At 37.9% G+C, this 72,089-nt stretch overlaps 4 protein-coding genes and 2 long non-coding RNA genes across 6 annotated transcripts; 3 read left to right on the top strand and 3 right to left on the bottom strand.

The window, feature by feature from the left end:
- The first annotated feature begins 6,908 nt into the window (after nucleotides 1-6,908).
- LOC126620124 (protein cornichon homolog 4) lies at nucleotides 6,909-9,786 on the top strand. The gene is made up of 4 exons (XM_050288605.1): nucleotides 6,909-7,271; nucleotides 8,382-8,563; nucleotides 9,162-9,284; nucleotides 9,384-9,786. The coding sequence occupies exons 1-4, from the start codon at nucleotides 7,200-7,202 to the stop codon at nucleotides 9,415-9,417; spliced, it is 411 nt and encodes a 136-aa protein (XP_050144562.1). The 5' UTR covers nucleotides 6,909-7,199; the 3' UTR covers nucleotides 9,418-9,786.
- Nucleotides 9,787-21,110: 11,324 nt separating this feature from the next.
- Nucleotides 21,111-30,202, top strand: LOC126620119 (ATP-dependent Clp protease proteolytic subunit-related protein 2, chloroplastic). Its single transcript, XM_050288601.1, has 9 exons — nucleotides 21,111-21,284; nucleotides 21,396-21,439; nucleotides 21,535-21,607; nucleotides 22,036-22,156; nucleotides 22,587-22,724; nucleotides 22,797-22,913; nucleotides 29,462-29,530; nucleotides 29,637-29,732; nucleotides 29,856-30,202. Exons 1-9 carry the CDS (start codon nucleotides 21,208-21,210, stop codon nucleotides 29,991-29,993), a joined length of 873 nt encoding a protein of 290 aa, XP_050144558.1. The 5' UTR covers nucleotides 21,111-21,207; the 3' UTR covers nucleotides 29,994-30,202.
- A 111-nt stretch (nucleotides 30,203-30,313) lies between these two features.
- On the bottom strand, nucleotides 30,314-30,917 carry LOC126620122 (uncharacterized). The gene has a single exon (XM_050288603.1). It carries the CDS (start codon nucleotides 30,911-30,913, stop codon nucleotides 30,359-30,361), a length of 555 nt encoding a protein of 184 aa, XP_050144560.1. The 5' UTR covers nucleotides 30,914-30,917; the 3' UTR covers nucleotides 30,314-30,358.
- Nucleotides 30,918-37,531: 6,614 nt separating this feature from the next.
- LOC126620115 (AT-hook motif nuclear-localized protein 1-like) lies at nucleotides 37,532-42,539 on the bottom strand. Its single transcript, XM_050288595.1, has 5 exons — nucleotides 41,713-42,539; nucleotides 39,717-39,784; nucleotides 39,304-39,435; nucleotides 38,209-38,370; nucleotides 37,532-38,070 (listed from the first exon to the last, which is right to left on the bottom strand). The coding sequence occupies exons 1-5, from the start codon at nucleotides 42,074-42,076 to the stop codon at nucleotides 37,837-37,839; spliced, it is 960 nt and encodes a 319-aa protein (XP_050144552.1). The 5' UTR covers nucleotides 42,077-42,539; the 3' UTR covers nucleotides 37,532-37,836.
- A 4,606-nt stretch (nucleotides 42,540-47,145) lies between these two features.
- LOC126617989 (uncharacterized) lies at nucleotides 47,146-48,784 on the bottom strand. The gene is made up of 3 exons (XR_007621616.1): nucleotides 48,588-48,784; nucleotides 48,138-48,204; nucleotides 47,146-47,336 (listed from the first exon to the last, which is right to left on the bottom strand). It is a non-coding gene; the product is annotated as an uncharacterized LOC126617989 (long non-coding RNA).
- A 16,548-nt stretch (nucleotides 48,785-65,332) lies between these two features.
- LOC126617990 (uncharacterized) lies at nucleotides 65,333-66,902 on the top strand. Its single transcript, XR_007621617.1, has 3 exons — nucleotides 65,333-65,738; nucleotides 65,837-65,903; nucleotides 66,756-66,902. It is a non-coding gene; the product is annotated as an uncharacterized LOC126617990 (long non-coding RNA).
- Nucleotides 66,903-72,089: the final 5,187 nt, after the last annotated feature.

Below are 72,089 nucleotides of genomic sequence, written 5' to 3'. Positions count from 1 at the left end.
ATGTCTAAAACAAATGTCAAATAGGTAGAAAGTAATGAACTCAACGGGGTATGAAGTAATGAACTCAATGGGGTATGATCATCCCAAGATGGTGCCTTATCAAAACCTTATTAGGTAGCAAAAACCCAGTGGGAAAAATGCTCATAATCGTAGGAAAAAGAGTACATTAAGATCAAGTGAGTATGCTTCTAGATACTCCCCCTGAGTTAGACATAACTTCCAAATAAGAGAACTATAAGCAATTCAATTCAGATAATTAAGTATACAGATTCCTTGGACAAGTTTCTGAAAAGTAGACTTGGGCAATGACTTAGTAAAGAGATGGGCCAGGTTATGCTGGGAACGAATTTGCTTGACTTCAATGTTCTGATACTATTGTTGTTGGTGAAAAGAAAAGAACTTCGGCGTTATGTGCTTGGTGTTGTTTCCCTTGATGTATCCCTTCTTTAACTGCTCGATACATGCTGCATTGTCTTCAAAGATCGTTGTAGGAAGGTCAACGACATAAGTAAAACCACTAGTGCTTCGAATATGTTCCATGACTGCTCTTAACCAAAATCACTTACGCGATGCTTCATACAAGACAAAAATTTCAGCATGGTTCGAAGAAGTCGTAACTAGCGTTTGCTTGGTAGACCTTCAAGATATAGCGGTGTCTCCAACGGTAAAGACATAGCCCGTTTAAGAACGTGCCCCATCTAGGTCAGACAAATATCCAACATTTGCGTAACCAACAAAGCAAGAATCAACCCGAGAATAGAGAGGACGGCGACTCCTCTCGAGGATTCGTGGGTGTAGAACAAGCCTAAATCCGTTGTACCCTTGAGGTAGCGAAAATTGTATTTAACACCATCCAGTGTCTACGTGTGGGAGCATTGTTGTATCTAGCCAAAAGATTAACAGCGAATGAGATGTCGAGTCTCATGCATTAAGCCAAGTACAATAAAGCCCTAATTGCACTTAGGTATGGAACTTCGGGCTCTAAAATCTCTTCCTCATCCTCCTTGGGATAGAAGGGATCTTGTTTAGCATCTAGAGTCCAAACGACCATAAGAGTACTTGAAGGCTTTGCTTTATCCTCATTAAAACATCGCAACACCTTTTAGGTGTAGTTCAATTGATGTACTAAGATTCCATTCGAGCAATGCTCGATCTCCAAGTCGAGACAATATCGAGCTTTCCCAAGATCTTTCATCTCAAATTCCGATTTCAAGTGAACGGTAATTTCCTCAAGCTCTGCGGGAGTTCTGATGAGGTTCATGTCATCGACATAAACTGCAACGATTGTAAATCCAGAATGTGACTTCTTTATGAACACGCATGAGCATAATTCACTGTTCACATAACCCTAACTTGTCAAATATTCACTCAGACGGTTATACCATATCTGCCCAAATTGTTTCAATCCATATAGTGATCTCCTCAATCTAATAAAAAGAGCGTTCAGTGGTCTAGAACTATTTGAACCAGTCAATGGAAGTCTTTCTAGAACTTTTATGTAGATTTTCATATCTAGATCCCCACAAAGATACACGGTTACCACGTCCATAAGATGCATATTCAGTTTTTCGGAAACTACCAAACTAATTAGGTATCATAACATTATAACGTCCATTACGAGGGAATACGTCTCCTCGTAATCAATCCCAATGCGCTGAGAGAAGCCTTTGTATCACACTATTTCATTCTTCTCATTACACTTCCTCACGAAAACCCACTTGTAGCCCACATGCTTCACATGTGGTGGAGTATGAGCTATAGGTCTAAACACCTTACGTTTCGCAAACGAATCGAGTTCAACCTAAATTGCTTCTTTCCAATTTAACCAATCCATTATACGTCAGTATTCATTAACAGAACGTGGTTCAATGTCATCACTAAGCATGATGTCAGTAGCTACTATGTACGCATATGCATCATTGACATTCATCTCATTCCGATTCCAAACCTCATCCACTACTGCATAGTGGATCGAAATCTCGCGATTCTTGGAAAGGCGGGTTGTCTTGTCTAAGACATCACCGTAATCTAAAATAACCTCATGCGTTGGAATAGATGAGTGAGCGATGGTCAGATTCAAACTAGGGTCACTAGTTGGTGTCGTACTGCATAGTGGATCGAAATCTCGCGATTCTTGGAAAGGCGGGTTGTCTTGTCTAAGACATCACCGTAATCTAAAATAACCTCATGCGTTGGAATAGATGAGTGAGCGATGGTCAGATTCAAACTAGGGTCACTAGTTGGTGTCGTTTTCCTCTTTTGGAGTTGTGAATCTTTTAAACCAAGGGGTCTGCCACACTTCAGGGTCGGAGCAGATGATTAGTTAGCCGCCAATGTACCGGGTTGTGTGGATGGTGCGGCCTCCCCACCTTCGGGGATAGTTCAGCCTTCCCAAGTGGAATTACAATGTACGCGTGGTACCTTACAGGTGCGTTTGCATCGGGTATATGTGATTTTGTCACCTTAGCTAGATCAGTAAAAGCATCATACATTCTTTGAGCAATGCTCTGAAGATCTATAATTCATCGCACTTTAGTTTCAAATTGGACAATGCGGGGATCTAAATGAGTCATAGTGGGAACATACCACGATAATTTGCAAAGTTCTCTAGAAACGTTAGCATGCTTATCTCCCCTTAACGACAGGAATACTACCTTATCAAAGTAACAACCGCAAAACGTGCGGGAAAGAGATCTCTTGTCAAGGGCTCTAAATAGAAAAATATTGATGGCGTATCATAACCGACATAGATTCCTATTTTTCTTTGAGGACCCATTTTGGTACGTAGTCACGAAGCTATTGGCACATAGACTGCGCACCCAAACACTCGTAAATGTGAGACGCCAGGCTCGTATCCAGTAACCAATTGTAACAGTGAATGGAGTTGGGTAGCGGTGGGCCTCGTGCGAACCAACATAGTTGTGTGCAATATTGCATAGCCTCAGGCAGATACCGGCAGTTTGGTTCACATAACCAAAAGTCCGAGCTATCAATTGAAAGCACTTTATGAAAGCTTATGACAAGCCATTTTGGGTGTGAACATGGGGTACAAGATGTTCCATATCAATCCCAACTGACCTGCAATAATCGTCAAAAGTCTGTGACGTAAATTCTCCAGCATTATCCAGTCGAATCGACTTGATCGGATAATCAGGGTGGTAAAGCCTTAGCTTAATAATTTGTGCTAGGAGTTTCACAAATGCAGCATTGCGTGTGGACAATAGAAACGTGTGACCATCGTGTCGATGCATCAACCAGCACCATAAAGTAGCGAAATGGCTAGTTGGATAAGTCCACAAATATCCCCTTGAATCCTTTGAAAAAACTTAGGAGGGTTGTGAATAATCTTTGTAATTGAAGGTTGAGTATTCAACTTCCCCAAAGAACACGCTTTGCATGGCAGGAATCCAATGTAAGGAGGTAAATGATGCCCATGTGATGATTTGAGGATACGGCGCATCATATCACGTTCGGGATGTCCCATACGGTCATGCTAAAGTAGCAAAATGCTCTAGAACTCAGGCACAGGGCCGGCCATATGGTGGGCTTCTATGTCGGAAATGGTTGTTATGTACAACCTACTCATAAGACATTCTAACTTCTCATGAATACGATTCTGACCATACTCGTAAGAAGTGATACAAAGAAATTCATATCCATTATCTTCAGTGGTTTCAATATGATATTGATTATCTCGAATATCTCTAAAACTCAGCAACGTTCTTACGGAACGTGGAGAATAAAAGGCATCTTTAATGGTTAAGACAATACCATTAGACAACATTATACGGGCATTTTCGTATCTTTCAATCAGGTTAGATGAGTCTGAGAGAGTTGTCAGATGTGTGTTCTTAGGTACAAAGTTAGTAAAATAGTGTAGCTCACGCAATATGGTGTGCTTGGTAGCACTATCAGCCGGACAACTAACTTCCTCACTAGACATACCTAGAAATAAATTGATTGAATTGCTCACATGCATACATATAATTCCATTCATTCAATTAATCAATTCGAGAAATAATATTCATAATTCAAAACAAATCAAAACCAAACAAATTATTCCAAATACTTAAGAAAAATTGTCCAAAAATTAAACCATAAACCTAAAAATTAGGGGGGGTCCGGCCACTCCTAGTGGGTTCGGCCCCTAGGAGTAAAACACCCTAAAAACATGTCTAGAAGAATACAAACTTAGTCGTCCTTAAGAGTTGATGCCTCCTGAAAATCTAATATCGCCATGGATGTAGTAGCATCTTTGGGATGTTTCACATGCGCAAAGTTAAACTCACGACGGAAATGATACTTGGCCTTAGGGGCAAGGGTTGACACTTCTGGGTCAAATTTCCTCCCTTGGGTAGGCCTTAACTCTAAAATTAGTCGCATATGCTTCAGGCGACGTTCGAGCCAGTGAGTCGAGCTTGATGATTTTCATCAAAAGCTACTGTTTAGCGAGAAGTAAAATAGACATCAAATCCGAAAATTTGGTGAACTTCTACGCCCTATATTGTTACTGCAAGACAATATTGATGGCATGGAAGGTCGAACAGGCCTTTTCCATGAGATCTGATTCGGTTAAGTCCACTTTACAAAACTTAAGCAGTGATTGGATTCTACAAACTTCAAAGTTGTGTTCATTGACGGATTTAAAGTCTTAGAAGTGTAGATGCTGCCAGTCATGTCTTGCTTCAAGCAAGTAAATGTCTTTCTGGTGATCGAAACAGTTGGCCAGAGTAAGCCAAATGGTGTGTGGGCCCTCCTCAGTGAGGTACTTGGTCTGTAGAGCATCATGGATGTGTCTTCGAATGAAAATCATTGCAATAGCTTTCTGAGCTTCATCGACGGGTTTGTCGTCCGTAGGTGCCTTAATGGTGGCTTTAATACCCTTTACAGTAAGATTGAGCTTCACGTCTTGAACCCACTTCAGGTAGTTTCTTCCAGATACTTCCAGAGCAGTGAAATCAATCATTTTCAAGTTCGACATGTCCCTAAAACCGAGTGTACAACAAAACGTGGTTAGTCATATGGTAATCCATAGACATACATCGTAGAACATACGGGTTCTATAGACATTTATTGGTTTAATTTAAACATGAAAGCTACAAGTTTCATGTGGTAAATTTTGAATGAAAACTTCGGGTTTCAAAGGTACTAAATATGAAACTATAGGTTCAATTTAGTTTTAGGAATGATTAGTTCATAAAAGAGAGGTTCCTATAAGAACACATAATGCAATATGTTGATTTAAGTGTAATGGATTTGAGTTGCTTCAGGAACTCAAGTGTGAGAGCTTCGGGATTACGAAAGAATGTCAATGGTTTAAAGTATAAAAATAAATTATTGAATCGTTAATGTCTAAAAGTGATCTTCAGGTCAATAATTTTGGATTAATTATCAGATTAATGGACTTCAGGTCACTTTTGATTAATTTAATATATCGGGACCAAACAGGATCAATCGTAGAAGCAAAATAATGACAAACGGGTCGTATTAGCTTCGGTTGGTGATAAACCAAGTGATCAATTAAATTAGAATTAATTAGCGTAAACCAAAGTACCCCCCAAAAAAAATATTTTGGGCATGATTTATAACGCGGGGATGCCAAAAATTGACATTACGTCAAAAAAATAACATGGGAGTGGGCTCTGCAATTCGGCTGCATGCTGATTGGGTCACTAGAGGGTTGCAGGCCTCTAGGCCGTGTGGTCTGGGGAGCCCAACAACAGAAGGCTGCTGGTTTTGGGCCTAAAAACCATGCACGGGTCAAGCCAGCCCAAGGCTGACTTGCGGGTTGGTGCAGGGAAAACCAGCCGAAGCTGGGTTTAGGATTTTTGGGTCGGGGCTGGTCAAGCCCAACAGCAAAGGCTATGGGCAAGTGGGCCGAGGGCTGGGATGAAGCCTAGCTAGCTATGGACTATTCCGGGCAGGCCGAATCATGGGACAAGAAAAAGCCCAGCAGCAAAGGCTGCTAGAGTTAGGCTAGGGACGCGCGGGACAAAGGCCAAGAAGGCTGCAGGCTTCTTGGTTTGGGCTGGGTCGGCGCAGCAAAGCCCAAAGGACTGCTGCCGTGTGGAAGGTGTCAAAACAACACCGTTCCATGATATGGTCCACGCGGTTGGGCTTCAGGCCAGAGGCGGTGGTTCGACAGAAATGCCAAGGTGGTTCAGCGGCTGTGCCGCACAATTCCTAAAATTATATATATTGTTTTTTTCAACTTTTCTAGGGTCTAAAATACTCTAAATTGCTTCTAATTTATTTATATGCTTTGACTCACAAATTCCATATAGCAATATAATTGCATAATGCATGAAACATATATATATTGACAAATATATGAAACATATACAATATATATATATATATATATATATATATATCGGAAGGAAAATATAAACATAGGGGGTTCATGCATCATGGGGAAAGTTTTCATGGTTCGTGGACGTTCCAAATATCTTCCTTTATTTTAAGCATACCTGATTGACAGAAAATAAATAAAAGCCTTTAAATTTTGTACAAGAGAGCCTCCTCCTACGATCTTTCAGTCCCTTAGTTTCTGACAAGAGCGGGTTGATAACGTTTTGTAGGCCTGTTTGATTGAACTATTTTAAGGGAATAGAGATAGGAGGCCGATGACAATAAGAGAGAGATTTAATTGTAAGGTGTGTTATCATCCCATTGTTCCTTTATTTATAATGACATGATAAGTTAAATCCTTACACTTTTAGAATTACAACTCTAATAAGATTTTAACTACTAAAAAAAATATTCAAATATATCGTAGATACATTAGGATTTACATATGACTGCAACATCATGTTCATTTATTTAATTCTTTTTTATTTGTAAAAAAACGTGTGACAAATGGAGACTATCGCTCTTATTTTTGTTTTTATTGAAAAGGAAGAATTAATAAAATTCTAATTCGTCCTCGGCGCACCGCGTTGGCTGTACCGAATCCTCTGTCTCCTCCTCCGACTGTCCAAAACACCGAAAAAAAAAATAGGATTCCGCTCCGATCCTTTCCGTGTACCCGCAGCAAAAGCCACAGAACCACCCAGCCGCGCGAACTGCGCACCATTTGCCTCTGTTAGTTCATCTCAGACTGTGGGGCTGCTATCGTGCGCACATAGTTTCGAACACCCACACACACACACACAGAAGTTGCAGAGTCAGTTTTGAGAGAGGAAGAGGAGACTGAGAGCATGGGAGATCTCTACGTTTGGCTCATCTCCTTCTTCTTCCTCATTGCCCTGCTCGCCCTTGTTGTTTTCCAGGTCAATCCCTCCCCAAACCTCCCTTCAATTTCAATTTCAATTTATTTATTTTAATTTCACATTTATCCCTGAGAAGGAAGAAATTTTATTCCTTGATCACCCAAATGTCACTTTTAGTTTAAAGGGTCTCCGTATTTATGTGAATGTGTGTGTGTTTCTGTCAATTTTTTATATTTTGGCTATACGAGAATGAAGAGATTAGGTACTTGCTAGATATGATTGAAATACATTTTCCCTTTTGGCTAAATTATGTGTTGTGTGTGTTTTTGAGATGTAGCACGTCGGTTTCTGCTTAATTCGAGCTTAATCGTCGATTGTTATGGCTTAATTCGTAGCGTTCTTAACTAGTTATCATTCAAATGCATTTTTTTTTTGCTTATGTAGGATGCTTAGGGTCCTTTTTCTTTTTAGTTCGTTTACGTTATTATTCTTTTGGAATGGGGTTCGTCTGCCCCTTAGTTTCGTTATGTTTCTTGCGGTGTTGGGATTAAGTTTTCCAAGATTCATGGATGTTTACTTAGGACAAAGGTTGGAATGGTTTAACCACGGTTTAAGCACAGTATCAACAAGGAGGAGTTTCGTTGGAAGAATTTCCTGCTGTCTGCCAGACAATAGAAAATTTATCAAACTGAAAAACTTTCAGCGAAGTTTCTAATTTTGGTCGAAGACATCTTTGGCTGAATTCCATACTCCTTATGTAATGCATGGAACATAAAGTTTCGTGGTTTTTACATTTTACGTTGGTAGTTACTAGTTAGGGATTTTCTATTGCTGCCGTTTTTTGCCTTTGGTTTTACAAGTTACTGGATTTGGATCGGTAACCCCCATTGCGTTATTTTTAGGGTAGCTTGTTGTGAAGCTTCATCGCCAATTAATCTGGTGATGGTAATGCTAATGGCTGTAAGGGCAGCTGTTTGAATCGAAATGGCTGGTGCTAAGATTATGTTGGGACATAGATATAACCATATTTTATCTGGTGTGAAGTGGTATCCTGGATATATGGTTAATTTTTATACACACTATAGCATCTATGTGGTATAATAATATTGCTACTCTTGTATTGCTTAGCAATATGAAACATGAAATTTAACACTTACAAAATTGGTGCAGCTGATGTGTCTGGCGGATCTTGAGTTCGATTATATCAACCCTTATGACTCTTCAACTCGGATAAACAGAGTGATTTTGCCAGAGTATATCACAGAAGGAGTTTTGTGCGCTCTTTTTCTTATAACAGGGCATTGGTGCATGTCACTGTTTTGTGGTCCGTACCTCTATTATAATGTGAAACTGTAAGTTCTCGTGCATTCTATATATTTCTGATGCTATGCATTGTGATTATTGCAAAATTAGAATCTAAGCAACAGTAAGGAAAAACGTTCAAGCTAGGATTACCAAAACCGATAAATATACAAAAATACGAGTCGATGGAAAATCAAACAAAAAGGGAAATAATCCTTGAGATGATCGACAAGAGAAACTGTCAGAAGCTAGAGTTGACTGGGGGTGTTGAGGAGCGAGAGCTATATGTTTAAATTCTTTATATTTAGTTTTGTTCAGAATTGTAGACATAAGCACACCCTTATATATAAATATGTGACAGTGGGGTGGAAAGCGCAAAATTTCATATAAATGGTGTGTAATATTCTATCCAGAAAAATAGTAGAACGCTTCTCCAGGGCTTCAGACACCATTGCTGATTTTTTATTACATGGAAATGGTATGTTGCTCGATGATGAGACTCAACCCAGCTTCATGGATCATATAATGCTATACCCGTGATTTATGGACACGTTTATGCTTTTAGTGCAGTGATCGTGACTTGGTTTTGAGCTACTGAATGTGCTGTCTGTTTTGTTTTATGTTCTAATCATCCTCTCTTTTGATTAGGTATATGAGAAAGAATCATCTGGTAGATGTTACCGAGATATTCAATATGCTTCACAAAGAAAAGAAGATACGGCTTTTCAAACTCTTCTATCTTGTTTTCCTCCTGTTTCTCTCAATATTCTGGTACGGCTGCTCAGACAGTTGCACTTCTTCCTTAAATTATTCTTTTCTTTATGTTCGTTACTGCTTAGTTACATTCTATTGCTCGTATATTTGTTGTAGGATGATTCTAACTGCATTGGAAGACCATGAGTAAGTGGGGGACAATGGCGGCCTTAACTGAGTGCTTACGGGAAAGATTTAGTGTCGAAACTACTACCCTGTCTTCGCAGTTCCTACTATTTACTGCTCCTTTTTCGTGATTTATTGCCACTAAATTACAAATGGTGTAGTTTGGGGGACAATGATCGAGGTTGTATGATTGTGGGATGGTAAATTAATTTGGTGTAGTTGTGTCACTTCTCACAACGCTTCTGTTACAACTGTAGTTTGAGGTATTTAGGTTGTGTTTTCGTAGATTGGCAGGTTCAAGCAATCTGTATTCATGGGTTGCTATCTCGAATAGTCCCTTGTGTGTTTTCAACTCATCAGTTTGGTCTTTTATGTTATGTTCCAAATTCATCAATTTCGTCATTCATCTCTTGATCAAGTTATCGATGTTGTCCTTGCCGTCCAACTCCGTTACTAAATCCGCTAGTGTGCTAATGTGGCAACCATGTGAGGCTCACAAGGCCAATTAGTTGATGCCATGTGGAATAATAAAAGGAATTAGGTTTTTCAACGATGATTTACCGTGATGCTGAAATCCCTCTCTTTATTTCTTCTCCGGCGTTCCAATTTGGAGCCCCCCTTTTTAAATCATGTTGTTTGTCATCAGAGGTGTATCAAAAACTTTCCTCCAGCTCTTTGTCAGACGAAGCTCATATCTGATACGTGCTGCAGCGCAGCTTCCCGTAAGAGAAATTATATTACCTTGGAGTCAGAACACATGGAATGGAAATTATGTCGTCCCAGTGAAAATTAGGTCTTAAATTATTATTTTTCTCAGAAAAAATAGTCGTTGAATTATAAAAATATGTCAATTACATCCCTAATATTATATTCAATTTTCTGTGAATTTAAGTCACATTACTTGCATGTGATACACATTGAATGGTAGATTGGTAATGCACATAAAGAAATAGTGTATGAAATTAACTTTGGAGGGTAAATTAGACATTAGATTTGCAACCTATATAAATGTTAAGGGTTTATAGGCGAAAAAAGAACGGTATTACACTCTAAAATATGTCAAGTGACTTAAGTTGACGAAAGATTGGATAAAATAGTTTTGAATATAATAGTAAGGATGAAATTAGCAATTTTTAATGAATTAAGGACTTAATTCTACCGAAAAAATAATTCAGAAACTTAATTTTCACTGAGGTAATAGTTTAGGGACTAAATCGGAACTTTATCCTATATTAAATATAGTGAAGTGTGTTTCGATGGCCATTTTTTTGGTGGTTTGCAGTGAATGCCAAGCTTATACAAGATTCTTTATCTCCTCTAATCATCTGATGGAAATCTTTTCAAGAAAGAAAACAAGCGTTTCCTTATGGTTGCTACACAAATTAAGCAGTTTTTGAAGAAAATTAAATCAAGCATTTGACATTGGTGAAGGAGAAAGAGAACCGATGAAAATTTCAAGAAAGTTGCTCATGTCATGCCTAGACTTGTCTAGAAAATTTGCTCCAATCTTTACCACATATTTCTTCCTAGCTAACCCAAAGAGTACCATATGAGGTTCAAGAAGATGAAACAGTGATTGAAGGAGAGAGAGAGAGAGAGAGAGAGGAGATGGTCTGGACTCTGGAGGGAGGAAAGATGTGGGGGTTGAATTGTTTTTCATTTTTTATGGTTATTTTTCATTGTATTTTGATTTTTAAGGAAGAAATTTACCATAATGTTCAGGACACTTCAACAATTTAATGGTTTTGTTGAAGGAATTGACTTGACAGAATAATGTAAACCAGGACACAAAATTAAAGTCCAGTAGGTATGAGACTTAATAAAGAATATAAGTGTCATTGCTAAAAATAAACAACTTTTTTTTTTTTTTGCGATTTTAATGAGTTCTTTTTGTTCCTTTTTCAATTTTCATATTATCGGTGAAAGGAGAGGACACTAGTGGAATACTGAACCTTGATTTTAAATAGTGGGAAACTGTTGAATTTGGAGAGTAATTGATTTCTTTATTCAAATGATGTTTAATTTTAGTTTAATTTAATTACAAGCAGAATTTGTAAAAGGAAGAGAGAGGGAAAGTCAATTGCCCAAGTAATTGATTTTAGACGTTCAATATTATATTTTTATGTGCACTTCGGTTCAAGAACTTTTTCTGCTAGGAAAAGAACATGTATGGGATGTATGGGATGGGCTCATAAATGTCGTTCTAATCTTATAATAATTTATAATGGGTCATTCTTACATGACAATGTGATATTATTTTACTATACAAATTTTATAATTCAAAGCGTTTATTATGTATCATCATCAATGTTATAAAAGGGATAGGCACTAATTAGGCGGTGGGCATGAGCTTAACACCTAGATGTCTAGGTGGGGGTCTAGCGGTTTTTTTTTTTTAATTTTAATTAAATTTATTATATAATATATAAATAAGTGTCCACTTAAACTTAAAAATATATATATAATTGTATTAGGATATATAAATTATAAAATAGAATGACATATAAATTATAAAGTATTAGAATATATTGAAAATATCATTGAAAATATAGGGAACAAGCATATAAGTGTTAATCTAAGTATTCAACAAGTCTCTTACAATTTATTGAAAAAATAAAATGCAAAATAAAATGTATCTATTTTCTGTCTAAATGAGAGTCGTGACCAAGGCAGGTCTCCTAAACAGGTCTAAGTGCCCTTTCTTAATTTTCAAATACCTAGGGTTTAATTATGGCGATGGCCAGCCGCCTAGCGCCTACGCTACCTTTGAGGGTTGCAGCCATTTGAACCATGGTACATCTTTGAAGTTGTAGAAGATTTGGTAGATTGGGACTGAGAACTTGGTCAATGTGTTGGGGGTTAAAACTTCTTTCTTCAGGGAATGGTTCCTACTAGGGGTAGGCAAACGGGTATAAGAACCGCGGGTCGGGGCGGGTAATTAAGGTTCGGGGCGGGTACGGGCCGGTTCCTAATTTATAAAAAGAGAAACGGGGCGGGGCGGGGCGGGGCTTTGAAATTTTAAGTTCGGGCCGTTCCAAAAGTATAGAAAAACGGGTACCCGGACCGGCCCGTTTGTAATTGCAATGGACGGACGAGATTTAAGAGATCATCTCTCCATCCAATCTTAACTGTTAGTTTTAGGTCTCCTCGTCCTCGACCTCGATTCTGTCACTCGAGTCCTCGAACTCGATTCTCTCTTGTTGTCTCATCGTCATCCTCACCATCTGAAACCTCGATTTCCTCGAGATGTTGAGGCCTTTCTTCCAGCACTACCACCTTATCATCGTCCAGGACGGCGACCCGTCGAAGGTGATCAAGGTCCCAGAGGTCTTTGACTACGAGCTCTACAACCGCAACGACATCAACCGGATTATGGGTCCCAAGGCGTCCTGCATCTCCTTAAAGAACTCTGCTTGCAGATGTTTCGGCTACATGGTCTCCAAGAAAAAGTACATCTACACCATTGACGACGATTGCTTTGTAAGAATCACTTTCGGGTTTCGAAAATTTGGGATCTTAATTGGGGTTGTTTTGGATGTGGGATTTGATTTTTGAGTTGAAAAGGTTGGATCTTGGTGGGTTTTGTTGGATTTTTTGAAGTTTTGTTGTTCAATTGAATTTCAATTCGACTCAAATTGAGTAGTTTGTGATGAAATTTTGTTGCTTTTGTTGTTTAGATCTGTTTATGTTGCTCATGTTTGACTTAACCTCATTGTTTACTTTTGTTAATGGAATTTACTTGCTTTGATCTGTTTATGCTGCCAAGTGATGAAGTCAGGTCACTTGAAGGGTCTTTTTAGATTGGAAAACCAGACTTAAAACACCATTGGAATAGAAATTTTAGATCTTGTTCAAATTGGCAAACCAGAATATGAATTAAGATTTCAAATGTTTGGTATAGTATGATTTAAAGCATATCCCATTTTGGCCCACAACTTGCATGTGACCGAGATCCCATTTGTTTGCAGGTTCGTCGTGGTGGTGGTGTGCCTCAATGCAGCAAAGCAGAGAGAGGGAGGTCGAGAAAGTTCTGAATTTTGCCTTCTTTCTGTTAGTCAAAACCGAAAAAAAAAAGTAAGATAACCTATGAACCCGTCCCGAACCGGCCCGTTTGAAACGGGCCGGGTTAAGTCCGATTCCTGTTATTAGATTTGCAATACCCGACCCGGCCCATCCCGTTTTCTTTTTAAGCGGGTCCGGCCCGGTCCCTCCAAATTTGGGCCTGACCCGGCCCGTGCCCACCCCTAGTTCCTGCATTTATTTCTTGGCTTGTTTTTGTTGTTGGATTGCTTCTCGTCCATCTTCTTCTAAATGACCTTTGAGTCATTTCGAGGTTAACTTAGGTGCATTATTGGCTCACCTGACATCATACAAAGTGCATGTTTATGGGCCAAAGCATACGAGTTTGCCAGGGTTAAATCCTCACACATGATCAGTTCTCCAAATAAAAGACATTCGGCCAGAAATCCTTCCAAGAATGTTGCTTTAGCTATTGTGGAGCATCTTTTTCGAGCCAATCTTGATGTTAGACATGTAGTAATACTTCTTCTTGATTCAATAGGACAAATATTCCTCAGTGAAAACTATGGAAGTTCGTTGAACGGGATTGACCGTGGCTATAGGGTGTACCAATCTTACGCCTCGCCTTGTAGAATTGTTGTCACGCCCCGATCCCGACATACGTCCAACATCAACACGTGATGTAGCACATCCCTGTTTATTTATCATGTCTCGTCTCCGAGACAAGACCAAAAATAATCAATGATTTAACCATGCAGTCATTTCCTCTATTTCATGGCTGCATCTAACCTTTGCGTTAGATTGCCTATGTACCTTAAGAAGGGATCAAGCCATTCGTAGTTTATCATTCACTATACTCCAACGTTTATCACAGTACGTTCAAGTAGAAAGGCATATCACTCCTCAATTATTAGAACTTGATAAGCATGAAATTACTAGGTTTAGAGCTACATAACAAACTCACATGACATTCAAGATTTTCATTCCATCCATCATATAAATCATTATGTTTTCAACATGATACCTCAGTCCACATCATATAGCATGTCAAAGAACCAACGAAGCACAATATTATTCTCAAGCCATATTGATCGACTAATCTAATCATAATAATAACAATCATATCCAATGTCATTCCATAATCACATCAATTAATCAATTCCATGAATAAAAAAATGCACGATCTTAACATCTAACTACGTTAATCAATCAATGAAATAACATATCATTTCATGAATTTAATTAAAGAACTCTACATAATTCCCTACTTGGATTATAAGTAATAACATGGTAAATCTAATTTATATTCACAATGTCTACTGTGGTTAATCCCCATTTACTCAAATCTAGGGTTCCATACTAACTTTGTGGAAATGAGCAAGAGCAAGGATTATGGACCACTCAATGGAATCCGAATAAAATATGGCACCTACCGAAACGTTCCAAGTATAACTAATCCTCATCACCCATAGTATACGTATGGTCCCCCATTGTGGATATACCAAGCAGAACCATAGGCAGAATCTATGTGTGCAGGCAGTGATTACCCATCACAGATATACCAAGCATGATCACCCCTGAAATACGTATGGTCCCCTATTGTGAATATACCAAGCAGGACCACATCCTAACTCTAGGTAGTGATTATCCATCGTGGATATACCAAGCATGATCACTCCTAGAATGCGTATGGTCCCCCATTGCAGATAAAGCAAGCAGAACCATAGGCATAGTCTAATAACGTAAGCAGTGATCACTCATCGCGGATATACCAAGCATGATCACTCATAAAATGTGTATGGTCCCCATTGTGGATAAACCAAGCAAAACCATAAGCATAATCTAATCATATATGTGGTGATCACCCATCGTGGACAAGGTTCTAAAAAACGCTAGGCGCTAGTCGGGCGGCGGGCTAGCGCCTAGCGCCTAGGCGGCTAGGCGGCGGCTAGGCGGGAGCCTAGGCGGCCTAGGCGGATTTAGGTAAATTTTATTATATCCTGTGAATAAGTGCATAGTGACTCTTACAAAATAGGTAGAAAATGTACAAAAGAAATATTTCTTTCAATAAATGAAGTAATTCATAAAGTCGTCTATTTTCTTTAGGTGATAATCTGGGAGGCCAGTGGCGCAACAAAACTGTTGGCATCATATATTACCAGAACAAGTCTGGTTGAGCAGTTCCAGCAATACAGGAATAAGTCCCATGGTGAAAGTCTTCGCTAATGGTAAATTTTGATCACCCTAATACTAAACAGCAGCTCAGAAGCCATATGACAGATGAGAAATCAGGTTATAAGTTAACTAACATATCAATTCTTGCTGCGAATTTTAACATGCAACCAATCCAAATGATCTTTCCTTCCAATAACAAAGTTGTAATAAAAGCATCACTACACTTTTTCCTTCCTGCCCGAGAACATTTTCTTCTAGAACAAAGCAGTTCTCAAAAACAAGTTCACATCTGCGAATCATAATAATATGGTATACTTCAGAACAAGTTTTCATAGGATAAAATTAACGAGTCAAATGTTCGAATGCTAAACGAGTCAAATGTTAGAATTAGGCTTAATCTAAGTTTTTTTTTTTTTTAATTTCAAAAAAAAAAAAAAAAAAAACCGCCCAGCCGCCTAGCCCGCCTAGCCCGCCTAGGCGCCGCCTAGAGCCAACCCGATTTTTCCAGCCGTTTTGCACAAAGTCGCCAAGGTTCCAACCCGCCTAGCGCCTAGGCGGCCGCCTAGGCCGTTTTTTCGAACACTGATCGTGGATATACCAAGCATGATCACCCCTGAAATACGTATGGTCCCCCATCACGGATATACCAAGCAGAACCATCCATGTACCACTGCTACATGGTGTAGTAAGTTTAACACACAACCTACCTCTACTCAACCCCTATAAGTTACCACGTAGACATCTACACTATCAACTTCTCATGGCCATTAACTAACATGTCACACAAGCATATAAGTTCTACAGAATACTTCTAAAGGGATTCTAGACTCACATTGTCATAATAGTTTTCTTACATATCATTCATATTATCAAGAAGATAAATACACATATATATTGCAACAAAGCGTCCCATACACATAAACCGAGGTATATATTACTTAGGATAGCTCACTGACCAATATAGGCCCACCAAGCCCTACTTAGTCTCAAGTAATACTAGTATTAAAGAACGATTAAGAACACCTAGAGCAAAACCAACCCTAGTAAATCAATTAGGAAGATCCACCCATCAGATTTCCAATTCGTAAGTTTTTAAGGTCCTAAAATAATACATACAAATCTATACTAAAATATGGTGACGATCTAACGATCGGTTCATTGTTTACTATAAAGGTCAAGGGGTGGAAATCTACGAAACTAGGCTCAAACAACGAAATCACATCAAACAAATGTCAAAATTGAATTAAGAATATGGAATTTAGCCTAGAAATATAAAGTTGGCCCACTGGCCACGAGCTGCCGTGTGCAGCGATTTTTGTTAAACGGAAACCTAATTTTCGGACTAATTCTAAAAATTACCAAATTTTAAAAAATTTAGAAAACAACAAGGGGAAGAACTTTCATACCTAAGCTGAAGTCCAATTCGGTCGGGAAATACCTGAAATCTGACACGGTTCACTGGAAAACCCTAGAATAGGTGATCGTCAAATTGACGTTACCTGGACTCCGATGCCTTGAACCGTGGGTGGGTCTTGCTCCTAAATTCGAGGATAGATGAGTGGAGGTGGTAGCAAGCATTGGGAAAAGCTAGAATGACAAAATCGCCGTCGTGAGTGCCAGAGAAGACATCGTGAAATCGCGACCAAAAGCCGTCAAGTTTATGTGGGAATAAAAGTTGGGACGATGCCAAGTTATTTGGTATTGATGGTTCCTCGTGATTCGTTAGAGAAACGCTGTGAAAGGCATCATAATTTCTGGCAAGACCGAGTCGGGTCACTTTGGTCGAAAGGGGTCCGAGTTAGCTGGTTCCTCCCTCCCCTCATTTCCCTCATTTCTCTCCTTTTTGATTTGCTAGTTTCTCCCCTCATTTCCCTCCTTTCTCTTCTCTTCTTCCCATCTCATCCATACACATGGCACTCAGATTGCTGCTCCATATTAGTGGTTAATTACTATTTTACCCCTGTATTTAACCGCTAATTTCTCCTTCATTAAAACTCCGTTTCACGAACGGTTTTTGCCTACGCACTCATGAGGTCAAGCTCTATCCAAATATGTAAATAAAAGTGACAAAACATATAGGAATTAAATACGTCCTTGAAAAGTTCTTTTAGTTCATTAAAGGTGTTTTCGTCCTTTTACTTATCGACAAAAAATCTATACGCCGTAATTATAAACTCATCAAAACTAAGAATACGAAATACGTAATTTTAAATAGTGAAATATGGGGATGGGATTTCACAACAGTAGCAAAAATCTTGCACATGAGCACGTCATTGTAGAGGATCAAGGCACTGCAGTAGTGTTTAAGGTGTTTTTTTGGATCATTGTCTCCCTTGAAGAAGGTGAAATGAGGCATGTTGGACTTGCTAGATGGGTTCGTCCACTTGATCTTGTCTGTGAAAGAGTGACATGCTCATGCTGGTTATATCCCTTTAAAATGCTTCGTATGTGGTCTCAATGTGTTGGCCCAATCATGAATGTACATTTGCCAGCATGCCAAATCTGAAGTGAACGCTTCTCTGAGCTCTAAGGCAAAAATAAATGTTCGATGTGGGAGTGTACACTGCCAAAACACTAGGTTTGTGGCTGGTTGAATGGCTACTTGTCGGGATGCCATTGGAAGAAACGTCATCATCTGCCCTCGTCCTGCTTTGAGACACCTTGTCAGGAGTGCGTTGCGTCTCGATGTGCTCAAGGTATTGACTCACCAAGGTTGTTGTTGGATAAATATCAACAATCAATGATAAATTTATATATGCTAATAATTAATAATAAATACAAATAGATAATTAAGCAGAGTATAAGTAAAACAAAATTAAGTAAAATGAAATTATTATTAAACAGAAAAGTTGAAGATCGAGGCTTGTGTACCGCAATATCCTTGAAACAAAATTTCATCCTTACTCTGATGGACGTCTCTTCACCAGGATTCAACGATCTAAGTCGAGATTCCAGCATTAGAAAACTAGACTTCTGGCGAATATCTTTGTGGTACTCTCATGATGTTTTGTCTGTATGGATTGATGATTTTCAGTGGGTTGAATGATATGCAGATATATGTATTTATTGTGGTCATATGCCTGTTCACAACAGATATGTTTTTCATACTCTCAGACTTCATCTGAAAAGATGAATCTGTTGAAAAATAAAAAGATTAATTAAATTTGAAATTAATTTAATAAATTAAAATAATTATTGAATTTAATTATTAGAGCCCAAGCCCAAGAGCCCCAAGGCCCAAGGCTCATCTTTTGATAATTAATTATATATTAAATATATATTAATTACTAATTAATTATCACACTTCAAAGCCCAAACCCAAGGTTGAGCCCAAATTTGCTCTCAATGGTCCATCACTGCAATCACTTTCTAATAAGGACAAAGTCTTATAAAGTGAGAGAACCTTTTGGTGGTGACCAATGTCGGACAATGAAATGTTTACTTAAAGTTTCCAACAGTTGTCTGCTGTGTGACAACATTTATCAAGTCTATGACCTGCTGACACACCCCGACCCGGAATGTCTACTTGGACTTCGAATCGAGTTGTGTTGGCCGACACCTGGAGGGTGACGAAGCCATAAAGTGTAGTGTAGTGGAAGAAGAATGTGAATAAATTTAAACCTAAAAGTGCCTAATCAAAAGAGTGTGTGGGTCTTGCCAAGATAGGTATGGATCACCATTCAGGGTGGACAAGCTTGGTTGATAGGTATCTATATGATTGATGAAACTGTAAGCATAACGGGTTCGAAATTTAAGCCTGGATAAATCAAATAGGCTGAAAAATAGGGTGAGAAAACCTCTGATTCAATCGTCAATTTAACAGTTAGGCCGGTCGGTCTAGTCTGAGCCAAATTCAAGATGAAAAACCTCGGCCGGTTGGACTGAATCGGTTAAGAACTGCAACCGAGTCGCTGGAATATGTCGAAGGCTAAGAAGCGAATCTGGGTCGAGTAGGTAATGCTGGGTTTGCCACGCGAAGGCCTGAGCTTGTTGAATTGAATCTGATGGTTGAGCCAACTATGGTTGGGGGTGTTTGGCTTCAAAGGCAGTTGTTGGGGTAGCTCTATAGGCCTGCACACCTTGGGCTTGAGCCACTAGGTTCTAACTTTAGCATGCGACGATGGCCTCTTGGCTTGGGTTGCTTGCAGTGGTCTACTAGGCTGTAGTAGTGCTTCGTGGCGGCGGCAAGGGTCATTTAGCCATCATGCTCAGCCGCAAGAAGCGGTGGCGTATGGCTACGTCATGTTCTCCTTTCTCCGGTCTATGTCAAGGTACGTAAAGCGTACCATTCATCATAGTTTCAAAATTTTCAACCATGTCTCCTTTCCCTAGGGCACGCAAACAAGGAATTAAAATTCGAAGATTGGGAGCATCTAGAAAAATTCAAAGAGGGGGAAAATTCTGAAAGGAATTGCGAGGGCTTCTTCGAGATTTGAGTTTAACTCTCAATGAAAGCACCAATTTGTGTTAGCAAAAATTCGTTGTCTTAACAAATCACAAAGCAATTAAACACCTTTGATCAAAGACCAAAAGGCAGGTGCCCAAGGAGTGTTGGGGAGGGTTGGCCAATGAATTTTTTATGCCTATATTAGTTTTCTGAAGAAAAAAAAAAGAAAGAGTTTAGGTCTTAATTGCGTGCAAAAACTTACCAGAATTTGTTGTAGAATAGAGTATTTATAGGAGCATAGGGCCACAACATATGTAGGTTTTCCATGTCATGTGTCATCATCCAGTTGAGCACAGTGTTCATCCATAAGATGGAGGAAAAAATTATTATTAATTAAATAATATCTTAGGATTTATCTCGTAGTATTTTTATTAGAGATGATTGTGATCCCTTACTTGATTGAGTTGGTCTTCAATTAGAAAAACTTAAAGATAAAGATTAGTTATTAATCCTATCTTTAATACCCTTGACTTTTCTCAGTAGTGGAGTTTGGGGAAGTTGTAGTCAGCATCTCAAGTCTTCAAGAGAGTTAAAATGTGTGTGGAATAAATATGGAATTCGCCAGATTAATAAGGACATTCCATCAATCTCCAATAAAAGTTCATGTGTCAACTCAAAGATTTTTTAGATTACTTTTGGCCGCATACCTTAACTTTAAAAATCTTAATTCAATACCCAAAAAAATTATAAAAAAACTTTAAATTTTCAAATGAATACAATCGAATTTCTACAAAATTTTATTATTTTATTTTGAATCTTGATTAAATACATTTGTAAACTCTTTTAAAGTCATTTAAACTTCTAATTGAGAAGATAGGATCCTTCAATCACATCTGTTTATTGTACATCGTGTGATCATTTGTTGTCAGGTACTGATTAAATTCAAATTTAAATAAAAAATTTATAATAATTTCTGACCGTACGATATACGATAAATGAATGTGATTTGAGGATTCGACGAGGATTCTCCAGGCTAATTGAGTACACCCGGTAGTCAAGCTTTTTGTTGTGACATTTCAAACTTGAATCAGGGTCGGATCTTATATGATGATGACAAAACCAATCACCCGACCCGTCAAAAACACGACAGTTTAGAAAAAAAAACTAGTCTATTCCCTTCTTCGTCTTCCTCCCATCCCAACCTCCCAAAACTTTCTCTCTCAGTTGGTGAAAATGGCAGTCTCTTTTCACCCAACCACTTCTTCTCCAGGCCTCCATCGCCAAGCTAGGCTCTCTCTTCCTCCTCCCAGGTAATCATTCTCATGGATTTTTTGTTCTTTTCTCTTTTAATCCGTTTTCTAATCCAAAAAATTAAAAAGATTAGTGTTTCTAATTGTAGTTATCCATTTATCCTTCCGCAGTTGCTCAACAAAGCATTATTCAGGATTAAAGCTGCAGTCTTTGGGTATTCGTTGCCTCCATCCTTCTCGGGAGCTAATTTCGGTCTTCTTTTTCTGCTATGTAATCATTTTAATTTTTTTTTTTTTTGACAAAATTAAGGTACTTTTGGAGCTAAAAACCCTAACTTGACGGTTGAGTTCTACGGCAAAGTTAATAAGAGCCTTCAGTCCAGGTAACTAAAATATGGGCTGTGTTCATTTGCTTAATTCTTCTGCAGTTTTCTGGTTCTGTGGCGAAAATTAGTGTAAATTCGATACATGGGTGGTGGCCACTTGAATTTTTGTAGAGCATTATAGTAGGGTTTGCAGATGTGGATTATGCTACTTGGCCAAAGCTGTGTATGCCAGGTGCACCCAAGTTCGAATCCCACCTTCCCGTAATTAGAGTAGTTTAGAATATCGTTTTTCAATAGATTGGCGTGCCCCAAAATATCCCTTTATAAGTGTTATCATGAATTCCCTACGGAACCTCAATTTTTCGGTTCTCTTGAAATAAAAAGAATAATAACTTCTTCTTTTTGATTAAATCTGAGAGTTGCTTGAATTTCTAAATCAATCTGTCAAAGCACGGATGATGTATCTCAATGTTTGCACTTTTCAGGACACGAAACCATAGACCATCTCGGGCACAAATTGGAATGATGCCTATAGGGACGCCAAAGGTGCCCTATAGAACTCCTGGTGAGGGAACTTGGCAATGGGTTGATTTGTGGAATGCTCTAGTAAGTGGTTACAGTTAAACTTAATTCCATATGAAAAGAGCAGACAGTTGACATAGGATGTTATAGGTACAGGTCATTAACTTAGGTACAGAACACATCTAAGAATGACCCTTTGTTTCGTGTATCACCAATTAAGAGGCTTGGATCCCACTCAAGTAGATTATTTTACCATATTTGTATTTAGATGATGAAGCTTTTCAGTTTGTTTGTTCCCACCCAAATATTTCAAATGGTACTGTGAGCTTATACTTTGTTTCTATTGATAATTCCAAATCTTCCGTGAACTTATCTTGATAGCTAGATAAAAAAAAATACATTAAATGCCATCCGAAGTTGAGAATTAATTCTGTTTGGATTTCAACTTCTTGAGTTTACTGAAATCTCATTTTTGTTGCTTCTCTAAGAAAGCTTCTTTTTTATTGGAATGTAGTATCGAGAACGGGTTATCTTCGTTGGGCAGAATATAGATGAAGAGTTTAGCAATCAAATTTTGGCAACAATGCTGTACCTCGACACTATTGATTCTTCCAAAAGGCTTTATATGTATATCAACGGTCCTGGTGGAGATGTGAGCTAATCTTTTACTTCTTTCTATTATTGTTTTTCCATGCTCCATATCTAAAACTTGCGCTATTTTCAGCTTACTCCGAGCATGGCTATATATGATACGATGCAGAGCCTAAAAAGTCCTGTCGGCACCCATTGTGTAGGCTATGCCTATAATTTGGCAGCCTTTCTTCTAGCCGCTGGAGAGAAGGTAATACTTCTTTTTTAGTCCAGGTTGATGAAGTCCTTAGTACTAGATACTAATGCTCATCATGAAGAGGGTCGACATAAGTTTTCATTTTTCCTCTTCTTAGCCTTAGAAGTACAATAGTTAGTACAGCTATGATTATGCGGTATAATGTGTGGGGGAATTAGATATGAAGTTAGCACTTTGACCAGAGGACTTCTCTGTCTCTAATATTGCTATCTGACCACATCGTTTAACTCATGCTGTTTAGCACCGCCATGCATTGATGATTTGATGGATTATCTTCTTGTACTGCTTAAAAATATGGGGCTTTTAGATCTATGTCCAAAAATATAGATGGTTTTTAGGAGTGGGTCCAATTATCTAATTACATGTTTTTATTTCTTTTATACTCATTTTATATTTTTTTTAAATATTAAAAATCAATTAAAATATTCTAGTATCATGCATTTTTCAACCCCAAAAAATCTATGTAATATCTTACAACAACAAAAACTAATATACTAACATAAATTATCTACAAAACATTCTACCTTAACTCAAGTAACAAATATATGAATATATATTGTACCTGTAAGCGAGATATGAAACCTAACTAAAAGGTAGGAAAAAACATAATATACCTACAAGCAAGACATATTAATTTGTGACACGTTGATTATAAAAAAAATCTGTCATATAGATACATAAAAATAATTAACCTGTGATATAGGTTGATTATAAAAATTAAAAATAAAATCTATAAATGGGGTTTAAAGCAGGAGGAAGAACAAGAAATAACAAAACAACAACAACAACAACAACAAAGCCTTTTCCCACTAAGTGGGGTCGGCTATATGAATCCTAGAACGCCATTGCGTTCGGTTTTGTGTCATGTCCTCCGTTAGATCCAAGTACTCTAAGTCTTTTCTTAGAGTCTCTTCCAAAGTTTTCCTAGGTCTTCCTCTACCCCTTCGGCCCTGAACCTTTGTCCCGTAGTCACATCTTCGAACCGGAGCGTCATTCGGCCTTCTTTGCACATGTCCAAATCACCGGAGCCGATTTTCTCTCATCTTTCCTACAATTTCGGCTACTCCTACTTTACCTCGGATATCCTCATTCCCAATCTTATCCTTTCTCGTGTGCCCACACATCCCACGAAGCATCCTCATCTCCGCTACACCCATTTTGTGTACGTGTTGATGCTTCACCGTCCAACATTCTGTGCCATACAACATCGCTGGCCTTATTGCCGTCCTATAAAATTTTCCCTTGAGCTTCAGTGGCCTACGACGGTCACACAACACGCCGGATGCATTCTTACACTTCATCCATCCAGCTCGTATTCTATGGTTGAGATCTCCATCTAATTCTCCGTTCTCTTGCAAGATAGATCCTAGGTAGCGAAAACGGTCGCTTTTTGTGATTTTCGCTAGATTGCTCCGGTCATTAGTGTGGATAAGTATATAAATGGATAGAGATAGGAAAACAAACACAAGATGTGTGTGGTTCACCCATATTGGCTACGTCCACGGAATAGAAGAGTTCTCATTAATTGTGAAGGGTTTACACAAGTACATAGGTTCAAGCTCTCCTTTAGTGAGTACAAGTGAATGATTTAGTACAAATGACATTAGGAAATATTGTGGGAGAATGATCTCGTAATCACGAAACTTCTAAGTATCGGAGTGTGGAGTCGTCTTGACTTGCCTTATCTGTCTCATAGGTAGATGTGGCATCTTCTCTGGAAGTACTCTTCCTCCATCCAGGGGTGGTATCTTTAACTGGTGGAGATGCACAAGGTAATGTATCAATTTCACTTGAAGCTTACTTGTAGTTTCAGGCTTGGTCAAGCGCGATACAAACCATGTAGTAGGAGTCCCCCAAGTCGCCGAGCTAGGGGGTCTGCTGAAAGAGGTGACAGACAAGGTAAGCAATCAGAGCTCCGACTGATTGTTCACCTTCTCCCCATCTTGCAGCAGCATGAAGGATAAAGAGAAGAAAAATGAGAAGAGATGATATGAGATACTTTTGCTTTTGAAGAAGTAACTTTCCACAGGCTTATTCTTGAACTGAGCTGGAGGGTTTTCTGGTTTCCTCCAGAGTATAAGGCCGACTGAAGAATTTGAGGGTCAAAACAAGTCCATCAAATCTAGAGTACGTTCCACCCTGCTGATATGGGATACTTTTGCTTTTGACAGAGTAATGGATGTATCGGCACGTGTGCTGTTACGCTTGTCTCCACATGCTTCCTTGTATCCTTCGCACTTGCCCTATCTGTTCCTCAAGCAAATGCGGAATCTTCCCTGGAAACATAAGATGTTGAAGATGAGTACTCGAGAGCAATGCCAGGTAAGTAATCAGGTAAGGGGTTCCAGGCAGTCAGATCCTGGCTGGAAGCTTGATTCCAAGTGCTGACTGATTGCTCTCTTTCTCCTTGTCTTGCAGGTAAAAACAAGGCCAAAGGAAAAGACAGGGAAAAAGCATGATATGGGATACTCTTGCTTTTAACCCTGATGATATGAGATATTCTTGCTCTAGTATAGCTTGTTTGCAGAGGTATTATCGGGGGGAAAGAAAGCTGAATATTTCGAAAGGCTTCGTTGGGAGTGCCCTCTCAGATATGATGAAGGGTTGAGCATTTTTGCAGGTCTGCCTGTCCGTTGGGGATGGGGGTCGACATATATAGGAGTCTCCCTAACAAGTAGTAATGCTATTCCTTTACCCTGCTTGGTCATAGCACGGTAGTGGGAGCTGCCAGTTTCACATGTTTTAACTCTGTCAGAGCACTTTGAAAAAGTGGTCTGTGGTATCTGGCTCTCGAGATTCGGAGAACGATGCCTCTTCGATTTTTGAGAAAGCAATCATGCTGGGGGTCTGGCTCTCGAGATTCGGAGAGCAGTGTCTCTTCGATTTTTTAGGAAGTAATCATGTTGGGAGTCTGGCTCTCGAGATTCGGAGGGCGGTGCCTCTTCGATTTTGGAGCAAGCAATCTTGTTGGGAGTGTTGTCTCGAATGTGAGTAAAGGTTGGGCATGTTTGCTAGTCTACCTTGCCACGAAGCACAAAGGTTGACACACAGGGACTTTCCAATTATCCAGCAATGGTACTGTTCCTTTACCCTCTCTTCGATTTTGAGAAAGTAGTCATGTTGGGAGTCTGGCTCTCGAGATTCGGAGGACGGTGCCTCTTCGATTTTGGAGCAAGCAATCTTGTTGGGAGTGTTTTCTCGAATGTGAGTAAAGGTTGGGCATGTTTGCTAGTCTACCTTGCCACGAAGCACAGAGGTTGACACACAGGGACTTTCCAATTATCCAGCAGTGGTATTGTTCCTTTACCCTTGTGGGTAATAATATGGTAGCTAGACCTTCAAAATTTATGTGTCTAAACTTTGTTAGTGCTGTTTCTTTGCTATTCTTTCACCTTTCTTGGTCAGAGCGATGTAGTGGGAGCTGCAAGCTTCACGTGCTCAACTTTGGCAGAGAACTTTGGCAAAGTTATCTGTGGTACCCATGAGCTATTGTTGCGTGTGGGAAGTGGGTGATTGAACAGTAAGATTCATGTGCTTTCTACTTCACCAGAAGTCTTCGACAAAATGCCCATAATTTCTGCAAAGCTGAGTGTGCGTGTGACAGGTGCTGACAAGGCTAGAAAAGTAGGTGCCTCTTCGATTTCTGAGATCGGCCCTCGTGGTCTCTGAGCAGCCCAGCTTTTGAGAAAGCGAGCGCCTCTTCGATTGATTCGGAGAACGATGCCTCATCGATTTTTGAGAAAGCAATCATGCTGGGGGTCTGGCTCTTGAAGATTCGGGGAGCAGTGTCTCTTCGATTTTTGAGAAAGTAATCATGTTGGGAGTCTGGCTCTCGAGATTCGGAGGGCGGTGCCTCTTCGATTTTGGAGCAAGCAATCTTGTTGGGAGTGTTTTCTCGAATGTGAGTAAAGGTTGGGCATGTTTGCTAGTCTACCTTGCCACGAAGCACAGAGGTTGACACACAGGGACTTTCCAATTATCCAGCAATGGTACTGTTCCTTTACCCTCTCTTCGATTTTTAAGAAAGTAGTCATGTTGGGAGTCTGGCTCTCGAGATTCAGAGGACGGTGCCTCTTCGATTTTGGAGCAAGCAATCTTATTGGGAGTGTTTTCTCGAATATGAGTAAAGGTTGGGCATGTTTGCTAGTCTACCTTGCCACGAAGCACAGAGGTTGACACACAGGGACTTTCCAATTATCCAGCAGTGGTACTGTTCCTTTACCCTTGTGGGTAATAATATGGTAGCTAGACCTTCAAAATTTATGGGTCTAAACTTTGTTAGTGCTGTTTCTTTGCTATTCTTTTACCCTTCTTGGTCAGAGCGATGTAATGGGAGCTGCAAGCTTCACGTGCTCAACTTTGGCAGAGAACTTTGGCAAAGTTTTCTGTGGTACCCATGAGCTATTGTTGCGTGTGGGAAGTGGGTGATTGAACAGTAAGATTCATGTGTTTTCTACTTCCCCAGAAGTCTTCGACAGAATGCCCATAATTTCCGCAAAGCTGAGTGTGCGTGTGACAGGTGCTGACAAGGCTGGAAAAGTAGGTGCCTCTTCGATTTCTGAGATCGGCCCTCGTGGTCTCTGGGGAGCCCAGCTTTTGAGAAAGCAAGCGCCTCTTCGATTTCTGAGATCAGCCTTCGTGGTCTTTGAGCAGCCCAACTTTTGAGAAAGCAAACGCCTCTTCGATTTCTGAGATCAACCCTCGTGATCTCTAAGCAGCCCAGCTTTTGAGAAAGCAAACGCCTCTTCGATTTCTGAGCAGACGCCTCTTCGATTTCTGAAGCTCCGTCGAGTGCAGATTTTTATAAGGGCTGGCATTAAGTTCCAAAGCACACTTGAATCTCCACCAGTAGAAGCTTCATTCTTGCACTTCTAAGATCTTGATTTGTCCGACCTCTTCTCTCTTCAACACCTTTGAAAATGTTTGGCCCCTCCGACCGTCGTTTTGACTTGAACCTTGTTGAAGAGGCAGCCCCGCCTTCTCCAGACAACATATGGCGCCCATCCTTCGTCTCCCCTACTGGTCCTCTTACCGTTGGGGATTCCGTGATGAAGAATGATATGACCGCTGCGGTGGTGGCCAGGAACCTTCTCACTCCCAAAGATAACAGACTACTTTCTAAACGGTCTGATGAGTTAGCTGTTAAGGATTCGCTGGCTCTCAGTGTTCAGTGTGCAGGTTCTGTGTCTAATATGGCCCAACGCCTATTTGCTCGAACCCGCCAAGTTGAATCATTGGCGGCTGAAGTGATGAGTCTCAAACAGGAGATTAGAGGGCTCAAGCATGAGAATAAACAGTTGCACCGGCTCGCACATGACTATGCTACAAACATGAAGAGGAAGCTTGACCAGATGAAGGAAACTGATGGTCAGGTTTTACTTGATCATCAGAGATTTGTGGGTTTGTTCCAAAGGCATTTATTGCCTTCGTCTTCTGGGGCTATACCGCGTAATGAAGCTCCAAATGATCAACCTCTGATGCCTCCTCCTTCTAGGGTTCTGTCCAGTACTGAGGCTCCAAATGATCCCCCTCCGGTGCCTTCTCTTTCTGGGGCTCTACCGACTGCTGAGACTTCTCCTAAGCAACCTTTGTGAAGGCTCCCTCTTGTGTGTTTATTTTGACTCATGTATATGTACATATTTGTAGCTTATCGGGGATATCAATAAATAAGCTTTCCTTCATTTCAACGTATTGTGTTAAATACACCAAAGCCTTCTTCGCTAAGTTCTTTGATTTTTTTTTTGTTGAAGCTTGTATGTTGAAGCTTTCTGAGTGGAGCATGTAGGTTGGGGTAGTGTTCCCTTAATTTTCCGAGTGAGGAAAACTTCTCGGTTGGAGACTTGGAAAATCCAAGTCACTGAGTGGGATTGGCTATATGAATCTTAGAACGCCATTGTGCTCGATCCTGTGTCATGTCTTTCGTTAGATCCAAGTACTCTAAGTCTTTTCTTAGAGTCTCTTCCAAAGTTTTCCTAGGTCTTCCTCTACCCCTTCGGCCCTGAACCTCTGTCCCATAGTCGCATCTTCTAATCGGAGCGTCAGTAGGCCTTCTTTGCACATGTCCAAACCACCGTAACCGATTTTCTCTCATCTTTCCTTCAATTTCGGCTACTCCTACTTTATCCCGGATATCCTCATTCCTAATCTTATCCTTTCTCGTGTGCCCACACATCCAACGAAGCATCCTCATCTCCGCTACACCCATTTTGTGTACGTGTTGATGTTTCACCGCCCAACATTCTGTGCCATACAGCATCGCCGGCCTTAAGAAATAACAAAAAATAAAAATAAATAATCAAAGAGATAATCAGGAAGAAATTTGATTTTTATAATAAATCTTATCATTGAATAGATAATTATTGATAATTAAATAATTAAATTTAAGGAATTGGACTTATTTTAATAAATTGGACTATTCCTACTATTGGCTAAAAAAATTGGACTTATATCAAGTTTTTCCTGAAAATATTACTGCTGTCATTTATTTATTAGATGACTAAACTCTGAAATTCCACCTTTTTTGTAATTTCTGCTTTTCTTAGGGGAACCGATTTGCAATGCCACTATCAAGAATTGCACTACAGTCTCCTGCCGGGGCTGCTCGTGGTCAGGTATCGCTGCTTCCTGTCAATGCCTAAAATGGCTTCTATAGATGCCTTTCAAGTTCTTAGATTTTTGGTCCTTGTGTTCACGAGTCTTTACAAAATCTTGTGGCAGGCCGATGACATACAAAATGAAGCAAATGAACTTCTCAGAATCAGGGATTACCTGTTTAATGAGTTGGCTAAAAAAACAGGCCAGTCAGTTGAAAAGGTTAGCTAGTTTGACTAATAATCCTATAATCACTTTTGGGTGAAGTGGTTTTATGACCCCATGCATGAAGCATCGTTGCTTATGTGTTTCAGTGAATGATCATTCTGAACTGTGTATATTCAGATTAACAAAGACTTAAGTCGGATGAAGCGCTTTAATGCACAGGAAGCTCTTGAATATGGGCTCATTGATCGTGTTGTTAGGCCACCTCGTATCAAGGCTGACGCACCTCCCAAGGACACCGGATCAGGTCTTGGTTAGTACAACTATTGCTCTGGTAGGCAAATTGGTTGATTGCAGCTATAATATTCAAAATATTTCTGAAGTTCACTTGTATGTAGTATAGAACTACTGATCAGTCGTAATTGTTGCATAAAATTTGCTTCCCTTTGATCTTTGAAGGAACACTACACATTAAGACTTTTGGAAATAACTATTTGTTCAAAAGGATGCTATATCATTTTTACTCACACAGGCGAGGCGACAGTTATCACGCATTTCAGCATCTGTGCATTTCAGCATTGCAGGTATCAGTTAAACTTATGCATTCTATGGCAGAGAACAAGAGAGACAAAGGAAAATTATAGTAAAATTAAATTATTATTTTCTTGAGCTTTGTAAATAATTCACAGGTAGGTTAGCTGTAAGGGATAGGAGAGACCATCCCTTAACCTCTCTTCCCTCCATCCCTTGTTAACCTTGGCAATGAAGTCTTCGATTCGTTTCTCCAAATTACAGTCATATTCATCCATGTCTCCCCAACCAATCTCATCATCGCTACCATTGTCGTCGTCATCTTCTTCGTAGCCTTCAAAATCAAAATCATCATCTTCACTTTCACCATCATCGTTGTCATCAACATGGTCCCTACTGTGGTCACAACCCTCCAAACTCGAGTATTTATCACTCTTTGCATCCTCAGCGTCATCAGCTCCATCTTCTTCCAGTTCATACGAATGATGCATGAAAGATATGGCGTCATCGGCTTCCCCGGAAGATGGCCTGTGATTTCCAACAATGATGGCACCGATAATGATGTTAAACAACGAAAACACAAACAGAGGATTGGACGAGAATTGAAGATCTCGTCGTGAGGTTGATTGTAGAAAATAGCTCAGAACAAGAGCAGAAGCTAAGAACAGCAATAGAAAAATAGGTCTTGGTACGCCAACAAACATCATGTCCTGGTCTTTACAAACAGATGGGATGTTGATAGTTTAATTCTCAAGTTTCCTCTGAGAATATATGTAATTTATAGAGGTGTCTGCAGATTTTCCCGGAAAGTTTGATGGAGTATATTGTTTGTATACTCCAAATTTGACTTTAAAATTTAGCTAATAGTTTTTGTTAAGTGATGAAAACTTGAAGCATAAATTAAGCACTGTTTTCTGAGTTTTCTTGCTCAGAGAAACAGGCGGCTTTTCTCATGGGTTTCCAAGCTAACTTTTGAACCTACTAAGAAGAAAAGCCATGTCCAAATTCACTCATTTTTCAAAATTAGTGTAATTTGGGCAAACACAAAATTAATAAAGTATACGAAATTGGAGTGTATTTGCGGAACTAAAGTCAACATGATCATTAGTTTAACACGTTTTCATAAATTGTGCAATCTAGATGTAAATCAGAGTTGTATTTAAGAAGCCAATTTGTGCAGAGCAAAAGGGTTTGTTTGGGAATGCTTAAGAAATGATCAAAAGCGTTTTCACAGCTAAGCACGCTTTTGCTCGTGTTTGGGAAATCAAGTTAAAAGTTTTTTTTCTTTTTTTAACAAACGATATTATCTACATTAAGGGAGAAGTGGGTGGAGCTTAGCCTTACAGTGAGCTAGCAATAATGTGGTTCAAATTCGTCTTTAGCAAATCGAACCTAAAACTTCTTACTTACAAATTAAAATAAATACCACTAGACTGTAGTACTAAGTGGTAAATTAAAAATGTTATTGAGTCAAAACAATGCTTTATATAGAAATATCATGGCATATTTTTTTTATTTCCAATTTGGATATTGTAGTATTTTTAATGAAAACTTTAAAAAAATAAGTGCTTAGAAGAACAAGTGCTTCTTACAAAGTAAGCCCAAACAAGACTTGGTTGAGGGCATGCATGTATCTGATGACTTGTACGTTTAGTTTTAAAACACAACTCAACTTCTGGGAATCTTTGTGGCAGTTCAGGTTTCCAAAACACGGTTAACTTTCTAGGCTGTTGACCAAAACAAACGTAAAAATAGACATTGACTTCAATCAAAAGCAGTATTCGGGAATGATTTGAAGTGGACAGGATGATAAAATATTACATAAGCAGAGATGACAGACTCATTAAGAAGTATGTTTTTGACCTCGTCTTCTTTGATTGAGAATCCTCGTTTCCTCGTTGGATCTTTTTTGTGAAAATTCCGAGAATCTTCCAATCACATTTGTTCATCATATATCAGTCAGATACTGTTTATATTCAATTTTAAATAATAAAAATTACAATAATTTCTAACTGCACGATGTACAATAAACGAATATGATTGGAGGATCCTCACAAAGAAGATCCGGCGAGGATCCTCTTGGGTCTTCTTTTATTTCATGAAATTTTGTGCATGGGTGGATAAAAGCTTTTAAGTTGGGTAAATTACATTTTACCCCCTCAGGTTTGGGGTTGATTGCAACCTCATACCACATTTTTAAAACATTTTAATTTCGTACATTTACTTATCATTTTATTTTAATTTCATACATCTGTTAGAACCGTTAACTGATGACATGGCAAATATGGGATTCACATTTATGTTGACGTGGCTGACAAACGTGTCCCACGTGGCATACAAAATTAATAAAAAATTAAAATCTAATTTGAATATTAACATATTAAAATAATTAACTAAAAAATAAAAAATAAAATACAAATTCTTCATCTTCCCCACCCTTCTCCCACCACCACCCCCTTGTCCACCCGAGCCACCCCTTCTCCCATCACCAAACCCCGTCACCAACCCCGTCCCCCAATTTTTTCCCCAGACAAAACCCATCACCTCCTCCTCTCCTCTTGCTGCAACATCTCATCCGTCGGCAGAACCCCAAAAACTCCAATCCCAGGCTTCTCCTCTCCTCCGTCTGCAACATCTCATTCTCTCCTCCCGTCTGCAACACCTCCTTGTAAGGTTTTCCGAGTGGTGTGAGTTGTAACAAAACCATATTATTGTATGTGTTATGAAGATTTAATGGACTCGTAATTTGTGTTTTAATCATGATAAAACACTTAAAAGGGAAGTGAACTTAAGAGAATGAGTTTGCTAAAAACTGTACTTAACGTGGGATAACTGCAACCACGATGGATGGAGCAGTTATGGCCTTACATGATTAAAACCGCTGCATGGTCTCTTTTCTCGGACGCCAGTTCATTTTGATACAATCTCCATCACTTGCAGAACATTTTTGAGTCCTAGAGAAGAGAAGAACACAGCCTTTCATGCACCACAAGTTCTTGTAGTAAAACCTGCTACTACAAACCCTAGTTCCATTGTGATTACATTGTTTCTTGCTTTCTGATCTCTATGGCGAACTCAGCAAGTAAGTGTGTTGCATGTTTTCGTGCGTTTATATTAGTGTAATCACTCTATTCTCTCATACTTACACGTAGTTCAAATATTAGGTTGATTATACTTAAGTTCCACATATAAAGGTTTACACTGCTCTCCTCACAACAGGCCATCGAAGAAGCCCTAAGACGTCGACTCCTTCGCTACTCTCTCAAAGATGTCTCCCACCTCCTCCGTGTCTCCTCATCCTCTTCTGGTCCCTCAAGACCCGCGGCCTCGTCGCCTGCAGCACTGGCGTGGGAATCGTCATGTTCGACAACAAGTTCCTCGACAAATTCGCTACCACTTAACTCAACCCCTCAGACACCTAGAACTCCTACGCCATCAACAACTCCAACGCGGATCGAATTTAGGGGTTGGGTTGGATTCGAAAACATTAGGGGTTGGATTTGGTGACTTTGGAGGTTGGATTTGGTGAACTTGGGGGTTGTATTTGTCCAAATCCGAAATTCCCCCAAACCCAGGTCCAGGTTGCAGGGCCGAAGTCGGCGTCCCTCCGCCTCTCTCCTCATGCTACTACAGCAACCTCAACGACGTTTCCCGCGCCCGCCGCCCGCCACCTGCAAGTCCTAGATAGGGAGGTAAATTTTGGGGTGGGATTTGATGAATTTGGGAGTGGGATTTGTTCAAATCCTAAATTCCCCAGACCCAGCGCCTCCACAAATCCATTTGGATTGCTATGTGGTTTTTGCTCGATTAAGTACTGCAATTTGGGGCCGATCTGAAGATTCTACATACGTTTTTTCGCTGGAGCAAGTAGCTGGAGAAGAAGGGGAGTGTAGACTCAGAAGACATTTAAAAGAAGATGTGGACCCGCTTGTGTTTTTTTTTAGTTTTGTTTTAAGGGATCCACACAGCCTTTTTTACTTCTCTTACACCTTTTTAATTTTCAACCGTCGGATCGGATGAATTAAAGAAGATCAAATGACAGAAAATAACAAGGGGTATGGAAGAAGTAAAAAGAAATGTGTGGATAGCACACCCCTTCTTTTATATTAGCTTTATATTTAAATTGGTATTTTAAATTTTTTTTTTTGTACATGTGGCATCCACTTCATTAAAAATGTAGATTTTATATATGCCACGTCATTATTTAACAGTCAATTTAACGGATTGACTAATGGTTGTATTAAAATGAAATGAAAATTATAGTTAATGTATAAGAGTGAAATGTTTTAAAAATGTTATAAGATATTGCAATTGCACCTAAACCTAAGGGGGTAAAATGTAATTTACCCTTTTAAGTTTATTTAGATAGACAACATAAGCCTAGCGCCACCTAGATTATTGTTTTTTAAATCTCCGCCTAGCGCCACTTAAGCCTTGCCTAGGCACTAAAAGGCTGGTTACAGTCCCGATTAGTACCTTGGCGTTTGAAAATTAAGAAAGTGGGTCTAGATCTGTTTAGGCGTCCCGATTAGTACCTTGGCGTTTGAAAATTAAGAAAGTGGGTCTAGATCTGTTTAGGCGGGTGCCTGGCCTGCCTAGGCACCCGCCTAGCTTGCGACTCTCATTTAGACAGAAAATCAATACTTTCAGTTTGCATTTTGATTTTTCATTAAAATGTAAGGGACTTATTAAATACTTAGATAAACGCTCATTAAGTATAAATAGGCATTGATTTATGCAAATATATAATAAATTACTTAAGCCATTAGGCTCTAGCCTGCCGCACAATTAGCGCCTAACGTTTTTAAAACCTTGATAAAAATAAAACAATGTAGCAACTTACAAGCTATAATTATCCGTGACAAGTTTTCATATCATCAAACATTGCATTATGGTTTCATTATCAAGTAAAAACATATTTTAGAAACTTCATTTTAATCCCTAAAAAAGATGAGTTTTAGATTATAACCATATGTAAGATTAAAATCCAATTTTAGTCCCTAGCACATTTAATCATATCATTTATTAGTTGTATTTTGATGTTTTATTTTATCTTTTTATTTTTATTTTAATGTATTAATTACATTTAAATTTAATTTTTATTTCATTCATCATAATATATTTTAATGTCTACATTTAGGTAACTAAATTTTTTATAATATATATTCCGATAACAATTTTGTATGGTCTTCATTTAGGTACATTAATACATTTGAATATTTTGGTATATCTATCGGTACAAACATGTAGTTACATTGATTCAATATAAGACATTTCGTTACATACACTTTGATACACACATTTGAGTATTGACTTTTAGGTACATTAATTCAATTATTATTTCGGTAAATACATTTAGATACATACATTTTGGTATTGATATTTAGGTACATACATTTTCGGTATTGACATTTAGGTTCGTACATTTTGGTACATACATTTTGGTATTGACATTTAGGTACATTATAATATATTTCGGTACAATCATGTAGGTACAAATATTTTGGTACAAAAAAGTCAATTTTATATATTTTGGCACCATTATTTCTGTACACTTATGTATCTATATATTTTTGTATCACAATTTTTTTTTAATATTTTCTCATTTACGTTCATTTCTAATTAAAAAATTAAATATGTGCATATTAATAAAATTAAAATTTAATATAAGAGATTAAATAAAAATACACATTAAATAAGAAAAATTGAATGCAAATTTTGATAAAAGTACACTCAAGGGATTAAATTGAATATTTAATCTAGCATCAGGTTTTTTTTAAATTTTAATCTTTTGCAAGCACTAATGTTCAAAAACCCCAACATATTTCTATAACAATATAAGCAACAAAGGCCTTTTTTTCCCTACCTTTCTCGCAATTGTTCACACCGCTGCTTCCTATGGCAACCCCACGCCACGCCACCAGGCCCTGAACGGGTGGAAAAAATCCAGTCCGGCAAAGATAATTTTTTATATTTCGAAGTTTTCCATAATTTAGATCTACCCGTGCACTCATTTTCTCTTTATAAATCCGATTAATGAGTTGTTGATGTTGACGACAGCTGACTTGAGTTGAGTTGGAGTTGCCGGATGTGATTACAAGTGAAAGAGACATGAAATCTGGTAAACAAAAACTCCAAAATCAGTGTTTTTTTCTCCGACATCACAGTCAACGTCCTTTGTGGCGTGGTTTCGGTACTCAACTTCAGTTATTATGGTGGGGTATGATTGGGACAGGTTTTTACTCATTTTGGCAAGCTCGAAATTTATTCCGTTTTGAAGGGAAAATGTTTACAGTTGATCAGTGCTAGTGGCATTCGCTCGCAAGTTTTAGAATTCATGAGTTTCTTTGGATTTCTCCTTGTGCTTTTCAAGTTCAAGTTAACACTGACGATGCAACTCGTGGTTCTCCGAGCATGGCTGGTTTTGGTGGTATTTTCCATGACCATTTTGGGTCATTGTCTTGAATGCTTTGCAAGATATTTGGCGGTGCTACTACCTTGGAGGCGATCTTGAAGCTATTATTCATGCTCTTCATATGGCTTTGGAGATGGGTTGGCATTCTCTTTGGATTGAGTGTGATTCTTATTTGGCACTGCATTTTTTTTTAAAGGATCTTCTCATGTGCCTTGGCGTTTGTCAATTGATTGGGCAAATTGTTATACCATTCTCTCTCCATGCATGTTTGGATTTCTCACATTAATCGCAAAGGAAATCAGGTGGCCGATTGCTTGGCAAACTATGGTGGTGATCTGCCGTGTGTAGTTGCAACTTGTAGTCATAATCTTCAAGACTTCCCAATTTTTGTTTCTCTTAGGAGTTGTCTTAATCGATGTTTGTGTCTGATAGTTGTCTACTTGTTAGAGTTTGACTTCATGTCCCCTCCAAACCAGTCGCCCGCACACATGAGAACTACTAAATGTAGCTTATGGTGTAAACATCAAAAGTTGATAGGGAAAATCAAAATTTCCTTCCCTCTGTTTTTTTCTCTCTTTCGGCGGTGAAGAGAGACATACTAGCACTTAGTAAGAGATACAAACGTACTGTATACAACCGGTAACAAGAAAGACTGAGAAAGTCGGAGATAAGGTCCATCTACGTTCAACTTTCATTAGGAATGTATCTATTCCCCCTGCAAAAGTACTCAAAACAACAAATCCAAAGCAAACCGGAAACCCCCGGAAATTTCATCATTTTCCAAGACTGTACATCCCCACAGGCTACCTATTTCCTGCCTTCAGCCTTCCTCTAACTAAATCAAAGGAACGAAAGCTGAAGTTCACGGAGTTGAACCAACAGAATCAAACGATCGAGAAAGATGAGTGAATACGTCTCAAACAACTTCAAATCACATTACATCAATCCAAGGAAAGGCAGATTCGGTCGCTAATATTACATGATCAAACTACTCTAGATGTCACAACAGGCTGCCGAAGCAGCACTAGAAGCCTTCCTACGCGGCTAAATTAAAGAACACCTCAAATGGGGTTGAACCCTGCGACGATACTAGTAGTCAAGTTTACAGACAACAACAAACAAGGACAAGTGAGATCCAACGGTTGGGAATAGGGGAGCTTAATTGCCAATGTGGTCAGTGAGAAACCTCATATTGCAACTAGAAGCACTTACTCTTCACATTACACCTCCCGGCAAAGATACATTAATGTCAGTCTTGTTTTTTGGATCTGATGCCAATGACGACCAATTATCTCCACGGAAGGCAGTCGAGGATGAGAAGTTTGATTTTGGGTCGGCACTTGAAATAGGAACAGCCATAGTTGGTGTTGCATTAGCCATGTAATCATGTTTCTGTTTCTTGGGCTTCTGTTCATGCTGGTTTCCTGATAGAAAACTGCCTACTACAACCTGATTTAAAGCAAGGAAGAAATCTCAGATCATGCTTCGTTGTCGTTAAAAAGCAGCCCGTAACCATCCTGCCTTTTTGCTTTCTTGTGAAAGTGAGCAAGGACGCAGGTAGACATTTGGAAATAAAATAAGCCATACCTGCACTGGACTTGCAGCTACTAACAGACCACCAACTCCACCACCTACAACACGCCCATCTGGACTTGCTAAAGAAACACTCATCCCGCCTGATCTGCTTCTTGTCCCTCCTGTTTCATTGGGCATAAATGAACCCGATAAAGACAATATCTCGAAACGGCCCTGCAAGAACAAGAATGCAAAGACGAGAACCCACCCGTGGTTAGCAAAAGAACATTTAATAATACAAAAGATAAGTAAAAACGAACCCAGCCTGTGGTTTGGGAAAGTTAAATGAAAAACAATCACTAAATCAAATTATCAGAAATCAGGGCTGCATATGAGGAAAAAGTTGAAATTTATGTGATTGAGAGAGTAATGAGTTTGACAACAATGGTGGAAAGGCACAATTCTTCCAAACTAACTTTTCCGATACCAAACTTCTGAATAAAGGCATAAGCATTCGTCTTCGTTTAGTATAACTTTTGTCAGCAACACAGATGCTAAAATTTTCTTCGATCAATATTATCAGAAGTGTAGAAAATCACTTGGCCTCCAAGGAAAAAAGGGAAAAAAAGAAAAAAATAATAACAGTTACCTCAAGATAGGGCTTTAACCACACACGGACTAAGAAAATAAGCCTCATCATTGTTCACAGTATGACATGAAAAATAAATGAAAACAGACGGGCTAACAACAAAAAGCTCCCTGTCTTAAAAGGAGACATAAAAACTGGATATAGTCTTTATTGGTGATTTCCTTTGCATGCTCTGTGAGGAAGCATTACCAATAACAAAAAAGTCACCAACTTTTGAAGTCTCAAACAATACTCATTACGAGTAAGGCGGAATCAGAGAATGAGTATGCCACTTAATACAATCAGTAACAGAAAAAAATCAACTAAAAAAAACTAATTATATTTATGCTTACAGTACACACAGCAGAAAGTTATGGGGAAAAAATATCAGATACTAAGCAAATCATTGTTAATAGAATTATCCATTCCAGAATACTTCCAAAATGCCACACATTATGTTACAGGAAAAAAAAAAATGCCACACATTACTGATCCAAATGAAACAGCGATATTATCATAAAAAGGTTAAAATGCATCACCTCGTATGTCAATGTACCGCCAGAAGAATCAGGCTGACGAAGAGTCACACTTGAAATAACACCATTGGCAGAAAGCACGCATATTGCTCGAGGACCTTGTTGAGAAAATGATATAATCTTCATCATGACATCCTAAGACAACCACGGTTGTTAAGGGAAAAGTCAACTTAAGTTCTTAAAGTACCCATTGAAGTTATAAACCAAAACTCCTAACGAAGTTGCTAAATGATCTGAAAGTGTAAAACAGGCCACCAATTACTGGTTGAAGTAAATAATATCTACCAATCTAGTACTCACAATAGGCCATCTCCAGCGATTTAACTTATGTAATATTTTCATTTAGACCAACCATTGACATCATGAAGGTTTTAGCAATGTAGGATATGACAAACATAATTATTAGAGTTAATTACCTCTCCCGAATTAACAGTGATAATATGGGTTGTAAAATTAGCACCAACCGAGCATGCAACCCATTCACCTGTAAAAATAGAACACTAACAGGATTAGCCACCTCACAAGGAGCTCTCAACCTTGTCATAGATTTTTTTACTCATGCACTTCACATCAAGGTACTTGTTCCATAAATCAAAGGCAGAGTAATGTAGATCATTTCAAGAGCCATAATAAATTCATGGTCTTCATAAATAAATAAACATATAAAACATAACAAAAGGTACACATTTATCTTCAGTTTTTACCAAGAAAAAACAAGTGTTGATGACTTCAGGCAACTGCATATCTCAGTGAAAACCGACACCAACAACCACAAAACATATCAGGAAAACTTTCTTATTATGCTGACACGCTTGTTTTATGTCAGACCAAGACAACTACAAAAAATAACACTATCACATTAATGCAGTAATCATCATCCAAAAACTTCCATCTGCGGCTTGTTGGCGTTATACTATGATTAAAGCTCACAGCAACCATTTACAAGGGAGGAGTAGCTTATTCCAGTATGATTTTCCAAGCTTCCAGAGCCGTGGTTGCATAAATTTGTTAACATCCAGAAGTTGTCATCTTTAGACTTCATAAATTACAGATACAAACACAGACCAACAGATGATTTTAGGTATCATTTCCAAAGCATTGCCATTCGCATCAGAGAGAAATCATATGCATTCCTGTAATTAAATATCACTTGATTCCCTTATAATCTATAATTTACCATCTTTACTTGTGTCAGATAACTACTACACATACCTGATCAACAATGTAAATAGAATATTAGTAATGCTTACAGTTAGGTAATTGAAAACTATTGGTCAGAAGGATTTGAATTATTCCTGGTTATTCCAGTAGTGCTAAGCTAGTTATTTATAAAACTAAGTTAAGTACACCATTGTGCTAAATCAACATTTCCGACATTCACTTCAATCTATCTTTTGTATAATGTAGAATAACTGTTCATATATCCGAACAATTAGTGCATTATCCAAAAGGAAAAAGAAAAAATAAGGATAGAGTTATGATGCATTGATGAAATTAAATCACTGAAAGACTGGAAGTAGTCCCAAAATGTTAAATGTCAGTCCCAAATTAATCTTAAAAATACAATAAAAAATCTGCATGCAAACTAAACAATTATCTTATCAAAATTAATAGCCAAAAATGACCCAAATTCCAAACGACACATTTCTGCAGATGATTGGTAGATGGGATTTCAAAATTTTCATGCAGACATTCATGCAGCCAGCAGATGACAAACTCGAATCCAACACATGCAAGTATCTATGACAACGGATGTTCCACCATTCATGTTGTAGAGAATCATTCGAAGAATACTATGAAAGCTGACTGACCACAATCTAGATGTACTCAAACACCAAAGAACATTGGTAACTGACTAGGATTATTACATTCTGAGAAACCTATGAAACAACATAAAACCAGAATCAGATCTTCAACATGGACAAGACATAAATAAAAGGATGAGGTTGTTATTGTTTACTATTTAGATCTGTCAGCAAGTTGAAGACTGGTTTCAGGTCCAAGTCTGTTCACCATGACTTGCAGACTTTAGCATGTACATAAATTGGCACCTGACATCATTTTCTTCCTCAAAAAGGTGAGAGAAAGGCCGCCTCCAAAGGACAGCCAGAACAAGAAGATTCCTTCATTCCCATACCACCAACCCACAAAAACACTCATCTTTCAGAACCACCACCCACGCACACACCAAGATCTTTCAAGTAAGAAGGGCATCCAATCAGAGGTCCCACATCTACCCAACAAGCATCCCATAAACCCCAAATCTATACCCTCTATTTAGAGTATATCTCACCCAATCCCAACACAGAAACCACACAAAACCAACCTTAAAAATTTCGACTTTAGCTCAAAAACAAGCATAAAATCACTCAAACTCAAAAGGGTATGTCCAAAAAACTGTTATTTCATTACCTAAATTCTCCACCTCGTACTTGGTCTTGCTCACTGAGCTGGGTGGCTTCACTTTCCCACGCTTCTCCGCCGAGAAATCGATCACCGGCGGCGGCGCAGAGGACGATATGGGCTTCGGTGACAGAGCCATGGTGACACTCCCGTCCGGTCCATACTTCCTTGGCCTCCCTCTCTTCTTCTTCATCGGCATAGACCCTGCCGCCGGCAGAGACGCCGCCTGTGGCGGCGCAACCGGCACATGAGGTGTTGATCCAGCGTTGTGGGTCGGGTTTTCTGACCTTGGAGCGACATGGTAGTCTGATGGAGCATCTGATCCCACAACTGTAACCCCACTACTATTCACACCACCTTCCCTACCCTCCATAGTTAACACTTAAACCCCCCAAAATTGTATCTTTTGAGCTTTTTAACAAAAACCCATTTTTACTTTACTAATTTAAAATTGCCCACTCATTCGAAATTTGAAAACTTAACCAGAAATTATATTCGGAACAGAAAACCCAGATGGAGAAAAAAATTAAAACAAGAACAACAGACTGTGAAGCTTCCTTCCTGAGCTTTTAACACAAAAAAATAAAAATTACAGGGAAAAAAATACAATTAGCTGCAAATGTTTGTGAAGGTTTAGTTTTACTCAAAGCTATTTTATTTAAAGGCAAAGTTAGCTGGAAAAACAGAGCTCAAAGGAAAAAAAATTAATAATTTGGATTTGATCTTTTGGGCTCTTAGATTTTCTGGTTTTGTGATTTGAATGGAAAAAATTGTTGAGATAATAGTAAGAAAAGCTTTGTATTTTGTTTTACAGTTTATTGGGTGCCAAACTTTCCTTAGACTGTCCGAATTGCGATTAAACAAAAGAAATGAAAAACAAATAAAGGGAAAAAAATATTAAATTAAATGGACATTTTGAGCATGTTGTTTATTTTAGCATTTTTATGTTAAAAAATATATCTTGTTTTGGTTGGAATCCGGCCAGAAATAATATATTAAAAAAAGGGTAAGGGTAGGAATTGTCTAATGGTAGGAATTTTCTGATGGTGTTATTCACTCTTTAATTCTCGAGTGAAGGATCAAATAAATTAAAAAATATGTGTAAATAACACTATTTTTTTTATTATTTCTTTTCTTAAGCATATATTTTGCTTGAAATATGGGCAAAAGTGAAATGTAGTAATTATTGCTGTTATTAATTTTATAGTATTTTAAGTGAATGGAAAAGTAAAATTAGGTTGCCAAGGCATGAAGAAATAAATTGTCTATAAAAAGAAAATTGATTTTTTTGGGTTTTTTTTTTGGGGGGGGGGGTACTACTGGTGCAGGCTTGGGCAGGCATCAACTTTTTGGTTTATGGCAACAAAAATCTGTGGTAGTGGTACAACATCAACAACTGCAGCTGCTTTATTTATTCTCCCATTCATCAATTGAGAAATCTAAAAAACTACGGTATAGTAGTATTTTTTTTTACTTAAATAAGGAGTACTAGATTCAATTCTTATCAAAAATAAATTTGAATAATATTATTGTTAATTCATTGTTGAGACTTAGTCTACCCTCTTTTCTTTAGTATAATAATATCGTTTATTCAAAAAATAAAAAAACCCTCTCTGCCGTGTGGTTAGTTCCACAGGCTCCTTTTCTTTTTTTCCTTTCTGTTTCTCATTTCCCATGGTGTTTGGCTTTGTTGTTTTCTCTGGTTTTATGCAAGCTTATATTTTGAACACAAAAAAAAAGGAATTGTTATTGGCATTTCTAAATTTTCATTTTGTATTCTAAATTTTTTTTATATAGAAAAAAAAAATACAACCGTGAGGAGTGCAAAAAATGAATTTTTTTTTCTTTAGTGCTATTAATAGTTGGCTTTCTGTGTATTATTGAAATAGATCTAATGATTGGTTTCACTCAGTGTTTAAAAGTTTTTCAATACAAAAAAAAAAAAAAAAAAAAAAAAGATACGGACATAGAGGGTGAAGTCTAAACTTCACCTTATATTGAAAAGACTCTTAAGTTTAGGCTAAACCCGACATATATCGTCGATATTTTTGACACCTGTTAATATCAGAGAAACTCTTATATTTTGTTTAAACCAATGTTTGACAATCCCTAAATTTTATTGATATTAGATATATCCATCGATATTTTCATGAATTTGCATTATGGTCTTTTCGCCGATACCGATATTTTAAACATTGGTTCAACTTCAAATTTGTTTTTTTTCATACCAAATTTATAGGGATGAATAAAATAAATAATAATATTATCCAAAATTACTTATTTTGAAAACTTATTGTAATTCATTATTGCAAACTGTCATTAAGCTAATCCCTTTATTATAAGATTGGTTCAAATTGTCATTAAGCTAATCCCTAAAAATATTCAATATTATCATCTCATAACCCTCCTATCAAATACTGCTATGTATAGTTCGTCTTCTTCCTAGAACCTTCTGTTCTACATTATTGCAGAGAAGTAATAAAGCGCCACTTCCACCGGAATATAACCAGTCTCTAAGGTGGTAGAAACCTACATACGTGTAATTAAGCGCCACTTTCACCAGAATAAAACAAGATAACTTTAACAAAAAACTTCCGGTACGATTTACCTTAACGAAAAACTATATTTTTATACTAAAAAGTCAATGGTACTATTCACTTTACTCTTTATTAGTTTTCATATAAAACAATACACTTACTCTTACTCAAGCCTAACACACACCTCTTAACGACAATACATAATCAGTGGAAGTGGAACCATAACAAAAAAAGTTCATTCGTGACACCAAGAAAGAGAGGTACAGGAGATGACGGAAACAACCTTTAACCCTAGATAAATAACCGGATAAACAACATTAACTCCGAGTAGATTAACCGATAAATAACCTCAAGTGGCTAGGAAAGGCCCTAAAGTTTCTTTACTTTGTAACTTCTATTTGTGTGATTTTGGTTACATACTCTGCATTCTTCAACTTATGTGTTTTTCCTCTCAGCTAACTTTATTATATTTCTCTAATTGATCAAAAAGTGTGTTTTATAGTAGCATTGTTATGAAGCCAAAGTCTTATACAAACTAACCTTCCTTAGTTAGCTCACCATTTTACATGATTTGTTTTACAGTGAAACCACGCATATATGGAACAGATCGAGAAAGAATTTATCTTGAAAAACAATTTTCATAGCTGCAGTTCTGAGTCATGATTATTAATTTTTGTTCAACTACAATGTAAGAACTTATAAAGAAGTTTGGTGCTTATGATACAATTATCTCAATCTTTTTTTTTTTTTGTGATTAAAATTTGGGAGTTTTAACGAAAAGCTCACAGTACTGTTCACTTTAACGAAAAACCACATTTTTACACTAAAAAGTCAAACCTGATACCATTCACTTTACCCTTTATTTTGTCCTTATCATTAAAACTCAAAGTTTTCAAGCTCTTTTCATTAGTTTTCCTTTAAAAAATTTCATCCCACTACCAAAAATGAACCTTTTTTTCCCTAGTTATATTATTTTTTGACCAATTTCTTTCATACAGCTTAGAGACCCCTCCTAACTTCTATTTCTAGCTCCACCATTATAAATAGGGAACTTTAACGAAAAGCACCCGGTACTGTTCACTTTAACGAAAAACCACATTTTTACACTAAAAAGTCAATCCTGGTACTATTCACTTTACCCTTTATTTTGTCCTTATCATTAAAACTCAAAGTTTTCAAGCCCTTTTCATTAGTTTTCCTTTATAAAGGGAACCTCAACTCCAGGTCGTTAACGAAGAAAACCTCAACTCCGGGGACGTAAGAACCCCAAGCACATAAGTTACATCAACTCTTCGTCCACCTTGACAGTTGAACAAACCCAAACTGGCACATAACCATAATCCACAAAATCCCAACACAATAACGTAGCTGGCAAAGTCTCATACTTTGCGAAGGACAAACATAACCTTTGCGGCTCATTCAGACTCTGAAGATTGTTTAAGCTTCTACATGCTTAAGTAATAGCTTTATTCCAATTTAAAGTACTTTTAAATTTTGAACCCTATGATTAAGTTGATAGGAAGGATAATTAAGTGGGTGCCTATTTTTTAAGGATTTGTCTCCCTTCATTTTCCCTTGAAATAAAGGCAGGTGTAATTTATCTTGAAAAAGGTGGCTACATTATTTTCATTAGAGAAGGGGGTAGTATACTATAGTGGACTATATATATTTTTTTTTTTAACAACCGATATTATTTACATTAAAAAGAAGGGGGGTGAGTTTCGTCTCACAATGAGTTAGCCATAATGTGATTCAAAATCATCTTTGCCAAGAATCGAATCTAAGACCTCTCACTTATAAGCAAAAAGGAATATACCACTAGACCATAGTACTAAATGGCCTATGTCCATATTAAAGCAATGAAATTGGACCTATATTCAAATACCCTATAAAAATATAAATGATAAAAAAAATAAGTAAGCAAAAATCATAAGGGGATAGGATGAAATCTTATTCATTTGTATTCAAGCATTCCACATATTTTTTTCTGCCTCCACATTTTCATTCACCATGGTCCATGATGAATAATGAAGGGGTTTGAGATAGAAAGAGAAAAACATTTGTGTGAGGGAATTATCATTGGCACTTTAAAATTCTCAAATTAAAGTTCAAACAAAGTTCAATGTCAAATTGCCTTATGGAATTAGTAGTACAACCCCAAAAAATAAATTGTTCATGCAATTCAGCAAAAAAGTTGGTGTTTCAACTTTCAAGTTACTACTTTGCATCATTGAACTCTTTCCCTTTTCCTTTCCTTTTGGACACTTAGGTCATCTCCAACGGATGAGGATCCTTTCCGGATCCTCTTTACGCGGATCCTAATGATCCTCACTTCTTAGCCGTTCATCGTGCATCATGCGGCCAGTTTTCGTTAGGTACCATTTGTGTTTAATTTTAAATAAAAAAATTCAAGTGATTTCTGATCGCACGATGTACAATGATTCGTTAGGATATGAGGATCCCTAGGAACCCCACAATTTGAATCCATATGGGATCTAAATCCATCTCCAACCAAGCCGGCCAAAAGGTTATAGGCCAAAACATAGCTCGTTTTGACAAAAAAACTCATTTCCAATGGAGGGTTGGGCTAAAAAAATTTGGGACCCATCGAGGCCAAAATATAGCCAAATGGCCAAAAGGCTGGGCAAACATAGCCATCCTTGAAAGTTGGGCCCTGTTATGCTGCTAGTTGACGTCATGTAACCTTTTTATTTGTTATTATATTTTTAAGACGAAATTCAAAAAAATATTAAAAATCATAATTTTTTTTCCTATTAAAAATTAAAAGTGACACACCCCGATCCTAAAATCAAGACGTGCTGGCCGTCACGTGAGCGTGACGTAACCAAAAGTGCGACGCGGAAGCAAAAGATAAAGGAATTACGAAGGAATAAAAACCAACTACTAGCAATAATATCCAACTAACATGCTAGAGTAAGTTTAAGTGTGAAACACACAAATTCAGAGCATAAGTACTAGGTGCAGTCAAGTAGGACCATAACTAAATTACAACACCCGCAGGTGAGTCTTACATTTATGTAGTCTGTCAGTACGCCGTGGGAATCCTTGTGGGCCACCAACGCTGCTAACTAGAACCTGGAGGGGCGCAAAACAAAATTGAGTGGGTCAGTAAAACCAAAGTTTTTCAAAAACATTTCATTTAAAACATTTCTAATCCCTCGCTGTAAAACCTGTATACTTTCCCAGAAAATAACATAATATACATATACTTCTTCAAATATCTCAAATCACCAATTTTTATCAAAACCCAGAAAATATGCCATGCCATAAATGTCAATAGCAGATTAAGAATGCATCAATATAACAGGTGACATAATGAATCATCCGGAGACCCTGCAGTTGGTCCTATACGGTTAATTCCATAGCTCAATATCCAAACCAACCTGAGTCACCACGGTGACCTGTACAGCACTACTCTGCACATAAGTCGGAACTACCTGAAGTAGTCTGTACGACAAGAATGGTGTAATAATACGCTATAGTGATTCTCTCATCAATCATTTGTGCATATAATCTAAGGTCACCTACCAGTCGGAACCACCTCTAGTGATCTGTACGACTAGCATGTCGAAACCCTCTCATGGTCTGTACGACATGCACCTACTTGGATCCAAGGTGAGCGTGCGGTGCGGTGAATACTACAAGCACTAACACCAGGGGTGCAGGTTATGAGCTCTCAACACAATTCACATGGATAACATAAAACTCACATGTGTGTCCACAGCACCAATTTACATATATATATATGCATCAATTATCAATTCATATATTTCATAACATGCATGCATGGCATTCTAAAACATACTTTCATTTAAATTCAATTTCTGGGAAATTCAGTAGTATATAGGTAATAACAGAAAAGAACTGCCCACTTACTGATAAGTCGAAGGGTCGTAACCCCCGTGACGTCCTTGAATGCGCTCGTCCTCGGGATAGGTATCACCTATATGCGAAACAACTAAAACAACATTATTTAATGCACATAACCGACAATTCGTAATAACTTCTCATACGGTGCTCAATTTGGGTATATGAATATACCACAGTGACCTACTCGACGTCACGAACGTCGAGGTATTTTTAGAAAAAAATTTCGAGGCTACACGCGCCCCCACGCGCCGAGAGGGGCACGGACCCACGCGCGTCATCTTCTTCCTCCAATCGCCGGACTGGTTTTTTCGGTTGCCGGAAAACTGGAGATTTTTCAATCTCCTTGTTCTCCATCATTTCTCAACCATTTTTCACGCATTTTATATCAAAATGAAGCCCTAAGCATGTAGAATCACGTTGTACTAGTTTAATGCTCTAAAAATTACGAAATCTCACCAGAGAAATTCCAAGAAAACCGGCCAACTTCGAACTCAGTGATCCCGACGTCCAAAACCTTCAAACTAAGCACTCTGAGCTTCCTTAGGACCTCACTAAGCTCACTGTAAGCTTAGAATTCCCTTATTGGCGTCGATCCGTGATGATTCGAGGGTTTTGTTCTTTGTCCGTACAATTCGAAGGGAGAGAGAGAGAGAACCAAGAAGAGGAGAGAGATAGGACATGGGTAGGTGTGTGTATGTGTATCCCGTGTGTGGTCCAACAAATCAAACCAAAATTCAAAGTCCTTTAAGTCCCTTAGCACCCGTCAAGGACAATTTCGTCATTTCACAACCTTGATAAATAGAATCTCGGGACGGGCTGTGACAATCTACCCTCCTTATAGAATTTTGTCCTTGAAATTCATACAATCAGTCACCATACTAATACTCATAAAACAACCTCGGATACATCTCTCTCATTCGATTTTCTGTCTCCCAAGTAGCTTCTTCTACTGAGTGGTTCCTCCACAATACTTTTACCAAGCTCACTGTCTTATTCCTTAGAACCTTGTCTTTCCAATCCAAGATAGTCACTGGTTCTTCATTATACGTCAAATCCGGATTAATCTCCAAAGGTTGAGGAGGAATCACATGCGAAGGGTCTGAAACATAATATCGAAGCATCGAGACATGAAACACATTATGTACCTTAGATAATTCCGGAGGCAACTCCAATCTGTAAGCAACTTCACCAATCCTTTCAGTGATCTCATAAGGTCCTATGTACCTAGGACTTAGCTTGCCTTTCTTTTTAAACCGCATTACACCTCTCCAAGGTGACAATTTTAAGAATACCAAATTACCCACATCATAAACTCGATCAGTAACATGTCTATCTGCTAAACTCTTTTGTCGATCATGGGCCGCTTTCAGGTTAGACTTAATCACCTGAACATTTTAAGTAGTCTCATCTACAATCTCTAGGCCCTCTAGCACTCTTTCGCCAAGCTCTGACCAATACAATGGCGTACGACAAGCTCTACCATAAAGTGCCTCAAATGGTGACATACCAATGCTTGAATGAAAACTATTATTGTAGGCAAATTCCATCAAGTCTAGGCGATCATGCCAAGAATCACCAAACTGTAACACTGAAGATCTCAGCATATACTTTAACTTCTAAATAGTCTTGTCTGATTGTCCATCAGTTTGAGGATGATAAGCAGTGCTGTAAAGCAATTTCGTACTAAGAGCTTCCTGAAAAGCTACCCAAAACTTAGAAGTAAATCTTGGATCTCGATCAGAAATAATATTCACTGGAACTCCATGATACTTCACAATCTTCGTGATGAACAACTTAGCCAATTTATTCAGATGATACTTTTCTCTCACTGGAATGAAGTGTGCTGCCTTGGTAAGCCCGATCTACAATTCCCCAAACACCATCAAATCCATTTCGTGTACGCGGAAGCTTATACACGAAATCCATAGTTATATTTTCTCATTTCCACTGAGGAACATGAAGTGGTTGCATCCGACCAAAAGGCTTTTTCCCTTTAGCTTTGACTTGCTGGCAAACAATACACCTACTTACATACTCTGCAATTTCCCTCTTCATACCCGGCCAATAATAAAATGGTCAAATGGTATGGTACATCTTAGTCCCTCCTGGATGCATCGCATAAGCCGAACAATGTGTTTCATCCAAAATTTCCTTCTTTAATTCCTCATTATTCGGCACATACATTCTGTTCTCCTGCATAAGCATGTTATCTGATTCTCGAATCCTGAGGTCTTTCTTTTTCCCTTAATTTCTCAATTGGATCATTTCTAGGATTTCTTCATCAACCATCTGAGCTTCAAGTACACGATCGACTAAAACTGGCCTGACTTGGAAACTAGCAAGAAAAGCTTCTCTTTGTTCGTCGATCTCCAACTTTACTCCAGTAGCTCTCAAATCTGCAAGAAGAGGAACACGACAAGCATACAAAGCATTGAGTCGGCCTTGAGGTTTCCTACTTAGTGCATCAGCTACCACATTTGCACGACCCGGATGATACTCAATAGTGCAGTCATAATCACTTAGTAACTCTATCCACCTTCGCTAACGAAGATTAAGATCATGCTGAGTGAAAAGATACTGAAGACTCTTATAATCTGTGAAGATCTTACACTTCTCACCATAGAGATAATGCCTCCAAATTTTCAAAGCAAAGACAATGGCTGCCAACTCAAGATCGTGAGTAGGATAATTTCTTTCATGAATCTTCAACTGTCAAGAAGCATAGGCAATCACTCTATTATGCTGCATCAAAACACATCCCAAACCATTCAAAGAAGCATCACTGTAAATCTCAAAGTTACCTCTATCATCAGGAAGTACCAATACTGGAGCATGAGTGAGGCAATATTTCAATTGCTGGAAACTTTGCTCACAATTCTCGTCCCACTGAAACTTAACATCCTTCTTGGTTAACTTCGTTAGTGGCAACGCAATCATAGAAATTTTTTGAACAAACCGTCGATAATAACCTGCTAGACCAAGAAAACTCCGCACCTCAGTGACGGTTCGTGGCTGTTCCCAATTCTCCACTGCTGCTATCTTTTGAGGATCTACTTGAATTCTTTGTGCCGATACTACATGCCCCAAAAATGCCACTTGATTCAACCAAAACTGACATTTACTGAACTTGACATACAATCGATGCTCCCTTAATTTCTTTAATACCAAGTTAAGATGTCGAATATGATCTGCTTTCGACTTAGAGTATACCAGAATATCATCGATAAAAACAATGACAAATCTATCACGATATTGCTGGAATACCTCATTCATTAGCCCCATGAAAGCTGCAGGTGCGTTAGTCAATCCAAATGGCATCACCAAAAACTCATAATGTCCATAACGAGTTTTGAAAGCCGTTTTAGGTACATCTTCATCTTTAATCTTCAACTGATAATAGCCAGATCTCAAATCAATCTTAGAGAACACACATGCACCTTTAAGCTGATCAAACAAATTATTGATACGAGGCAAGGGATAACGGTTTTTAATCGTTACCCGGTTCAATTGCCTGTAATCAATACATAATCTCAAAGTTCCATCTTTCTTTCTTACAAACAACACCGGAGCTCCCCAAGGTGAAGTACTAGGTTGAATGAAACCTTTATCAGTTAATTCCTGTAACTGAATTTTCAATTCTCTCAATTCAGCTGGAGCCATTCTATATGGAGTCAAAGATATAGGATCCGTACCTGGAAGCAAATCAATCGAAAACTCCACATCTTTGTCTGGCGGCAATCCAGGCAAATCGTCTAGGGATACATCAAGATAATGCCTGACTACTCCAACTTCCTCCACACTGCTAGGAACAACATCATTTAACACCACATGTGCTAAGTATCCTTGACAACCTTTCGATAACAACTTATTTGCTCTCATGGCAGAAATAACACCATGTCTCACCCACTACTTTCACCCACAAAAGTAACCTTTGGTAATCCAGGACGATGAAAAGTAACAGATTTCCCGTAACAATCTATATGGGCACGATTATAATGCAACCAATCTGCCCCTAAAATCACATCAGAATCCACAATATCTAACTGGATAAGATTAGCTGGCATAACTACACCATCTACCATCATTGGACACCCTGGATAAACACTATCAACATAACATTTGTCTCCTCTAGGCATAGCAAACTCTAAATCAAATCTTAGAGGTGTAGGGTGAGATTATGTCATTTGAGCAAACGTATGAGAAATCACAGAATGTGTAGCACCACAATCAATCAAAACTCTAGCAAAGTGACCAAGAATATTTAACGTACCCATAATCAAATCCGGATGATTCTGAGCATCTTGCAGTGAGATGTGATTAACACGTCCCTGAGCTTGCTGTCGTCCACCACGACCTCTGTTGCCTTGGTTACCTCGCCCTTGAGAAGTACGTCTCTGTCCTGACTGGCTAGACTACCTAGGCGGTCCTGCACTGCTAGCAGCAACCTCTCCCTGTCGGGGCTGACCTTCCTGATGCCACTGAGATCCACTAGCTGGCATTGAAGAATAAGAAGTATAACCTCCAGGGTCTTGGGAATACCCAGTCTGAGAATAAGGATCCTGGGAATACTAATACTGTCCAGAAGCATAGGGAGCAGTATCACCCTGGTAGTGGTAAGCACCACCACGACCTGTCTGACCATAACTGCCTGACCCAAAGTTCTGCTGAATCGGCGCTGGAGGTGGCATAGTAGACTGCTGAGACCTCTGCTGACTCTGGGGACACTGAGCAGCCCTATGTCCCAACTGTCCACAAGTGTAGCAAGCACCACCACCACCACTTCTCCTACACTCTCCATGATGTCTGAAGTTACAACAGCGGCACAACGGAGCACCAGAACCACCAGCACCACCAAAATCTCTCTGTCTCTGAAACTTGGGTCCACCAGCAAATCTTCTACCTCTCATCGGGCCTGTGACACTAAATCCTCCACTGGAAGAACTCGAGCTCACTCCACTTTTCTTGAAATTCTGTGTCTTACAGGGTCCTTGAGTGGAGATACCTTTACCCCTATCATCTTTCTTCTGATTATCATTCTTATCTTCATCATCCTCACTGTTACTAGAAAGGTTGTCGGAATCCTTCATCTGAACCAAAATCTCAGAAAACTCATGATAATTAGTGCAAGGAAGTACACTAGCAAAAGTCCGCCATTTCCTCTTAGTTCCCAGCTTAAAACGGCGAAGCATCTCTGCCTGATTACCAACTGTATCAGGATCATAACGAGATAAGTCTGTAAATTTCCTATAGTACTCATGCGCCGACATATTCTTTTGCTTCAGTTGAGTGAACTCCTGCTTCTTACGATCAATGTACTTCGGAGGAACAAATCTTTTCAAAAAATTCTCTTTGAATACTTCCCAGTCAGCTGCCATCTCAGGCGACGTAAACTTAGTCTGATTTAGCCACCAAGCTGCTGGCTCTCGTCCTAAAAACCAAGTAGTGGTCTCAACCCATCTATTAGCAGGAAGATTCCCTTGACTCTACATCACCTGGAAAGTCTTCTCAATATGGTCTAACCACTTTTCTGTCCCTTCATGACCCTTATTACCCATGAAACGATCCAATTTTAGATTATACATAGTCTCCAAGGGTGTTCTCTGAGAAGGAGGAGGACGAATTGCATTTTGAAAGGCATGGGCGTGATTCCCTAATTGAGTTATATCAGGGAAATTAGACTCAGAAGCACGGCTTGATTCCCTACGAGGCGGCATAGTTCTGACAGAAGACACCAAAAGATCATTAAAGCATTAACAATTTATACAGGACTGCAACCTAGGCTCTGATACCAAACTGACACATCCCGATCCAAAAATCAAGGCGTGCTGGCTGTCACGTGAGTGTGACGTAACCAAAAGTGCGACTCGGAAGCAAAAGATAAAGGAATTACGAAGGAATAAAAACCAACTACTAGCAATAATATCCAACTAACATGCTAGAGTACGTTTAAGTGTGAAACACACAAATTCAGAGCATAAGTACTAGGTGCAGTCAAGTAGGACCATAACTAAATTACAACACCCGCAGGTGAGTCCTACATTTATGTAGTCTGTCGGTACGCTGTGAGAATCCTCGTGGGCCACCAACGTTGCTAACTAAAACCTGAAGGGGCGCAAAACAAAATTGAGTGGGTCAGTAAAACCAAAGTTTTTCAAAAACATTTCATTTAAAACATTTCTAACCCCTCGCTGTAAAACCTATATACTTTCCAAGAAAATAACATAATATGCATATACTTTTTCAAATATCTCAAATCACCAATTTTTATCAAAACCCAGAAAATATGCCATGCCATAAATGTCAATAACAGATTAAGAATGCATCAATATAACATGTGACATAATGAATCAACCGGAGACCCTGCAGTTGGTCCTGTACGGTTAATTCCATAGCTCAATATCCAAACCAATCGGAGTCACCACAGTGACCTGTACGGCACTACTCTGCACATAAGTCGGAACTACCTGAAGTAGTCTGTACGACAAGAATGGTGTAATAATACGCTCTGGTGCTTCTCTCATCAATCATTTGTGCACATAATCTAAGGTCACCTACCAGTCGGAACCACCTCTAGTGATCTGTACGACTAGCATGTCGGAACCCTCTTATGGTCTGTACAACATGCACCTACTTGGCTCCAAGGTGAGCGTGCGGTGCGGTGAATACTATAAGCACTAACACCAGGGGTGCATGTTATGAGCTCTCAACACAATTCACATGGATAACATAAAACTCACCTGATACTCACATGTGCGTCCACAGCACCAATTTACATATATATATATATATATATATATATATATATATATATATATATATATATATGCATCAATTATCAATTCATATATTTCATAATATGCATGCATGGCATTTTAAAACATACTTTCATTTAAATTCAATTTATGGGAAATTCAGTAGTATATAGGTAATAGCAGAAAAGAACTGCCCACTCACTGATAAGTCGAAGGGTCGTAACCCCCGTGACGTCCTTGAATGCGCTTGTCCTCGGGATAGGTATCACCTATATGCGAAACAACTAAAACAACGTTATTTAAAGCACATAACCGACAATTCGTAATAACTTCTCATACGGTGCTCAATTTGGGTATATGAATATACCACAGTGACCTACTCGACGTCACAGACGTCGACGTATTTTTAGAAAAAAAATTCGAGGCTGCACGCGCCCCCACGCGCCGGGAGGGGCACGGACCCACGCGCTCCACGCGCGTCATCTTCTTCCTCCAGTTGCCGGACTGGTTTTTCCGGTCCTCGGAAAACTGGAGATTTTTCAATCTCCTTGTTCTCCGTCATTTCTCAACCATTTTTCATGCATTTTATATCAAAATGAAGCCCTAAGCATGTAGAATCACGTTGTACTAGTTTAAGGCTCTAAAAATTACGAAATCTCACCGGAGAAATTCCAAGAAAACCGGCCAACTTCAAACTCAGTGATCGCAACGTCCAAAACCTTCAAACTAAGCACTCTGAGCTTCCTTAGGACCTCACTAAGCTCACTGTAAGCTTAGAATTCCCTTATTGGCGTCGATCCGTGATGATTCGAGGGTTTTGTTCTTTGTCCGTACAATTCGAAGGGAGAGAGAGAGAGAACCGAGAAGAGGAGAGAGAGGGGGCACATGTAGGTGTGTGTAGTGTATCCCGTGTGTGGTCCAACAAATCAAACCAAAATTCAAAGTCCTTTAAGTCCCTTTGCACCCGTCAAGGACAATTTCATCATTTCACAACCTTGATAAATAGAATCTTGGGACGGGCTGTGACAAAAAGTCATTTCTACACAATTTCTCACATCTTTTTCACCCTTCCATATTATCTTACCTCATTTTAATGTCTAAGTTGTCAACATGCAAGTAAAATTAAAATATTTAATAACATGAAACTTAAACAACATTTAGCGGCAAGTGGCCCTCAAAATATGTCCTGAAACTTTATTTTAATATGGTTGTTTAATTCAATTAACCAATAAAATTAAAGAAAAAAATTAAAATAATAAATTATTGAGGAGGCTAAAAATAGTCCCATTCGATTAGAGATTGTATATAGATATGGTATGGCACTGTTCATTAAAAAATAATTTTTTGCAAGGCTGGACAGGGTTTAAACATAGCCCATTCAGTTCCAATGGAGAGAACAAGAGGTTTAAAAGCCAAAAAATGGCTTGATTTGTCTAAAAACTCATCTTCAACTGATGGCCATGCTATAATTCTATGGAGCCCACCAGTTCATTATTTGCCAAATAAGCATCAGACTGGCCAAGTGTAGCCCCTCCTCTTAGCCCATTTTTGGGGCCAACTCCTCAGTTACAATAATTGATTCAAATTCAACGGCTAAATTTAAAATCATCCAACATGGTTTAATTAAATTAACTAATAAATTTAAAGTAGGATTTTTAGCCAAAATTGTCCTTGAGATTTGCCTAACTCCTCACTTTGGTCCATGAGATTTGAAATCAATAGAAGTGGTCCCTAAGATTGTCCACAATCAATCATTTTGGTCCCTCGGTGAAAAATTATGTTAAATAAGGATCAAAATGACAAAATTACCCTCAATATAATAAACAATAGGCCAAAATGATTTGACAAAATTTGAGGGTATTTTTGTCATTTTATTCTTATTTTGTGGAGATTTTTCATGGAATGACCAAAATGATTGATTGTAGACAAACTCATGGACCATGTATATCGATTTCAAATCTCAAGGACCAAAGTGAGGAATTATGCAACTCTCATTGACCATTTTGGCTAAAAAGCCTTTAAAGTATAAACTTAAAACTGATAAATTATTGAGAAGGCTATATTTAGCCCATTCGGTTGGAGATGATATATGAATATAACCTGACATTTTTCATTTAAAAATAATTTGTTGCAAGGCTATATTTCTGGACGGGGCAATGTTTAACCCTTTTGGTTGGAGATTGTGAACGGGCTTGAGAACACGATACTTGGAAAGACCTTGGATCTTGTGCAAGTGAAATCGATGGATGAGAAACCATTGAACCTTGTGAACTAGAAACTTGAGATTGCCTTGGAGCTTCTCGTTGTGGTAGTGGATTAAGAGTAAGAGATGGATGCTTGAATTTGAATTTGCCAACTCTGTTCAATACAAAAACAATATAAATTACATTAATTGTTATACACTTTATAAAGCCTACAAATATTTATATATATATTATTTATTTATTTATATTATGCGGTTTGGTTCGGTTTTGGTTTAGTTCTAGATATTAAGAACCAAAACCATAACCTTTTTTTGGCTTGTGGTTCAATTTCAAGCCCAAACCGTTTCAAAACCGCAAAAACCGAACCGTTCGATGCGATTCTGTTCGTTTGTGTTTTGATTTTGGTTTTCAGGTCCAAGTGCCCACCCTACTTTGAAAGTACCCATCTTGAAAATATTTAGCTCATTTGTGCATATCTTTGCTAGTAAACTTAGATTTTATTATGCTTTTTTTTCTTTTAAAAAAGACAAAATATCTTTTACAAGGTTTCAAAAATCGATGAAAATTTAGAATTTTCACTCCTGCATCAAGCTTGTCCTTGTAAAGAAACAGTTTTGGATTCCTTAAATGCATTTTCATGTTTGGTAGTTTCATTATTTTTGCAACGACTTAGGAAGTGCTCACTGTGACAGCCCGTCCCGAAATATATTTTAGCAATGGTGTGAATTGACTAATTTACCCTTGGACATTGAGTTGTGTTGTGTGTGGAGCTTAATATTTTGACCAATTACTTCCTTTCCTAAAGATTTGGACCCAATTGGAACTTAAGATCTTGTTTGTTTTTGTTTGGTGACAAATATGGACCACACATACACACCAACCAATCCCGTTGACTCTCTCTCTCTCTCTCTCTCTCTCGATTTCCTTCCATTGTCTGTATAATACGTATGGTCAACCTTCCAACTAGCTTAATCACTCATGGATCGAGCTAGATAAGGACGTTTTTGAACTCCTTACAAGAGCAGAGTCGTACCTTTTGTTTGAGGAAGGGACCTGTAGAAATCGAGATATCCGAACTCCGACGATGAGTGATTTTTCCTCCGACGTGATCGCGAAGGTTTTAAGTTGTTTTGAGACCTAAAAAGGTATTATTTTTACTTTTCTAGCACATTGGATCAATTTTGGAGTGGTTTTGACGTAAGAACACTCAGGTTTATATGGTTGCAGGATTTGGCCGGTTCTTCGAGTTTTTTCAGCGAGTTTTCGTTGAATTTAGGTCCCCCAAAGTGTTAAGAATGTGTTCTTCTCGTTGTAAGCTTCATTTTGGTACAAATTTCATTGAATTTGGTTGAGAAATGGAAGAGATATGAAGTTTTTAAAAAAATCCAGTTTTCGACGATAACAGCGGTACCGGCGCTGGACTTCGGCGAACTGAGGTTGAAGGAGGAGAATACTCCGTCAACTTTGATGCAATATTATAACGCCGTTAGGTAATTATAATGGTATATGCTGATTTTTAACAGAATATTCCCTAACGTCGTTAGGGAATCTGTTTGGTGTGTCAGGCACATGCCTGTGCGTGGGCCACGCGTCTGGCTGTGCCTTGGCCGGCGCTTGAAGGCGCGTGGGTGCTCGAAATTTTTTTCTAAAATATAGGGATGTTCTTGAGGTTGAGTAGGTCTCGGTGGTATATTCAAATACCCTATTTGAGCTTTGTATGAGAAGTTATTACCTATTTTTGTGTATGTGCTTTAAATAATGTTTATATAGTTGTTTCGCATATAGGTGAGACCTATCCTGAGGACGAGCGCAGTTAAGCAAGACTCGGGGTTTACGACCCTTCGACTTATCAGTGAATGGGCTTTTGATTTTCAGTATATACTTATATACTTGGTATTTTTCCCCAAAAAATGCGTTTAAATGACATTATGTTTTGAATTGCCATGCCTATTGAATTTATGCTTAGAGTATGAACTAGTATAGTATGCATAAATGTGATTTGATGATGTGGATGCTCAGGTAAGTACCATGTAAGTTGTAGACTGTGTATATGTGATTTGATGATGATGTGAGATGTGTTGAGAATTTATAAACCTGCACCCTAATGTTAGTGCTCCCACCCGTGGCCAGGGCACAGGCCTTCATGTGATGTTCACCTCCTGCACCATACGCTCACCTTGGATCCAAGTTAGGTGCACAGTCCTATCGTACAGACCACTATAGGTGGTTCCGACTCGTAGATGACCCGCAATTATTCGCACAGTCTTCATGTGATCGAAGCACTAGAGCGTATTTATTTATTTACACCCAGTCATGTCGTATAGACCACTTTAGGTGGTTTCAACTCGTGTGCAGGCATACTTGTTGAGATATAGAATCAGCCGTACAGGCCACTTTAGGTGGATCCGGCTGATATGTTATTTCACCTGAGTTACTTATTATGTTATTTTGAGATATTTGGTATGGCATATTTATGAATATCATTTTCTGAGCAGGGTTTTGAGATATATATATATGCATTCTATTTTCTGGGAAATTATACAGGTTTTACGGCGAGGAGTTAGAACTTTTGATAAATGAAATGCTTTTGAAAAGCTTTGTTTTTGCCCACTCACACTTTCTGTTTTGCGCCCCTCCAGGTTCTAGTTAAGAGTGCTTGTCGGTGGCTTACAAGGAATTCACGGCAGCTTTGCCAAATTATCACCAATGTAGGATTATCTTTGGTGTTGTATAATTAGTATTCGTCCTGCTAGACTGACTTAGGCTACTTATGCTCTGATTGTGAACTCACACTTAATGTTGCACTTGCACCTTACATTATCTAGTGCTCTAGTTGGTTTGGTTTTTATTTATTCGCATTTCTTATGTCTTTATTGCTTCCGTATTGTGCACATGGCTATGTCACCCTCACGTGACGGCTAGCATGCCTCGATCTAGGTCAGGGTGTGTCACTCACCGCCTAGGCATTATATTCAAAAAAATGACTCAACAGTCATTTTATGATATGATCGAGAAAACCCGTCTTTTTTAATAATAATTGGACAACAATGCCCCTAAAACAAAAAAATGCGTTAACTGAAAAGAAATACAGAATTTTTTTACCAAGGGTAGTTTTGTAAGAAAAAGTAATAATTAAAAGAGATTAAACAGAAGGAAAATAAGAAAAGAAATTAAATGTGCAAAAAGGAAACATGATCGTGGAGGACTCCAAATAAACTGCCGCAACGGAGAAGATAAAATAACTTCCAAGAACTCACAAATGTACATTGAGTATTCCACAAATCTAGAGGAGGAGGGAAGAAGCTTTGTCCCTGCTACTTCGAATGATTTGGGTCAATTTTAAAAATTATTAGCGGGATTTGTTTCTCTCCCTTATCGCTCATTCTATGTTTTTGGTTTTTCTTATCTTTGGTGGTTTTATTGTAGGAAAACTAATTTAGAACTTAGATTGATTTGTTCATGTGAAATTGGTTAATTTTTTTTTTTCCTCTGTTTTTTAGTATGATGAGTTTGAATTGACGTGAACTTTTGTGTTTGGAAGGTGAATTTTGGTTGAGATAGAATTGGGAAAGCAAGTTGATCATGGGTTACTTTGAATTCAAATATGTAGCATGTAATCGGGTAATTTCTGTGGACATCTCTTTCTTCCAACTTCTGAAGTTCGATCAGCATGTGTAAACTATTGATAAAACCATTCGTTGGTTATATATTATGGTTACCTTCAAGAGAGAATATAAATTACAGTTTTATTCTCTCCGTTTGCACTATGGACATTATTAATTGTTTATTAGCACTTTATTGCTTCAACAATTAGAATTCTCTTTAAAATCTTTACCTCCCTGTCAAATGTTGGTGTTTAGTTTGTGAGAAATATGATGATTTACTTAAAGAAGTTAATATATGTTTAGATTTATCTACATTTTGATTGAAGTAGGGACATCACAGTTCATGGCTCCACAACTGTACGAGGAGGCAAATTACGATGGTCAAAGAGTGTTTGAAAAATAGATGCGAGGGAGCAAATGAGTTTGGGATTTCAAAGAACTACTACAATTTGTGGATGTGTTTTACTTATTGTACAAAACTTTCAAAGGGGTAAGTAGAGCGAATTAATTCTGACTTTTACTTCCGATATAAAGTCACAGAATAAATAAAATGATATATATTGTTTGTAGTCACAAAAATAAATTCGCGCGTAGTGCACTATGATAAAAGAAAGTCCTCTCACATGAGGGAAAGCGCAGGCAAAAAGTCAGAACCCTACCCTTGAGAGTTACCGGCCCTTGAATGGATGAATTGTGGGTAAACGATGTCTTTGGTTTTTACTAATTCCATTTTTTTTTCTCTTTTAAGTTAATCATTTCTTTTGTGTTTGAGGGACTTAAGTCAATTGTTTTGGAATTCTACTTTTTGGTGTTTGTTTTCTTTAGTTGCATGATTGAAAGTTTTTTTTTTTTTTTTTTTTTTTGTACAGATTGTAAAACTAAAACGAAAATCATTCGACTTATCAAAGTTTAGCTAGAGGATTCAACCGGGTATGCTCTTTATGTTTGTCTTACTTTGTTTATCAAAGTTTTGCTTTCATTTGGATTAGTACGTTTCTTGCTAAATTTTAGCCCTGTTTTGATTTTTTTTATTCATCAAATTTGTTGAACTATGAATTCATGTTATAATATGGGAATCATAGCAAAGCTTTTCCAAATGAAAATTTGTTTAATGAATTGAAAAGGATAATACTGTAAAAAAATGCTATAAGTATCTTGACATGCTATAACAGGTTTTCTTTTGGCAAGTTTGTGTTTCTCATTCGTATTCATGGTTCCGTTAAGATATTTTTTCCTCTCTATTTTATATCTCCATCATATGGTTGACTTCATTTTTATGTTTTCTAATCGGTTTAATTGTTGAAGTTTAATTTTCCTTTGACATTCATTCTCTTTGCAACAGTTTGGCAAAATTAAGCATAATACCTGGACATCTAGAGAAAAAGTCGTCTTGGCATACAATAAGGTTCTCATTTTTAGCTAACATTTCTATCATGTTATTTTTAGTTTACTGCTTATACGATTTTCCTTTACGTTTCCAGGAATGCAAGAAATATTTTATTTTATTTTCTTAGTTTGATTTGATATGTTGATGTATGTTCAATTCAGACTTCAAGTTTGAAATCTCATTGTGATCTTTCTTCTTATAGAGGAGTTTTCTCTATGTATATCGAGGTTGTCTTTTTGTGCAGTTTATTTATTGAGTTTGATGACAATTTAAATGGTGTATTCACATATGAATTTCTCTGCTATCATTTGGGCATAAAGTTCCACTTTTTTGTGGCATTTGTGATATAGGAGATCGATTAGGAACATCATATTTAGCTTCATTTCGTTTATGAGTGTTTCTCTTCTCAGGTTGAGAGGCTTACAGTATCTTATTTTAAACTTAGCAATGCAAAATTTTCTACAATTTGTTAACTAAAAAAGTTAAAATGAATGAGTGTCTCTTGACAGGTACAAATGTACAAATTAAAATTAAACATTATACGTTGCACATAGCGCGCTGTAATTATAAGAATGTATTTATGTATGAACAAATGTAAATCAATGTAGTCATTCCATTAGAAGTCCATCAAAATTTCTGTTAGTATGCTAATTTGGTACATGAGACTTTTCAGCATTTTTCAAGTATTTTTGGGTTTCATCTCATGATATTATCGATAATGTCACGATATATTGCCCAAATAATGCATTAAAATGCTGAAAATATCGTCTCCGATATTATCGCGATAATATCGACAAAAATATCAATATATTGACGATAATTAAGTGGATAAGTATGAAAATATCGTCCTCTAAAAAAACAATATTATCGACGAAATATCATCGATAATATCGATATTTTATACCTTGCCCATAATTACCAAATCGTGCGAAACACACTTATTTGCCATGCAACACCATAGCAAGCCACCAAATATGAGTTATGAAGACACATTGAGTCGAGGAGAAGTCGCTGGTCGAGAACTTATGGAGAAAGGTAGCCAAGGATATCATGACAAAGTTGTTATGCCATAACTTAAAGAGAGGGAGGGACTAGGTATACTTTAGTCTATCCAGTTAGTTTGAAGCGTACAAAGAAAAGAAAAATAGTGAGAAAAAACTCTTCGTCGCCAGTTAAGGGTTGGCGGCAATGCCTGGGTCTCTTTCTCTTCCCCTCTTTGCTTTTACCATCTTCTAACTATCTTCATCTACTTGTTGTGTTCACTTTTTCGCTCCATCGAAAAAAGTTTTTGTGGTTGTGACCGAGCTTCAATGAAAGGCTTATGCATGTGTGTGTTTTAATGGTTTGTGCATTTGGCTAGTGAGCATGAGGAGAAAGCTCGAATTTTGTTGGAGGTAACTTATAGCAAGGCTTCTTTGCTCACGATTAAAAAAGTATCAAAGTGCACATGATTTTTTCCTTGTGATGCTTTTATGGTAGTTCTCTAACTTGCAAGGTTCAATCGTTGTAAGTGTTATACTTCATGTTGGTTGGATGTGGATGCTCCATGATTGAGAAATTGTATTGTGTTTCTAATGAGTTTGTATTTGTGAAATTGTGGTATTTCTTTTGGCATGTATGACCTCTTGTTTTGTCTTCAAAGATTTGTATTGCGGTTTTCCTAAGTAAGATTTTCTCTTAAGGACCATGTTTAACATGTTTGTCATATATGAGCTCTTGATCATTGTTAGTGAAATTTCATTTTATCTCAAAACAGTACATTTTTGGGCTACATAAATTATGAATATCCTACTAAAGAAAAGGAGTGATGGGTTGAAATAGATGCATGCTCATTAGAAATTGACTATGTTAATGGGACTAAATTGACAAGTAAAATTTCTATTTTGTTTAAGATGTAAAGAACCAAGGAAAAGACAGTTTACCGCAGTTGTGACAAGTCATATTTATGCACTCTAGTGCGGATTTGATCTCCGCCATCTCTCTCACCCCTTATAAGTAACAATTTAACTCATTAACGTTAAAAAAAAAAAAAGTAAAAAACCAAAAGAGAAACAGTTGAAGGGTATGGTGTGTCCTTAAATAAATGGACAAGATGTTGGTAGTTGCTTGCACATGTTAGAGCCTTATCTCGTATTTTTAGTGTCTTATCGTAATCAGATAAATGGTTATTTTTAGATCACTAGTGGAATCTCAACACTTTATGGCATTGGAGCAAGTTTTTAACGACCATATCAATTTTGACGCCCTACAAAATCACCGTGGGACTTTTTGAAAAACTTCAAGTTTGACACGAGATAAACCCTGCTATTGGCCACTTAAAAGGTCACTTTTACATATCCCAACACTTGCATTGCCAATAAGTACACATAGTATAAAGAGGGTATCTTATCTCACATGCTTTGCATAATATTGGTCCGTCAAAAAGATTTTTCGTTTTTCATTTGTTTAAAGTTAAGAAATGTAGAATATAAAAAATAAGTCAAGAAGGAGGCAAATGAGAAATGTTAAAGAATACATATAGTTTTTACCACCTGCAAAAATATGATTAAATTGCATAAAAATATTTGCAAGTGAATAAGATAATTATAGTATAAAAAGCTCAAGTACGGTTGTTCTTCATAAAAATTGACATAAATAATTTGTATTTAAAGCCAATTTTTAGCTAACTATTTAACACAAGATTTGGAAAAGATTGGAAATTGTGGATTTAAATCAAGAAAACAGAAAATAAAATAATTAATAATTATTTTAATGAAAAATGACAGCAAGACATAAATAAAACAGTGTCACAGCCCGTCCCGGGATTTTTATATCGGGAGCGTGAAATGAAGATACTACCCTTGACGTTGCTAAGGTTTGTGTGTGTAACGTTATTTGGTTTAAATTATTATAAGTTTTGGGGATAAAAAAAAATTTGGTTTTGGAATTATGTGGTTAGGGAATTGGATGGATGGTGTGGATTAGAGTGGACCACACCTCACACTCCCTGCTCTCTCTCCCTTCCCGTAGCTCTCTCTCTCTCTCCTCCCTCACGATCCCCTGCTCTCTCTCTCACCATATACATACGGACGAAGAACAAACCACCCAAAACACAGTGGATCGAAGCAACCAAGGTAAGATTCTTCATCCTCTTGATGTTCTGAGTTGATTGGTACTAGTTTTAGGAAGGGAAACCTTCGAAATAACGTGAACCCGAACCCCCCATTTTTTGTCACTGTTCATGCACACGTGAAATGTTGTGTTTCAGGAAATTCTAAGCTTATAGTGAGCTTAGTGAGGTCCCAAGGAAGCTCGGAGTGCTTCGTTTGAAGGATTTGGACGTCGGGATCACGAGGGTTGAGTTTGGCCGGTTTTGCTTGGATTTTTCCAGATTTAGTTGTTTTTGGAGCTTAAAAATAGTGTATCGTGATTCTACATGTTTGGGGCTTCATTTTGGTATAAAATACGAAGAAAACGGTTGAGAAACGAAGGAGAACAAGAAGTTTTAAAACTCGCCGGAATCCGGCCACCGGAAAAACCAGTCCGGCGACTGGCTGGGGAAGATGACGCGCGTGGGGGCGCGTGTGTCCGTGCGTTCCCTGGCGCGTGGGGGCGCGTGCGACACCAAAAAATTAATCTAAAAATTTCTCGACTTCCGTGACGTCGAGAAGGTCGATGTGGTATATTCATATACCCAATTTGAGCATCGTATGAGAAGTTATTTCGAATTGTTGGTTATGTGTTTAAATTAAAGTTTTTATAGTTGTTTCGCATATAGGTGACACTTATCCCGAGGACGAGCGCATCCAGGGACGTCATGGGGGTTACGACCCATCAACTTATCAGTGAGTGGGCAGTTTTGTTTTCGTATTACCTATATACAACTGTTTTTCCCAGAAAATGCGTTTATATGAAAATTATGATTTAAATTGCCATGCATGCAAATGTTGAGATATTTAGTTTGATAATCGATGCATATATATGTTAATTGACGCGGTGGACGCACATGTGAGTTTTTATATTATTCAGATGAGTTATTTTATGACAATTGCATTGAAAGCTCATAACCTGCACCCTAGGTGTTAGTGCTTATATTATTATTCACCACACCGCACGCTCGTCTTGGATCCAAGTAGGTGGATGTCGTACAGACCATGTGAGGGTTCCGACATGCTAGTCGTATAGATCACTAGATGTGATTCCGACTAGTGGGTGACCTTAGTTATGCGCGCTGATGATTGATGAGAGAAGCACTAGAGCGTATTTATACACCTTTCATCGTACAGACTACTATACGTAGTTCCGAGTGATGTGCAGTGTAGTGCCGTACATGTCACAGTTGGTGACTCCGGCAGGGCCGTATAGGTCACTGTGGTGACTCTGGCTGAGTGGGATGTTGAGCTTTAGAATCAGCCGTACAAGACCACTGTAGGGTCTCCGGTTGATTTATTATTTCACCTGATTGATATTGATGCATTTCTGACTATATTTGGCATGGTGTGGCATATTATTTCTGAGATGTTATGTTGATGGATATGAGCCGAGTTTTGATGATATGTCTATATATATGTTTATATACTATTTTTCTGGGAAAGTATACAGGTTTTACGGTGAAGGGTTAGAAATGTTTTAAATGAAATGTTTCGGAAAATCTTTGATTTTACTGACCCACTCATCTTTGTTTTGCGCCCCTCCAGGTTCTAGTTAGCGGTTGGTGGCTCTCGAGGTCTTTTTCGGCATTCTGACAGACGTTCTGCATGTAGGACTCACCTGCGGGTGATGTATTTTATTTTGGTCCTACTTGACTGCACTTAAACCTATGCTCTGAATTTATGTGTTTACCTTATAACTCATCCTTTTGTTCTAGTAAGTGGTTCTACTAGAGATTGGTTTGAATTCCTTCATTTTCTGTTATATCTTGCTTCCGTGTCGCATTTTTGGTTACGTCACGCTCACGTGACGGCCAGCACGCCTTGATCCTCTGGGTCGGGGTGTGTCAAACAGGTTTGAAAAAAATAAAATGTAAAAGGCGCTAGGATTTAGCTGTCGCCATTAACAATCTTATGCAGTTCTACTAATTACTTATTAATTAACATACATGCTTTGAATATTAGGTTTTCGTAATGCATATTCTCCTTGTGATATTCAAGCAAGAACGTTTATCTAACATGCAATCGTCTGTGATATTTAGATCAAATATAAACATGCAAGACTCATTAAGCCTTGTGAAAACCTTTTGAAAAACCATGCAACTCTTAAGAGCGTGATATTCGTCTTAAGTGATATTACAATTTATGAATCACAAGAAGCCTTAATTAATTCTAAGGTGATATTCCAATAAAATTGCATCTAATTACTCGTCTAAACATTCTAATGGTAACTAAGCATTAAGACATATAGATAGTTTAAATGCATTGATTAATAATACTAAGTATTATTACCACTTAGTACCGGTCTAGTTATATTCCTCTTCATTTGTAAGTGATATGTTTTAGATTTGATTCTAACCAAAGTTGAATTTGAATCACATTATTGCTAGCCTATTGTGATGCTTAGTCCACTCCTTCATACCTTTAGTGTAGGTAATATCATTTGTTAAAAATATATAATATTATTATTATTTCTCTTGAGCACTCAAATTCATTTATATATTTTTTTTACAAAATTTATCATCTATACTTACTATTATTAAGAGAACCCTCCTTGTCAACTTTTTGTTCCATTTTTTCCTATTTTGCCCTCACTTTTAATACACAATACTTACATAATGAGGGCAAAATAGTAATTTTGTATCTTTTGAGAAAATGACAATCATATCCCTATTTTTCCTATTTTACCCTCACTTTTGATACATAATATTTACATAAGGAGGACAAAACAGTAGTTATGCACTTATTAAGAGAAATTGTCTCACCATTATTTTTTCATACTCTTTTTAAAATTTTAAAAACTAATTACACTCTTTAATAAATAAAAAATGAAATTGTTTGCACACATTTTGTGTGTGCTCATCGGCGCTAGTGTGTATAATGTTCAGAAGACTGAAACGCATCCATTTTAGACTAAGAATGCTTTGGAAAAAGTAAATAAAAAACAAAACTGATTGACCGAAAAAAAAAACAATAAAGAGAAACTGAAAAGCAAACGTTATGGTGTGGAAAGACGACTCACTCACCATTTGACCACAGTTCAATTATTTTTGTAAGGATTGGCGACTTTAGTTGACCATTATGCATTTACTTTTATCACGCTTCCTGTTTACAATCTTTATTTCTCTCTCTTATTTTTACTTTATTTATTTTAATTCAACAATATTTGACATCTCTCACTTATAATTAAAAATAATAATATTCGTAGTATCTTTCTTGGGGGCCTTGGTTCAAAGTCTTGTGCACTACCATTATAGCTCTTCAAAGTGATTAGAGTATGTCAATCAATTATTTTCTACCTTTTGTCATGAATGGAATTGAACAGCCCTACTCATGCTCTTATACTTCGTAACAAAAATAATTTTATTGATCTCGACATTGTACGATTTTCTAATTAAGGTAAGTTAATTATAATAAAACCATAGTTTTGGATATGTTGTGACAACCAGTTGGACTTATGTAATATTAGACATATAAGATGTTTTATTCATGATAAAGCACAAAGGACAAAACCCTAACACTCAAATAATGGAGGAAGAGTTGGTTACAAACTCTCAAGTCTCAAGACTCAAGAACGTGGAACTACCGCTACCATAATAGGTGGAGCAGTTGTGATCTTGTGTTATTAAACTGCTGCATGGTCTCTTTTCTCGGACACCAGTTCATCACCTACAATTCCGATCAATTGTTGAACACGCACGAGTCCTAGAGAAGAGAAGAACACAGCCATAACTCACGTACTTTTGTGCAGAAATCCCACTGCTGCAAACCCTAATATTGTTAGGGTTTTCGATTACATCTTGTTGGTGCAATATGGCAAACTCTGCAAGTAAGTAATACACGTTAAACACTAATTAAATCAATATCATTATGTTATGATTTGTTGCAAGTATGTAGTCCAATTATTTGGTCGATTAAAATCATTTCCACATTAAGTTTGTTTATAGGCATTACTCCGCACTACGGCCTCCCACGTAACTTATGGGTGCGTTTGATACGTGGGACGAGACGGGACGGAACAGGACGAGACGTTCCGTTCCACGTTTAGCATGCCTAAAATAGGTGGAACAAGCTATTCCGCGAGACAAATTTGGGGTCATTTTTTGTTCCACCTCCACCCCTTGGAACAAGTTGTTCCACGGATGTGGAACAGAAATTTTTAACATTTTAAGACAAAATTACCCCCCGTCTTTTTCAATATTTACACCATCTATATCCTAAAAACAAACCCTACCTTTCTCAACCACTGCTCTCTCTTCCCGTAAGACCTCCATTTTTTGCCGCTGCTCTCTCTTCCTCCTCATCTTCTTCCGCAGCCGTCGACTGCACCCAGCCAGCACGCAGCAGCTACTGTCGCAGTGCAGATCTTCTCCCGTAGCCGTCGACTGCACCCAGCCAGCACGCAGCAGCTACTATCGCACTGCAGATCGACCCAGGTTGCGATTGATAACTTGTTGAATCTCATTTTTTTACTTTAACTGATGAATCTTTTCTGATTCAATTTTTTTGTGTGGTCGTTTTGTTTCATTCTTTTGCGTTTGGTTTGAAAATTTTCTGGGTTTAATTAATTCGGGTTTGCGTTTTTATCTTTTGTTGCTGATTTGGGTTGTGTTAATTACTGGGTTTTGTTAATTATCAGATTTGTTAGCATTCTAATAGCTCACAATTTACTTAATATAGAGAAACAACAGATATTATTACAAATTGTAACAGAGAGTTCAGTGTCTTGACTCTAATCTGTGCTTTATAAAATGTTTAGTTTTTTCATGCAACAATATCGCAGAATCCAGTGCCAAATGAAATTGATACTATAATTAACCTGATGGGAGATAATTCCTCAGGGAAATGAGATAAATCCAGGGTTATCCTTTTGATGACTGGGCAGCGAACTCCATTAATAAAGCAGAAAATAGCAGTAGAATTACAACAAATCAGTCCATGGTTTAAGACATATCACACACAGATACTATCAAAAAATAGATGGAACATGGGTATTTTAGTCATTTTAATCTTTTGGTTCTGTTCCGTCCATCCGATACCAAACGCAGAACGGTATAAAAGTTATGTTCCGTCCTGCGCTTACCAAACATAACACAGAACGTCTGTTCCGATCCGTCCTGTCTCGTTCCGTCCCGTCCAGTCTGTGTACCAAACGGTACCTATGGTTTGCAGCTCCTCACCGCCATACACCTCATAAATAATTCCTGCTGAGCATAATTGCATAAGATTAGCATTGACCAATTGGGATGAGGATCCTTTCTGGATTCTCTTTGTGAGAATTCTAGAGAACAACTCATTTTAGTTGTTCATCATATATCGTGTGGCCAGTTTTCGTTAGCTACTGTTTATGTTCAATTTCAAATAAAAAATTTAAAATGATTTTTTGCCTTGTAATGACTAATGAACGGACATGATAAACTGATCCCTAAGATCTTTACAAAAAGAATCCGAATAGAATCCTATTCTTACCAATTGTACCCTCTCAACTCAAGTATCCTTCAATAAAGTTCTTTTTAGTTCTGATCAACACGCATATCATGATTTCTTCTTCCCGAATTTTACGTTTGCTTGTTCCTCTCACCCCTTCTTTTACTTTTACTTTTGTGTCCTCTAGTCTTGCTTACCCTTTTTTCCTAGATAGACCATTTCATTTCCCCGCCAATCTGTTTAAACGTTTTTTTGGCCAGTACAAGACTATTTTCAAATGCTAAAGGAGGAGGTGTAATAGGATTTAAGGATATCATTGATTTTTCAATATGTCGGAAATATGACTCAGCACACTAAGAGTAAAAATACAATTGGTTAGAAATTTGAAGACAAAATTTCTAACCAATTATGTTATGACACTTTGTATACCGAACCGTATTCTTGACATATTGAAAATTTTCTCTAAGGATAAGAGTTCAGTTTCACTCACCACAAACAGTCAGATAGCATAAAACACAACTATAACTGAACGATTTCATGCCAAATTTGGTACATTTGGTAATGTTGGCATGGTTGAACCAAACTGCCACATCTACTTTGGCGTCATCTCGTCAGCAAAACTGTCCATATTTAGTGAATGTTATTGATATGACATCGATATTTTGTTAATGTGATATCCGTGTTTGGCATCAATATATCAATATAATATTGTTAATATGAGATTGATATTCCACCAGTGTATTGTAGCGAATCATTTTCGACCTGCTTGTATCGTACCCTTCATTTAATGTTACATACATTTGATATAATCGGACAACAACTAACGAATCCCCGCACTGTACAAGCTCCCAGAGTCCTAACTGATTGGATGTCAATCGGTTCGTCCCATTAAGAAAAAAATCTCTCTACCTTTCTCGTAGGGTAAAATATAGGGAGTTTTAATGAAAAGCCCACGGTACTGTTTACTTTAACAAAAAACCACATTTTTACACTAAAAAGTCAAACCTGGTACTATTCACCTTACCCTTTATTTTGTCCTTATCATTAAAACTCAAAGTTTTCAAGCCCTTTTCATTAATTTTCCTTAAGATATAAGCTAACCTCAGCGAGCAAAATTCTCAAAGGCGCTTAGCACTAGTCAGATGGTAAGCGGATGCTTAAAGATTAGTTTTTTATATTTTAATCAAATTTATTATATAACATATATAAATAAATGTCTATTTATAAATGATAAGTACTATAACACATTTAAAACATGGGGATCAAATATGTAATAAGTGTTCATCCAAGTATTTAACAAGTCTCTTATATTTTATTGAAAAAATAAAATGCTAACTAAATAAATGAGAGTTGAGACTTAAGCACCTGCCTAGGAAGATCTAGACAGACTAGACAGGCACCTAGGCAGGTCTAAGCTGCATTTCTTATTTTTTAAACGCTTAAAATTTAATTATG

This window comes from Malus sylvestris, chromosome 4 (genome assembly GCF_916048215.2).
Source record: "Malus sylvestris chromosome 4, drMalSylv7.2, whole genome shotgun sequence".
NCBI classification, from domain to species: domain Eukaryota; kingdom Viridiplantae; phylum Streptophyta; class Magnoliopsida; order Rosales; family Rosaceae; genus Malus; species Malus sylvestris.
This window is presented reverse-complemented; position numbering and strand designations above follow the sequence as displayed.

Excerpts from the sequence above, each read along its gene's own strand:
- LOC126620124 (XM_050288605.1), top strand. The coding sequence starts at position 7,200 with ATGGGAGATCTCTACGTTTGGCTCATCTCCTTCTTCTTCCTCATTGCC. Across the intron at positions 7,272-8,381 it reads TCGCCCTTGTTGTTTTCCAG|CTGATGTGTCTGGCGGATCT; the intron begins GTCAATCCCTCC and ends AAATTGGTGCAG. Across the intron at positions 9,285-9,383 it reads CTGTTTCTCTCAATATTCTG|GATGATTCTAACTGCATTGG; the intron begins GTACGGCTGCTC and ends TATTTGTTGTAG.
- LOC126620119 (XM_050288601.1), top strand. The coding sequence starts at position 21,208 with ATGGCAGTCTCTTTTCACCCAACCACTTCTTCTCCAGGCCTCCATCGC. Across the intron at positions 21,608-22,035 it reads AATAAGAGCCTTCAGTCCAG|GACACGAAACCATAGACCAT; the intron begins GTAACTAAAATA and ends TGCACTTTTCAG. Across the intron at positions 22,914-29,461 it reads TTCTAGCCGCTGGAGAGAAG|GGGAACCGATTTGCAATGCC; the intron begins GTAATACTTCTT and ends TGCTTTTCTTAG.
- LOC126620122 (XM_050288603.1), bottom strand. The coding sequence starts at position 30,913 with ATGATGTTTGTTGGCGTACCAAGACCTATTTTTCTATTGCTGTTCTTA.
- LOC126620115 (XM_050288595.1), bottom strand. The coding sequence starts at position 42,076 with ATGGAGGGTAGGGAAGGTGGTGTGAATAGTAGTGGGGTTACAGTTGTG. Across the intron at positions 39,436-39,716 it reads TCACTGTTAATTCGGGAGAG|GATGTCATGATGAAGATTAT; the intron begins GTAATTAACTCT and ends TGGTTGTCTTAG. Across the intron at positions 38,371-39,303 it reads GCGGTACATTGACATACGAG|GGCCGTTTCGAGATATTGTC; the intron begins GTGATGCATTTT and ends TTGTTCTTGCAG.